This window comes from Indicator indicator, chromosome 2 (assembly GCF_027791375.1).
Source record: "Indicator indicator isolate 239-I01 chromosome 2, UM_Iind_1.1, whole genome shotgun sequence".
Lineage (NCBI taxonomy): Eukaryota > Metazoa > Chordata > Aves > Piciformes > Indicatoridae > Indicator > Indicator indicator.
The window spans coordinates 28,253,657-28,325,745 of record NC_072011.1 but is presented as its reverse complement, the minus strand read 5'-3'; the positions used below and the strand labels follow the sequence as shown (position 1 = coordinate 28,325,745).

Sequence of the window (72,089 nt, the reverse complement as noted above, 5' to 3'; positions counted from 1 at the left end):
CATCTTGTTCTCTTTCACCCCTCTGGTGAGATTCAGTTCCAGGAGGGCCTTGGCTTTCCTTGTTGCATCCCTACATTCTCTGGCTACATCTCTATAATCCTCCCAATAGACCAGTCCTTTTTTCCACATATTGTAAACCTCCTTTTTGTTTTTGAGTCTTACTAAGAGTCCCTTGCTTATCCATGCAGCTCTTCTGCTTGCCTTACTTGATTTTTTTTCAAGGGAATACATTTCTCTTGAGCTTGAAGGAGATAATGTTTGAATATTAACCAGCTCTCTTGGGCCCCCTTTTCTTCCAGAGCCATATTCCACTGGATATTTCTAAGTAGAGTCTGGAAGAGGGGAAAGTTGGCCCTCTTAAAGTCCAGGGTTGAAATTTTACTTATCACCCTGCTTCTTTGTCTGTTGATATTAAACTCTAACATGTCATGGTCACTACAACCAAGATTACCCCCAACCTTGACATCTACAACCAGTCCTTCTTTGTTTGTTAATACCAGGTCCAGCATTGCACTTCTCCTTGATGATTCTTCAACTACTTGCAGGAGAAAGTTGTCATCAGTGCACTGCAGGAACCTTTTGGATTCTTTGTGCTTGGCTGTGTGATCTTTCCAACTAATATCCGAGTGGCTGAAGTCATCCATGAGCACCAGGACACTTGATCTTGAGGCTACTTCCAGCTACCTGTAGAAGGCCTCATCTGTACCTTCTTCTTGGTTGGGTGGTCTGTAGTAAACCCCCACAACTGTATCATCCATGTTTGTACATCCCTTCACTCTTACCCATAAGCTTTCAACACTTTTGTTATCTCCCCCTGGGTTGAGCTCAACGTATTCCAGTTGCTTATTCACATAGAGAGCAACTCCACCACCTCGCCTTGTCAGTCTGTCCTTCCTGAAAAGGGCATAGTTGTCCATAACCACATTCCAGTCATGGGAGCTGTCCCACCATGGCTCTGTAATTGCAACAAGATTATAGCCCTATGACTGCAGATTTCCAGCTCATCCTGCTTATTCCCCATGCTTCTTGCATTGGTATAGAGACGCTTCAGAGACTTAGCAGAGGAGTATCTGTTACCATTGTGGGTGTTGCATAATCCACTATCCCCTACAGCCCCTGGGACAGCAGTGGAGCTGGAACCCTGCCTCACAATTGTCCCAGGAATGTCCTCAGTAAGGCTCATTTGTCCCTCTTCCCCCTTCAAAATTAGTTTAAAGACCTATCAATCAGCCCTGCCAGTTCTTGCCTCAGAATTCTTTTTCTTCTCAGAGACAAGCAGGTTTTTTCCATAGTCAGCAGGCCTGGAGTCTTGTGGAGTAGCCTGTGATCAAAGAATCCAAAATCTAGGGGCTGAGGATTGGTACCAATTTCCCAATAACCCTCTCAGTGTCAGACAAGGATCCCAACTGCTTGGCTTCTCTGCCTTCCAACTCCAAACCATTAGCTCCCATAGCCAGTATTGAAGCAGCCAGGTAAGAACAGTCATGCTTGGCTGGTGACTAGAGTCCTTTCGTATACCACATAACTCACCCAGTGATAAAGATCGAGTAACTGTCTCTGGCATCACTAGAATATCTGGGACTTCTTCTTGTTCCTGTGATGGCACTGGTTCATCCTCATCCTGTTCTCCATAACATCCTTATAGAAAAGCTCAAGAAATATGGCATAGATGGTTGGTCTGTGAGATGGATTAAAAACTGTCTCCACAACAGAGTTCAGAGGGTTGTCATCAGTGGCACAGAGTCAACTTGGAGGCCTGTGGCAAGTGGTGTCCCCCAGGGATTGTTACTGGGCCAAATTTTGTTCAATATCAGCAACCTGGATGAGGGGATTGAGAGTACCCTCAGCAAGTTCTCTGATGATACAAAACTGGGGGTGTTGGCTGGTACCCCGTCAGGCTGTGCTGCCATCCAATGAGATCCAGATAGACTGGAGAGCTGGGTGCAGGCAAACCTCATGAAGTTTAATAAGGACAAGTGCAGAGTCTTGCATCTGGGGAAGAATAAGAACAGGCACCAAGTACAGAGAAAGATCTTGGAGTCCTAGGGGACAGGAAGTTCTCCATAGGACAACAATGTGCTCTTGTGGCCAAGAGAGCCAATGGTAGCTGGGGTGCATCAAGAAAAGTGTGTCCTGCAGGTCTAGGGAAGTTCTTCTACCTCTCTACTCTGCCCTGGTGAGACCACACCTGGAATACTGCATCCAGTTTTGGGCTCCCCAATTCAAGAAAGCCAGAGACCTGCTGGAGAGAATCCAACTGAGAGCCACGAGGATGATTAGGGGACTTGAGCATCTCCCCTCTGAAGAGAGACTTGGGGCTGTTTAGTCTGGAGAAGAGAAGACTGAGAGGGGATCTGATCAATGTCTATAAATGCCTGAGGGGTGGATGTCAAGTGGAGGGGGTCAAGCTCTTTTGGTGGTTCACAGTGATAAGACTGTTCAAACATGAACATAGAAGATTTCACCTCAACATGAGGAGAAATTTCTTTACAGTGAGGGTGATGGTGCACTGAAACAGGCTGCCCAGGGGGGTTGTGGAGTCTCCTTCTCTGGAGACTTTCAAAACCCACCTGGATGCATTCCTGCGTGAACTACCCTAAGTGATAATGCTCTGCCAGGGAGGTTGGACCGGATGATCTCTTGAGGTCCGTTCCAACCTCTAATGTACTGTGATACTGTGATCCTTTGCAGTATGACCTGTTTTCCTTGTGTACTTTCTTTTTTGTACAATAGCGACTGATATTGGCACATGCTGGCTTTCTGTCTCTTGGTCTGTTTGTTGGCCTGGAAACCTCCTCTTCCTCTTCCTCTTCATGCTGAATGGCACTACAAAGAGCTCTCTATGCATGAGCCAGACCCCAACACATCACAGTGATTTGTGTCTCCCAGGAATTTTCAGGCTAACACCCTTTTATCAAAAATTTTACCAGCTCATTAGGGTTTTGCAGTTGCTCAGGACTGAAGTTCCAAAACACTGGAGGTAACCAAATGGTCAAAGACTGGCCCAGACTTTGACACATAACCTTCCACTCAGAGTTATTCAACCTCATGGCAGGTCTCCAAACAGCATTGTTGGAAGAAATTTGTGATACTGTGACCAAGACCAAGCACACACTTAAGAAACAGAACGTCAGAAGCAGTCTGATGTTGGTGTCCCAATAATAATCAAAAAGCCCTCCTCAGTTCCATCCATCAGCTGAGTGAGACTACTGATAAAAGATGATGCTGAGTAATATTGTAGTAATCCACTTCTGCCAAATCAAAACAGTATCAGGGTAATCTTAAGCCATTTCATCAGGGTGACAAATACAAGCATCATAAAAGAAGCCATGTTTATCAAAGAGCATGCAAAACCAAAAAATGCATGAGAGCTTATATGAGATCACATATAACACCACCAGAAGATGTATCGGAGCCAGGAAAGTGAATGTCTTAACATGAAGGGAAACATATGCTTTTTGTAATTGAACTGTCTTAATTAAGACAGCGGTTTTCACTGCTGCACACTGGCACCAAAAGAATGTAACAGTTTAGTGGAAGGCCTAAACTCCCCCACTTCCTCTCCCATCTCCCCTCTCCTTTTTCTCCTCACCAGGAGGTAAGAAAGGGAGAGAGGCAAAAAAAGCAGAGGGAGAGTTTTCAGTTGGTTTACACAGAATATTTTTATTCCTCTGCTACAAAGTTATCAGGTTACATCAGTATATAGAGAGAACAGAAGGAAAAGGGAAAGAAATACTGATATGAATCCGATAATAACCAAAAACATGGCCTTGTGCTCAAGGACCTGAAAGGCAAGAGAGCCTGGGAATCTTCTATCCAGGGTGGTAGCGCCCAACAGCCATGAACGCCGTAAATGCCATGTTGTGATTCTGATACTGGGGAATATTTTATGGTTCAAACCACTATAGTGTATGGATTAAGAACTATCTTCAAAGCAAGCCCAATAGGATGCAGGCATGTATTAGAAATAGTGTAGCCAGCAAGCTTAGGGGAGTGATTTTTCCCCTGTACTTGTCACTGGGAAGGTTGCAGCTCAAATATTGTTCTCAGTTTTGGGCTCCTCACTACAAGAAAGTCATTGAGGTGCTATAGTGTGTCCAAAAAAAGGCAACAAAGCTGGTGAAGGATCTAGAGCACAAGTGTTATGAGGAGTGGCTGAGGGAACTGTCATTGTTTAACCTGGAGAAAGCAAAGCTCAGAAGAGACCTTATTGCCCTTCTACAGCTACCTGAAAGGAGGCTGTAGAGAAGTGGACATCAGCTTCTTCTCCCAAACGATAAGCGATAAGACAAGAAGAGGTGGCTTCAAGTTGCAAGTGAGAGTTTTAGGTTGGATGTTAGGAAAGTTGTTGACTCACCATTCCTGGAGGTACTTAAAAACCGTGTAGTGGTGGCACTTAGGTACATGGCTTAGCGGTGCACATGGCAGTGTCAGGCTAGTGATTGGACTTGATGAACCTGAAAGTCTTTCCCAACTTAAATGATTCTCTGATTCTATAACTCAGCACTTCTCAGGCTGCACCTGGAGCACTGTGTCCAGTTTGGTCACAACAGATCAAGAAAGACAGGGACATATGGAGGGGGTCTAAAGGAGGGCCACAAAGATAAGAAGTGTCCAGAAGGACCTCATTGCAGCATTTCAGTACTTGAAGGGCAGATACAAAGAGAACAGATCTTTATTAACAGGGAACCACATGGAGAAGACAATGGTTACAAGTTGCACTGGGAGAACTTTCATCTCAATAGAAGATATAAATTATTTACAGTGAGAACATTCACTGGAACAACCTCTCCAGGGGTGTGGGAGTTTTTAAAGATGTAGTAATCCCATCTAAGACCCCTTTCTCATGAAAGTTTGAACCAGATGATCTTTTGAGGTCCGTTCTAACTTGGGCTGTTCTATAAAAGCAATGTCTCTGAGTGGATCTTGTGTGTTCACACCAGCCCATAATCTGAAATCTGTCTTGAAATTATTCATTCAAAGATGTTAAAATCCCTGGGAATGCTGATGCCCATTCCCCCTCATTCTCTTCCCTTTAGCTTTGATGCATTTTGAGCTCCAGACATAGGGAAGATATCATTTGTCATTAATTAATGTTGTGTTAGATACATATTTTTGTTAGCAACCTTTTCTTTGGTTATGGTGTTTAATCTGAAATATTTGGGGAAAAAATACACTTTACAAACTCCATAATTATAAGTAGCTGTTAATTTAATCTTACTATGGTTAGTTGCCATCTTATTCAGCAAATAAATGTAGCCAAAGCAAGCCAAGGATCTCACCTTTAAAACAAAAGCCCACTTTTCATCATTGGCACTGTAAAGTAACTGATTTGATCTAGTTTTTTAGTGTCTAGCATGCGGATGATCTGAGAGTGCTTTAGCTGCATTTAATCACTCTTCAGACTTTACAATAGATTTCATACTTTAGCTTTGTTCCCAGTTTAGTTCCTCTTATATGTTTGTCAAATGCTTTGTCCATTTTCTCATTTTGGTCTTCACTGAAAAGATTCTTCCAGTCACTTACACCACCTTCAGAGAAGCAAAGAAACTCTTAAAAAACAAGAAATGTTATTATTTTTTGTTCTACAGATATCTCATTCTTGTGCCATTGTACACAACATGAATTTGTTCCATTTTAAAAGATAAAACTCTCATTTTTGCACCAATAGAATTTTGTAAAGTCAGATATAAGCCCTTCACCAGGGGTCCCCGAGAAGTCTTCTCAAGCATTACAGTGGTACCTTGATTGGTGTTTATCTGCAATGCTAATATGTATGCAAAAGAATTCCCGAAGGATAGGCAGCTAAGGTACTTGAAAGCATGACCTTCCTACCTCTGGACCTCTTGGAACTTCCTACCTTTGCGAAAGAAAACATTGCCCAAAGCCCCATGGGTTTTCTGTGAGTTCTTCTTCATTGACTGGAAGCTGCTCCTCTCTACCACACTCTGAAGCTCTTTCTCAGTCAGGCAAATCCCAAAGAAATCAGCTATGTTTTTCACACCCTGGACTGGATTCTGAAAAGAGGAATGTAACATATCACTTGACACTCAAAAAGTTACATTGCTTTCCCAGGTGTTTGCACTTCCCTACATCTCTCTGTTGCCTACGTATGTAGAATATTCTCAGTTCTGTAGAGCTGGAGTGGGAAATAGTGCTTCTCTTCTCCATAATAATTTCAGAGGAGATATGACCTAGCTTCCAATAGATCAGAAGAGGTTGTACATGATTTATGGCTGAGAAAAGTCTACGCTGTTTAATATATAAAAGCTTCCCCCTAAAAACATTACTAGGGATTTTGATTTAAATCAATTTGGGCTTCTATCACAGCTAAAGAAAAAAACAGAATAAAAAAGAATAATTTTCACAAATAAAAATTTTAAAATGCTTTTAAGTTTGAATTTCACCTTTCCTTCCCTTAAAACAAGAATTTATCTCATATAATATCATACAGTTAGCGTATACTACATACATTTTGAATATACTACATGGATATAATGATTAATTGTTTTAGGATCAAATGCTCTGTGAAGCAAGAAATGTTTTTAGCTGTTGGTAAGCTCACCTCTTTTAGCTCTTCATAACTTAGCACCATAACATTTTCAGCAGCAGCATATTTGTTCCATGCGGAAAGATATTCAAAATAGCATCCCCAGGGCACTAAATAGAGCAAAAGAATCATAAGATGAAGCATAGGCTTGATCCTAGAAAGAAGCTGTTCACAGAAAGAGTGATTGCCCATTGGAATGGGCTGCCCAGGGAGGTGGTGAGGTCAATGCCCCTAGAGGTGTTTAAGAAGAGACTGAATGAGGCACATGGTGCCTTGGTCTAGTTGGTTAGATAGGGTTGGGTGATCGGTTGGACCTGATGGTCTTGGAGGTCTCTTCCAACCTGGTTGATTCTGTGATTCATGAAGATTAGACAGACTTCTTATGAAATAAAGCAATTTTTAAGTTGATCCTGCAGTCATGGGCATTATTAGTCATGTCTATGACAGAATTTACACCTCTATGTGGGAATTACAGTGTTTGGCTCAAGGCTGTTTTGATACACACACATCTCTGCTGTATGATACAATTTGTAAGCTGGTACAATAAAATTTCTTGGTATTTCAAGACAGATATGAGTCCATCAAAGAGGTATTAGTACTCAAGCCATCTTGTAGAATTCTTTAATACAGTTTAAAATTGTGTTTAACCTTCCCTTGTGCTGGCTACATGATATGCCAAACAGAAGAAATTATGCAATTTTGAACTAGTGGAATTATTTACTTCCTTTTTTAGTGCACTAGACTTTGTCCAAATCATTCTTCTGGTTCAATTTGGCATGTAGGTGTTCAGATATCTGGGTGGATACAAGATGATGGACCTCAGAGAGTAGGGGTGAAGTGAATCCAAAACAGATAAGGAGAAACTGCTTCTTCCAGAGAAAATACCAGTTTGTGCAAGTTAAAGACGATAGTGGGGAATGTAGTTTTGATATCTCTTTGGGCAGTAAGGTACCGTAAGCTTTAGCTCAAATTTCTGCTTTTGTACCATAAACCAAAAATCTCTAATGAAGCTGATTTACAAAATGCAAGGGTTTTAAACAAAGCCAAATCATAAAATAACTGATGCAGGCCAAAGAATATACTGTACTTTTCTTCGTCATGAAAGCTGCGAAGAAATCATCCCAGGTGTCATAGGAGGGAAAAGGAGATATGGCATTGGAAAAATGATAAAAAGATGTAGCTACATCTTTTGGATTGCGAATCAGCAACAATATCTAGAAAACAAAAATAGAGAAAGACATAACACACTCTTATATGAAGAAAACAATAGTCTATAATTGCAGTTTGGGGAATTTCTAGTATCTTGTATACTACTTGCAGAAGTAATAATTCAATTCTAAATTTGGAAGAGGAAATATTTCACTTTGCTTCAGTACCTTGTGAAGATGATTGCCTATAATTATAAAATATCTTTAACAGATTAATTATGCAGAATCTAAGTATGCTTTGTTTTGTTTTGTTTTTCAATTAAAGCACCATCCAGCATTAATATAGTGAGGGAAAACCACAAAAATACACATTCTTTCTGAAACTTGACACACTGACACAAACTTATGCCAACACCATAAAATGCCTTCCATAGGAAATTGTGTCAAAATACATTTAACTGCTGGAGGATTTGTTCCACCTTCTCTTTGTGAAGACACAAAGGTGTCAATAAGGATGAAATGAGATTAAGTGAGATGAATGGTAGTGCTTAAAAAAACAAATAGAAATGTCCAGGCTATACACTGTATAGCAGTGATTCCAAAATTGGCAGAAAAGTATTAAATTACCTTTAAAAATAAAATATTTGAAGTGTTTGCTTTCAAATTATTAAAATCAGTGCTCACCTTGGCTTTATTTTTGAAGACAGATGTGGGAAGAATTTCAGGAAGGAGATGAGTAAACATAAGTCTTGGAGAAGGTAATTTGTTCATCCGCTTTAAGAATTGGAGGGAAGAAAGTGGAGAATTCAGTTAGGATATATATAAATTTCATCAGCCTATGATAAAATATTGCCTTTCTAAAATTACCACAGAATCACAGCAAACATTGGGTTGGAAGAGATCTCAAAGGTCATCCAATCCAACCCTTGACCCAGGACTAAAAGGTCAACACTAAACTATGTCCCTAAGCACCAGGTCCTCATGCTGTTTAAACACCTCCAGGGAGGGTGACTCCAGCACTGCCCTGGGCAGACCATTCTAGTGTATGATAACCCTCTCTGTGAAAAAATATTTCCTAATATCCATACTGAACCTCCCCTGGTGCATCTTGAAAGCATTCCCTCTATTCCTGTCACTTGCCACCAAGGAGAAGAGGCTGGCCCCCTCCTCTCACCAACCTCACTTCAGGTAGCTGTAGAGAGCAATGAGGCTTCCTCTCAGCCTCCTCTTCTCCAGACTGAACAACCCCAGCTCCCTCAGATGCTCCTCATAAGTCATGTGCTCTAGGCCCTTCATGAGCCTCATTGCCCTTCTCTAGACATGCTCCAGCAGCTCAATGTCCTTCTTGCAGTGAGTGATCCAAAACTGAACACAATACTCAAGATGTGGCCTCACCAGTGCTGAGTACAGGAGGGGGATCACCTCCCTGTTCCTGCTAACTACCATGTTTCTAGTACAATCCAGGATGCCATTGGCTTTCTTGGCCACCTGAGCACACTGCTGACTCAGATTTAGTTGACTGTCAACCAATACCCTCTCCAAGTTGCAGCTTTCCAACTACACATCCCAAAATCTTTAGCTTACCTTGGGGTGTAACCCAGGTGGAGGACCTGGCACTTGGCCTTGCTGAACTTCATACAATTAGTGTTGGCCCACCGGTCTAACCAGATCCTGCTGTAAAACCTCCCTACCCTACCCTCTAGCAGATTGACACAACCACCCAGGCTGTTGTCATCTGCAAACTTACCAAGGGTTCACTCAATCCCCTCATGCAAATCACTGATAAAGGTATTAAAGAGGACAGGCCCCAGTACTGGACCCTGGAGGATACCACTAGTGACTGGGCACCAGCCAGATGTAATTCCATTCACCATCACTCTTTGGGCCCAGCCACCCAGCCAGTTTTTAATCCAACGCAGAGAGCACATATCCAAGCCATGTGCCTTGAGTTTCTGAAGATGAGTGCTGCAGGAGACAGTGTCAAATGCTTTATTAAAGTCCAAGTAGGCAATGTCCATGGCATTTCCCTCATCCACTGGTGGGTCACTTATTGTAGGAGATCAGATTAGTCAGGCAGGACCTGTCTGTCATAAGCCTATGCTGACTGGGCCTGATCACCTGTCTACAGGCATGTAGTTCCCTGGATCATCCTTCCACTCCTTCTTGTAGATGGGTGTCACATTTGCTAGCCGCCAGTCAGCTGCAACCTCCCCAGTTAGTTATTGACGGGTCAAAGTACTTTTATTTTGTGGGTGTTGTCTTGGGATCTTAGTGGACTATTCTGAGTACCTCTAATGTTCAAAGTCCCCTAAGAATGTGCATTTGTAAAAAAATTATCCATTGGTAATTCTCTTCAGTGATAATGAATTTAACATATTCTGTTAGACATAGGAACAAATCTGAAAGTGAAATGCAGACTTGGCCTATTTGAAAGCTGAAGAACCTTGAGGAGAGAGAGGAGTGAGGAGGAAGATCTTAGTAAGAGAGAGAAAAGCCAGTATTTCAATATTTGACATTTCATGAAAGTCTTCCTAAAAAACAAAGCATGCTATGTTGAATTTCTGTATCTCTTGATTAACTAACGAGTATGCACTTCTCACTGGCCCTCTGAAGTGTCCATTTATCCCTTAACATTTGTCAGTGTAGATGAGATTCATCCTGACCACATGCCACATTCAAAGAAGTGGAAGAGTTTTTATCAAACAGTGCAACATCTCACACACCATATATTCAGTATTTGAAGCACTCAATTTTGAAAACCTTCATATATTTTCTGTGCCCACCTCATATTTCCTAGCATCTCCAATTTCAAAGTAGGGGAATTCTTCTAGTTCATCATCATTCACGCTACTTTCTTTATTCTTCATTTTCTTTTCAAATATGGCTACCAGATCACTTAAGATTTGACCTACCCAGTTCGTGCCTGAAAGTGGAAGAATACAGATTTGTTTGCAAAACATGTAAGAAATGGATTTGTCTGGAAAGCCAAGACATAGGTAGTACTACCAAGTGAGTTGCCTGGTTTCCTTTCATGTGCTACAATCACAGCTGACCATCTGGACAGCTGCCTCTCAGGGTCCTACCATTGCTCTTTATAAGGATACATTTCTCCAACTCAGTTAGCTTAATACACTGTAACTTAACTTGTATATTGTGAACTAACTAATAAAGGAGCACAACTATTAAGATTCAAATAGGAAAATATGCATTAATGCTTTTTTTGTTGTTGTTGTGAAAAATATAAGGGGAATTAGGGTGGTAAACCTGTACCTTAAAATGTAGTGTATTATACTTGTTCTGGCGTTCTGCACATGATTACCTTTGGAAGGAACACGGGTCACAGAACTCCAACACAGGAGCAGAACTAGATCTGAAAAATGTGTATGTACTCATTTTCTTTAACAATAGGCCAAAAATTCTCTAAAGTGACATTTCTGTACACATTAATTATATTTTTATTCAAAGCACAAATGAGAACCTGTAGGGAACTCTCACCTTTACCATTTCCTGACTTCTGAGCACTAGGTTCCTACATGTTTGTCACTACAATCTTAGGAACTGCATTCTGATGCATGGCATTTCTTCAAAAAAAGAATACAGAAAGGCAAAAACTTTACAGTTGTGTCATCTATGACTCTCTACTGTAAGACAATGTGAATCTAGTTGGTGGAGGAGACAAACAGATAAATAATAAACTAAAGAAAAATAAGCTAAAGAATATATAGCATGGCATGTGAATGTACCAAAATGTCCATTCTTTACAAGTATAAATATGAGAGTAGGTCCTGTACTATCAGAAGATATAGTTGTCTCTGGTATGAGAATTGTATTTTAATTCTCTCTAATTTATACATTTATCTTCATAACTATAAAAAGTAAAAGTAACAAAAAACTTTAAATGGCATAGAAAAGAAAATTAGATCTTTCTCTCAGTCATTTGAAGCATTTCCTATATAAAAGCTTCATAAACAACTTTGTTGTGCTTTTTGAAAACAAAATTAGTTCTAAACAATTTTGTGAATATTCTAAATACTATTATTTAGTATTATATATAATTAGTAGAAATCTACTTATTTTCCACTACATAACTTTATTTATGAAGAAAGTAAATTATATTCACCAGATTTAGGGTATCCTGCCAAAATGATGTCATCACTTCTGGCTTCAAAGGACTCCATAGCTCTGAATACCTCAAGACTGCAAAAAGTAGCAGGGTAGAGAATCCCTTTGTAAGAAAAGAGCAGTTCATCACACTGCATTGTGTTAGCAGTAGCCACTGCCTTATCTAGAATATCAGTAAATTTTTTCCTGGACTTCTCCATTCTTCTCTCTCTGTCATACACAGGCTCTGTCACAGTGTGAAATGCTATGCAGAAAAGAAGAGACATGGATTACTTTTAAATATGGCATGGGGAGTTTTTTTTTCACTCTGTGATCAATAATTTACTAAACTCAAAAGAAATCAGCAAATCCAGTCATAGACCTTGAACCTTTTGAAATCAGCAGAAGTTGGACATAAGTGTAAAGGGGAGTTAAGAAATTGCCCTTGATTAATAAATATGGCACATGGGTATTTATAAAAATACTAGTAACCCTTTATTTAATATGAAAATTGCCAAAACTCATTAAATAGGATCCTTGTACAGTTGGAATATATATTTACAATAGGAATGTACAGTATTTGGGCAAAATACAACAATTCTATGCAAACTTAGAAGGAAATAACACGGAAAGAGGAGGTCCGGGGAGCAGATAGCACTCAATTACAGTGGGGGGAGACTCGATAAGAACCCTTACGCCAAAAAGGCAATGAATTAATTACTCACAGCTGGTTCTACCCATGTAGGGGCTGCTGCTGCTATGTTAGCTATGAGGCTTTGGGGCACTCTCATACGGCTCTGGCACGGCAGATTGCGGGCAAGATGGGTTTGCCACGTTGTCCCAGGCTGATCTGGCTTCAGCAGATTGCGGACAGTTAACGACGCCCTTCGCAACAGGCGCTTGCTTGGTCTCTGGGTAAAATGAGGCAAGGGAAAGCAGCCTCGGCGGTTCCAGCTTCTAGGCATGTGGCTTCTCCAGCTTGCGGCTTCTCCGGCTTGCTGTGTATGGGCTTGTGGCTTTATCCCAGGCTCTGGACTAGGCAGGGCAGGGCAACTCGAGACAGCTTCTACAAGATGGGTCCAAGTAGGCCTGAAAGCAGGCTTAAAGCAAGGCTTGAAGCAAGGCAAAGGTGACTACCAAGTCAACCTGTACAGATACAACTTGCCAGAGATCGACTGGCCCAATGGGGCAACTGAAGCTAATGTGTAGCTGTCCAATGGAAAGGCGCTATGCCAGGCTATGACCATGAAAGGCAGAAACAAAGGCCTTGTTTCTGGGGGAGCAGTGGTCAGCATATGTGCTCTTATCCCAGATAAACAACTTGTTTACTTGTTTACTTGCAGGGGTCCTGTCCCCTTTGTTCTTTTTCCTGCATTGCCCTGTCTTTCTGCAGGAAGGAGGGGGAGAGAGAGGGACCATGTCTAGACATCTTCAGGCTTGTCTGGGTTTGTACTGGGCCATGCCATGGCCCTACCATGACAATAAGCAAAAAAAAACCAAAAACAAAACCACAAACAAACAAAACTCCTCACAACAACAACAAAAAAAAGGAAAAAAAAAACCCTGCAATCAAAAGATGTCAAGAAATCTGTAGTTACAGCAAAGAATTTATAAAATAAACATATCAAAACAGAATGATGTGAACTGTAAGCTGGGATATAAATAACAGAATCACGTTACTCATGGCAGTTCTGTTCTTTTCCCGTGTTTCCAAAATGGGATCAAACATGTTGGAATTAGGAAAGAAAACGTACAGTGCACTAGCAATTGAGCTGTGGACTGTCCCATGAGGGTGGCTGACTGTTCTCTTCAGGTAGTGCCCAGAAGGACATGTAGACTGTATTACAGACTCCTGGTTTTCTAGTGGAAACAATTCATTTGTATGCATTCTTTCCCTAATGAGCTCAAATCACTGTTTTACAACTGATTGGTCATTACTGATCAGTCTGACTGCACTGACCTCAGAAGCAAAACTGAATTTAGGCCCATATTTAAGAATCAGGTCTCTGGCAAGGTGGTGAGTCACAGGGAACAAGAAAATAGTTTAAAGAAAAGCAAAGCATCCCTAGCATGCAATATTGTTCTTTCTTTTCTCCATCTTTTGAACGCTGTCTGTTTGGCACCTGGAGCAGGAGGAGCAGGGCCTGCACATCTGTGTGCTTTTGCCATTTACTCACCCTGACGGATTCACACCTGGTCCCTGAGGCATGCAGCAGTGCTTGCAGGATGACCTAGTGCTACATTTTTGCATCAACATTGTTCAGTCCATGGAAATCTTTCAGTTTTCCTTTTATCTCCTCTTCTCCATAAAAGTATGTCAATATAGAAAGACTACTTATCTGCAGGCATCATCTGAATCGAGTGGACGTCATATGATTCCTTCTGAATCCACTTGTTATATGAGATCTGTGCCAAAATGCAGCCAGTAGGGACCACCTGCATCATTTCACTGGTGCTACCTAAGAAGTGAAGTACCATGAAATAGCACTGTTGCAGATTCTTGGAGTGTAGCCAGCCACACTAGCAAAAAATGAAAGCAACTGGCCTTGATTTTTTTCCTTTACCTTCCCTTGGCATTAAACCTGGGCTGAAGATAAAAAAAAAGTATTTAATTGGTATTTTTACCAGTTGGCAGAAAAAAAAGGCCTGTGACAGTACACATTTCCTATAGAATGAAAAAGAGAGGGAATGGTATGTAAAGTATTAATGTATGTCATATAACAGCATAGTATTGGAGTAGGATTACCATGACAGAAAAGACAGCTTGTTTTAATACTATATTTCACTCATTACAGAATAGATGAAAGAAAAACTGTGACAGAGAAAATCCAAAGGATTTCCAGTGTATTTTTGTCAGAGAGGGCAGTCAAACCAATTGTTCATTGGAGGTGTGTTTTATACTTCAGAAGCAAAAAAGATATTAGTGAAGAAAAAAACAATTAGAAGACATGAGTCTTGAGGAGGGATTTTGAAGAGAGATAAATTTCTTGGGTAAAAAATAAAGCAAAATCAAGATTTAGTAATGCCAGCCTTTGATATAGCTGACTGCCACAACAACCAAGCTGGAAGATCAGAGAAGTGTACCTTGCACCATATGTGTTACACCACAAAACCCTCTGATCCTGCCAACTACTGAACCCAGAGACTGATGGAAAATAATAGTTGATTTAAAGTTTCTAAGAAGCAGCTTTGAAAACATGGAGGTTAAAAACAGAGTAAAGGATTTGGTAATCTCCAGATTAATGACATTTGTTGTTCAAACTACCAGAGTGTCTCCAAAGCTTTCTGACCTGCTACACTTGTCAGACATTGTCTTTTGTGGTTGAGAGCTCTACAGAAGGGCTGGTGATCTTTGCACAGGTGCAAAGATTAACTGCCCTCTCCCTCTTGTTAATAATCCACTTCATAAGAAAGAACACGTCAGTAAATATATAGAATTTCATGACACACGATGCTGAAGACATAATTTTATACTAGTCCGATGCTGTCAGCTATATGTAACAGACCTCTCCAAATATCACCAAAAGAGATTTATTTTCTTGTTCATTTTTCTTATCTTTCCCAACTGTATTGGTGAAATCAATTTAAAAAGTTCGAAGTTTCTGGCTAGAATGTTCTTACCACTCTGTTGTTACCATGAAAGTGCAGATGGAGGAGTCAGGCCAGTGACTTCAAGAAGTCACCTGTTGCCTCGTTGTGCATCTATACAATCTGACATTGAAAGAGATAGGGGAAGAAACATGAAGGTAGGAGCAAAGAAGAATGCCACAAAACACTTAATAAAGCTATGGAAGACTTTCTGTTTTCTCACCAATGTACTAAATGCCCTATTCATTCCATTATGGTCTCTGGCCCTTAAACAGTCAAAGCTCTGGAGTCTTTAGCACAGAAGTAATTATGTCATGAAAACAAAGTGCCATGTGTCAATACAAATGAGGCCAAACACAAAATGCAAGTTAAAAGTGTGCTAAGTAAGACCGATTACAAAATTATCTTGAAACAGGCTATCCAGATGCACATCCTGTGGGGAGAAAAAAAAAAGGCAAAATTAGTTTGAATTTTAATTTTTAGTATATGAATTTGAAAGCAAAACTCAGAATTATCAAAGCAAAAGCTACTTGCACAGTAGCACATACGAGACATCGGTGGATGTATTCCTGCAGGAACTGTAAGTCTACAGTTTGGGACTTAAAGTCAAAACTGTGCATTTGCACACACAGAAGATAATTTAGTTCCTTGTCTGATCATATTTTAACTGTGTTTTCAATTAACTTATCAAAGACATTTAGTTTTATTCCCGTATTTTAGCATGAGGACTGAAAAATCGTGAAAAAAAGAACTACAGAGTGTTTTTCTTGTTTTTTTTTTTTTTTTTTCCAAAACATGTTTCTCCATAGATTATGTGGAGTCCTCATCATGACACTGTAAGTTAAACTTTAAAGAAAAAATGCCAGGTAGTGGCCTGTGGGCTAATTCAGGTGCTAGGGTGGCTACCAGGCTACTGTGGGTGCAACCAATAAAAACCTGTTTACTTTTGGCCCATGAACATTCTTTCACCTCCTGCTGCTCTCTGAAAAATTGAGCAAACTCACTGAGCTCTACATTGTGTGTTATGAAAGAGGACAAGGGGTAGAGTGTGTAATGGTGCAAGCAAAGTTAGGACATGGGAGGAGGATGCTTTGCATCCATATTCTCCTACTCCCTATAAGGTATGGAGGTAAGAGTACACGAGAGAAAACTTGATGTAAGGGAATAGAGAGGAAAACAACAGTTTCACCATCTTTTCCCTGGAAATAAATACCCAGTTCATGAATATTTCTGGGCAGTTTAGCCGGACTGAAGACTAACAGTTGCTAGTGCAGAAACAAGAGTTAACAGCTCAGACAACACTGTGTGATAAGTGTTTTTCTGCCACTTTCAGGGTAAACTTAGTAGCAGAAAAAAGTATTTTTTGGTAGCACCACTTCTAATAAACCCTGAGAAACACAAAGGTGGTTCCATGCATAGCTTCTTCAAATGTCTGTGTTTTGAGTGCAGCACTGGACCCAGGCTGACTTTGGTGTTTGTGCTGCACTGGGCCTTAGCAAACAATTTATTCCTATTAGAAAGCACACAAAGGCCCCAGTGCAGAGACACCTAACCACTTCCTCAGGCACAAGCTGATGACAAACAGGCAATTCAAGACCCACAAGACACAGACTAACAAAACCACTGTCTTACTGTTGGGATTCCTAGTATGTCTTCTGGTAGCCATATAATCAGATTTTCCCAGTCTGTGCACAAATATCTCATAACTGCCTCTCTGTCCTCCCATGCTTCATGCAGCACCTCATTGTTTACAAATGACAAAATTCCTGCATTGCTTTTGCTTCCCAAGCAAGCCCACTGCTCATGAATAAAGAACTATTTCTGCAAAAATATATGCGCCAGACTAGATGACATTCCCCTGCAGTGCCCAGGCAATGTGAATTGGCTGTAGCCAGAGGACAAACCCTAGAGACAAGTACCAAGCCCATTTGTGGGGCTGTTCAGCACTTGGCCTGCCTCTTGGCAGTGCTTTCTCCATGGACCAGACATCAAGTACTCACCATAAAGTTTCTCCCTGTCCTCATTTTCCCCTTGTTCTACCATTTTCTTGCCCTCTTGATCCATTAAAAATTAAAATAAAATAAAATAAAATAATTTAAAAAAAATAAATAAAATAAAATAAAATAATGGGATTTTATCCCCTCATGATTTTATCCTCTTTCATGTGGTCACCAGACTTGACTTATTTTGCCAATTAATTTTTTGAGCTCCATCAGGACTAGTTGACTCTCATCTTCCTTAATTAGATTCCATTCAGTACCTCCAGATTCATTCCTGGAGGGTAAAGGTGAACTCATATTTCACTTGATGTACTTGATACTAGACATTTGTCTCTCCAAGTCTCCAATATGAGAAGTTTTTATGTCTGAACATTTTCTTTCTTCATCACTTGGGAACCAGCAGAAGAAAAGCATTCCTGAGACCACAGGTAAGACAGACTTCACATATTCAGACTCAGAGCCCTGTCCTGTCGTTGTCGGCAGCAGCCAGTAGCAGGGAAAAAAATTGCCTCAGCCTTTAAGTCTGGTCTTGAGGGAAGTGGTGCTTCCCAGTCACTACATGAGCATGAGACAGAATGAGTTCTGTCAAGTGCATAAGGCTGCAGAGGTCTCCCTCACTCTCCGGGGAAGGCATGCACATTGGCTTCAATGTGTAGAGGGACCTCAGAAAAGCAGGTCAACACAGAAGCGTCTTTTTAGGTCATTGCACTGTCTTCACAGCACAAGTTACTCTTACAAGACTTGCTGTGCTCAGGCAAGGTGTGCTTGTTGAGTAGTAGCTGAAGTTTAGCTAGGAATTTTCTTCTGATCTTCCATGAAAGTCCCAGAGCAGACCTCAACAGACTTCCATGCTCAGAGCAGAAACACATCCCTCCCACAGTGGCTTAGCAGTAGTAGTGGGATTGCAAACTTTAGATGAATGATTGGACTTGGTGATGTCAAAGGTCTCTACCAACTTCAACAGTTCTGTGGTTCTATGGCTCCTACAGCAAGGTCTGTTTACACTCAGGGACAATGCCCACTTCTCTGGAGCTCCTCTTTCTGCATCAGTAGTTTCTGCATATTGATCTGACATTGCACAGAAACCTGAACTAGTCATGCAGATGCTGTACTTCTTTATGGAAACCCCTTCACCTACTCATGCCCCCAGCTTTGAAAAGCAAATAAATACATGTATTTGGCGTTAATATCAAATGTCAGACATGAGAAAGCAGCAGGGCAGTGGAAAATTAAATTGGCTTGTTGGAGGTGCAACAGAATCACAGAATCATCAAATCATAAAATCATAGGATGGTAGGGGTTGGAAGGGACCTCTGGAGATCACCTAGTCCAACCCCACTGCTAACCCAGGTACACCTACCTCAGGTTGCACAGGAACACTTCCAAGCAGGTTTTGAAAGTCTGCAGAAAAGAAGACTCTACAACCTCTCTGGACAGTCCATTCCACTGCTCTGTCAATTTCAAAGTAAAGAAGTTTCTCCTTAAGTTCAAGTGAAACTTCCTGTGTTCTACATTGTATTCATTGCGATTTGTCCTATCACCAGCCACCACTGAAAAGAGCCTAGCCCCATCCTCATGACCTCCACCCTTTAGACATTTGTGATGGTTTGAAACTGTCTTTTTAATTTTTCTTTGCAAAGTGCAAGCAGAGAAAGCTGAAGAGTGTAAATAAGTCACTATTGGGTGTAAGAAAGCAAAATAACGATTGTTCTAAACACTTCCATTGGGTAGATAGAAATGTTTAAGAACTACTACTCAAAACAGAGTCTGCAGTCGGCAGTTGGGGCAGTTGCTGGGCTGTCTGGCTGCTGTTTCTTCTTCTCTCCTGGCTGAAGATAACACACTGACAGTGGCGAGCTAAGTTAACAACTTTTCTGCTTTAGCTAACTCTGCTTTCTGCCAGGAGGGTCTGGGGGGAAGGCCCCTGGGAAATGTCCCCTTTGGGGGGAAGCAAAGGGATCTTGGTTGTGCTTTTCTGTTGATTGTATATATTTGTAAATGTTGTGAATTTTGTGTATTTGTATATATTCATTGCATTTCATCATAGATTGTAGATCTGCTTGTAAATACAACTTTTATTCTCTTCCAGACTGAGCTAGCCTGGTTATTGTTGGTGTGGGGGGAATTTCAGCTCACACTGACATAACATTGTTTTGCATTTATTGATTTGCATTTATAAGATACCCACTGAGTTTTCTCTTTTCCAAGCTGAAGAGTCACAGGTCTCTCATCCTCTCCTCATAAAAGAGGTGCTCTATCCCCCTAATTATCCTCTTAGTGCTCAGAAGTTCCCTATGAGGCTATCTCCAGCATTTCATCTTGTACTACATAGTGGTTTTGCATGAAATGTCTCCTTTGTAACATCTATAGAATAAAATTGGACTGGATTTTGGTAATTATATCAATCTTTCCACATATTTTTCACTTTACAGAGTTATATAGATTTATTTTACAGTTGCCCATAGTCCTTACTCCATAAAGAAGTGTTTTATATGCCACAGGTACAAGTGAGAAATTACATATAAAATTCAGTGCCCATCTTATATTCAAGATATCCAATTTCAAGGTAGTCGGATTACACAGGAATATTAGTAAAAAACACAAGGAAATGCCTTGAGTTTGCCTCAAATTAAGTTCTCTAGCTAGTCCTCTTCTTTATCTGCCAAAATTCATCTTGGCTTAAACTGACCACAGTAAAACTCTTAGTCAGTAGTATTATCATAAGCTCAAACTTTCTCTGTGGTCAGATCCAGTATTTATGTGAGCAGGTACAAAGTGTTCGAACTTTAAAGTACTCATGTATGGACATATAACAGCACTGTTAAGACTGTGTATGAGTGCAGTATGAATGGGGTGTGTGTCTGAAAGCACTCAGAGAAACAGCAGAGCAAGAATTAAGATGACCTGTAAGCATAAGGAAACACACTGTTCACAGCAATGCAGCTGAGGAATGTGTTCCTTATGTTTAACATGTATAGAGGCTGAAGTAAGCAAAATTTGGGACCCAAAGAATCACACTGAATTAGTCATCACCCCTAATGTGTAAAAAAGAGCTGTCCAAATACTAGCCAATCAAGAACAACCCAAGATATATAATAAGACCTCAACTTAACCTCGGTATCATTCGCTATATCTGACCCTGGTCAGATATAGTGCTTGAAAATACATAGGTATGAGAGAATGAGTGCAAACCTCATCTTCCTCTCTCTGAGTTCTTACTCAGAGATACTCTGTTGGCCACACCTGCACACAGAACTGACAGCTAAATGTGACTAGTCTGTGCTAAGGCATGACATTAGGGTTTCATATTCTTTAAAAGAACTTCATTTCAACTTGGCCTCATGTCACAAGTCAGCCAGAATCAATATTTATCCCATCATGGAGAATACAATATCTGATCTAAAATACGGCTTGAGCTTCCATGCATGTCATGTTATGCAATGTTTGTTTAAAATACACAGTTAAGATCATTCTCAGGTTACAGTTGGTGAAAGGATCAATTTCCAGTCTTTAATTCCAATGTTCTGTTTGCTTAGCTGACAATTATACTTAAAAATAGCAGGGTTTAGTCTACTCATGATGGAGGTACTTGTAGAGTCTGTGAGTACAATTTCATATTATTTTATGAAGAATGAGTCATGTCCATTCTGTCAATCATTCCAGTCTTTTGGGCTAAGAATTTGACTTGTTGCCAAAGGCTATATTTTTATGAGAATCTGAGTGAAAATGATCTTGCCACGTTTGAGAAATATGGTTGGGAAAACGGTTTCTTCCCTCCTTTTTATGGCCATTAAAAAACTTTATCACTGAAGTCATGACTCAAGTCTTGCCTTAGTTAAGCTTCAATACGCATGGCATAATTCATAGGAGTTTTATCCAGTTTTATTTGATTCTGCAATCTCAAAAGAGTAAAATAACAAAAAAAAAATCCTCTACAGGAAATGTTATTACTTATTATAGAAATTATGCAAAATTACCGGAATGGAAACCACAGCTGCCCCTAGCCCACTACCGCCTTACTTGCATGGGTAGCTGAGATGAAGTATATCATATGGGGTAAGGACCACAAGATGGGGATCGGGGAAGAAGTTCCTTCCACTGTGAGTAAAGATAAGGTTCGTGACCACCTGAAGAACCTGAACATAGATAAGTCTATTGGACCTGAAGAGATCACAGGATGTTAGAGATGCATCCTGGAGTCCTGACGGAACTGGCTGCTGTAGTTGCCAAGCCATTCTCCATGATATTTGAAAAGTCCTGGCAGTCACTTGAAGTCCTCGGTGACTGGAAGATAGCAAGCATTGCACCCATTTTTAAGATCTCCTATCATGTAGTTGGTTGTTAACACTGAAAGGGAGACCTTTTTCAATTGTTCAGATGGTGAACTAGCCAGGTAGGAGCAATATGGGAACAGTGATGCAGGCCTTTTGTTGTGGCAGATATTTAAGCATATTCAATAGAGGAGATTATAGCCATCTTGCCTCTTCTGTATCACAGAATTACAGCATAGCTGAGATTAGAGACGGTCCCTGGAGATCATTTAGTCCAACTCCACTGTTCAAAACAGTCACCTAGAGCAGATTGCCCAGGACTGTGTATTTTTTAATAATATAAGGACACAGATTTCTCAGATCAGACCTTCACCATGTTATATGTATAAAGCATGCTTGAAATATCATATTATGAATACTATATTATTGCTTAGGAAATTTTACTGGCATAACCTGGATAGGTTAGATCAATGGGCTGAAGCCAATGGGATGAGGTTTAAGACCAAGTGCTGGGTCCTGCACTTCAGTCACAACACCCCCAAGCAACAGGCTGCTGGAAAGCAGCCCAGTGGAAAAGAATCTGGGGGTGCCAGTGTACAGCCAGATGAACCTTAGCCAGCAGGTGGCCAGGTGGCCAAGGCCAGTGGCATCCTGGCCTGTATTAAGAACAGTGTGTCAAGCAGGAGTAGGGAAGTGATCATGCCCCTGTGATTACGGGTGAGGCCAAGCTTGAGTAGTGTGTCCAGTTCTGGTTGCCAAAGTATAAAGAGGACATTGAGGTCCTGGAGCATGTTCAGAGAAGGGAAATGAATCTGGTGAGGGGTTTGGAGTGCATGTCACACAAGGAGCAGCTGAGAAAACTGGTGCTACTTGGTCTGGAGAAGAGAAGGCTAAGGGGAGATTTATTGCTCACCACAACTACTGGAATGAAGGTTGTGGTGAGACTGGAGTTGGTCTCTTCTCCCAAGTAACTAGCAATAGGACAAAAGGAAGTGGGTTTAAGTTGTGTCAGGGGAAGTTTAGAATGGATATTAGGAAACACTTTTCACTGAAAGAGTGGTGAGGTGTTGGAACATGCTGCCCAGGGAGGTGGTGGAGTCGCCATCCCCAGAGGTGTTCAAGAAGCATGTAGATGTGACTTCAGGACATAGTTCAGTGGTCATGGTAGTTGGATTAATGTTGTACTCAAAGATCTCAAAGGTCTTTTCCAATCCGAATTATTCTATGATTCTATGACAAGTCACTGCAGGATTACCCAGTGTTTATAGAAGATACAGAATGTACACCACTAAATTTACAGAGATTTAATTTATGAGACCCAGTTTGGGACATAGGAAGAATTTGGAATAAAACTAGTGACAGGGTATTGGCGAATTTGTATGCCGTGATATAGAGGAAATACTGTTATTATAAGACTGCTTTGGAACACTTCAGAATATTTTCTGATCAAACTTTGTTTCATCAGAAAACTTCTCATCAGCTGTACTGCTGATACCTGTAAGAAAAAAGGCAGATTATGGATGATATATGACATGAATCTTGTATTCTGAAATTCTTGTATTATACCTGCTGCCCTCCATACTGCCCTCCATACTACCCTCCATACTATGAGGTTGGAGAAATTTTCAGGAACTTTGATTTTTTTTTTTTTAAAGTGTAAGGAATAGGACTGCAAATACTTCTTTGTCACAGAGATAAACTTGCAATAAATGTATTTTCATGGGAATTAAATAATTTTATTAGACTCTGTTGATATAATTAGGTTTAGAATCCTTTCATTGACTGCACTACATTCTGGAAGCAGAATTACTGGATTAATTTAATTTGAGTCCACTACTGTCCTGAAGCTAATACTGAGGAAGAATGAGGACAAAATATTTAAGAAAAGTACAAGTCTTTCAGCATTAAGTAAATAAAGGATTTTAGAATTATTTCTTTCTTCTGTTTTACCATTTTTTACGTGGGGCCAAAAATCAATCCCACATTTTATGGTGATCCAACATGATGTGCTTCTTCTAGCAAACGTTTTCTATTTATGATGCATCAAGAAAGGTGCATCCAGCAGGTCTAAGAAAGTTCTTCTACCTCTCTACTCTGAGCTGGAGAGACCACACCTGGAATACTGCATCCAGTTTTGGGCTCCACAGTTCAAGAGAGACAGAGACCTGTTGGACAGAATCCAACGGAGAGCCACAAGGATGATTAGGGGACTTGAGCATCTCCCCTCTGAAGAGAGACTTGGGGCTGTTTAGTCTGGAGAAGAGAAGACTGAGAGGGGATCTTATTGATGTGTATAAATATCTGAGGGGTGGGTGTCAAGTGGAGGGTGCCAGGCTCTTTTTGGTGGTTCACAGTGATAAGACAAGGAACAATGTGTTCAAACTTGAACATAAAAGATTTCACCTCAACATGAGGAGAAACTTCTTTACAGTGAGGGTGACAGAGGACTGAAATAGGCTCCCCAGGGGGTTTGTGGAGTCTCCTTCTCTGGAAACTTTCAAAACCCACCTGGATGCATTCCTGTGCAGGCTACCCTAAGTGATCCTGCTCTGGCAGGGGTGTTGGACCGGATGATCTCTTGAGGTCCCCTCCAGCCTCTGATATGATGTGATACTGTGATACTGTGTATGGAAGGATCTGGAGAACAAGTCTTAGGGGGAGTGGCTGAGGGAACTGGGATTGTTTAGTTTCTAGAAGAGGAGGCTGAGGGGAGACCTTATTGCTCTCTACAACTATCTGAAAGGAAGTCTCTTCTCCCAAGTAACTAGTGATAGGAGGAGAGGGAAACAAGGTGCAGCAGGGGAGGTTTAGACTGGAAATCAGGAAAAAATTGTTAACTGAAATAGTAGTCAAACACTGGAACAGGCTTCTCAGGGAGGTGGTTGAATCACCATCCGTGGAGGTTTTCAAACAAAGTGCACACGTGGAACCTCAGGATATGGATTAGTGGACATGGTGGTGTTGACAGTTGCATTTGATGATCTTAGAAGGTTCCCAGGGCTGAGTCGTTGGCAGGTCACAGGGGGGCTTCCCTCCGGACGGTGACTTCTTTCTCCTCCCACCTCTGCAGAAGGGGCGAGACTTTCCACTGATCGTCGGCTTCCCTTGGCAGGGTGGTCCCACAGTGCAACTGCAGCAGCCAGGGGCTGGCAGGGCCAGTGCAACTCCCTGAACAGGGGCAGCCAGTCCTGGGGAAGTGGTCCTGCAAGGTGGGGCTGCGTCCTTCAGGGTTGGCCCTCACAGGGTCGGCCTGCACAGTGGGGCAGGGCAACAGTTCCCAGTAGGCGGAATCAGACATCTCCAATCCCAGAGGCGATGGGCTTCAGGCAAGGGGCTCAGCTACACGGAGTTGCGGCTCCCCTTGGCTCAAAGTGGAGCTGACAATGCCAATTCTTCTTGGCAACTGCTTCTCTGTTTAAGGTTATGATGCAGTCCTTTGCTTGAACTCCAACGAGAGTCTACGGGACTCTCTCTCTCTCGGGAAGTCCAAGTTTATATTGCTCTGGCAGCACAGGGCTGTGGAGCGGCGAAGCAGGCAGCTTCGTTTCTCTCCCACGAACAGCAGGGTTGCGCAGGGTGGCTAAGTGCGATTCCTGCTTATACGAGCCAGTACACACGAGGTCGTGGCTGCTTGGTCTGCTGCTTATAGCTGTAGCAGATGTTGGACTCCCAGGCTTGGGCTAGTCCCTCCCCCTCTGGGCTAAAGCTTACCCTCGGGAGTCCAGTCGTCTTTAAGACACGGCAGAGTCTTCTTCCGATCTGCTGGGACTGGGCTTTCGATGCTGGCTTTCATAGCTTCAGCAAAGGGATCTCCTTTGCTGGTTCCTCAGGCAAACTGAGGCACAAGCGGCCTTCCCAGGATGCTGGCTTCTTCTCCGTGTTGCAGAGGCCGCTAGTATGCATGCATGTGGGAGCGAGGAGACTTACAGGCAATGGCTTACGTGCTGCAAGCTTACAGAGCTCAAGCAAAGCGAGAGCGCACAAAGCTCTGGATAACAAAAGAAGAGAGCAAAAGGAGAGAGCATGCATAGCTCTGGAGGGCAAAAGGAGGGAGCACAAAAGGGGAACGCAAAAGGAGAGAGCAAATTGTAAACAAGGGGGGTAATACTTATAAGTTTCTCGAGTCTGGATCTGGCCAATGGGCACACTTATCAACAACCTGCTTTAGCCTATAGAAAGCGTGAAGCTAGAATTATGCCCTTAAATAGAAAAAGCATGAGCATGCCACTGGATGGGTGCATGTAATTGTTTACCCCTTACAAGGCAGGTTGGCCTTTGTTCCCCACTCCAAAAAGGAAGGTGGAAGGGAGGAACATGTTGGGGGAAGTTTTCCAGTATTTGGGGGCATAATTCTGGGCATAGGGTGCCTTCACTACAAGCAGTGAAGGATAAAAGGACCTGGGGGTCCTAGTGGATGGAAGGTTGAGCATGAGTCAGCAATGTGCTCATGTGGCCAAGTAGGGCAATGGTATCTGTGATGAAGAGGTTATTAATTTATTAATTATGAAGTATGAATTATGGAAAATATTTTATTATTAAAGTTATTAATAACTGATTAATCACCTTTATATATTGATTCTAATGTACAGTTGTGAGAACATAATCCGTAACTGGTTTAGTGTATACAATTTGGTCCAATTAGAATATTTACAGAATCAATTTCTAATTAGGGAAATGGAGGCTGCAGTTCCATTGCTTGTCCACGAGATGGCGACTCGACAAGATGCTTGGCGTCTTTAACTATATACAGAGATTTACAATGTTATCAAAGGCAATTCAAGATGGAATATCATGCAGCTAGGCATGGGTGGTTTGAACCAAATGTTACTGAGTTGCACATGTGAAAAGATACACTATGTCTTTGTAGCGAAGCAAGCCGATGGATTCCACTGGCTGCTGCTGTCTGTCTGCCCGGGGCTGGCCCCGGGGCTGGGTGGGGGAAGGCTCCCAGGGCTGAGGCTGCAGCTGAGTCACTGGTGGGCCGCCGGGAGGGGGGGCTTTCCTCCGAATGGTGACTTTCCTTCTCCTCCCGCCTTGGTGGAAGGGACAACTTTCCAACAATCGGCGGCTTCCCTTGGCAGGGTGGTCCCACAACGCAACTGCGGTGGGGGAGGGGGTGGCAGGGCCGGTGATGGGAAGTGGTCCTACACAGCGGGGCCGGGTCCTTCAGATTCAGCTTGCACAATTGGGGTGATGGTTCCTGGTAGGTGGGGTCAGCCATCTCCGATCCCAGAGACGGGCTTCGGGAAAGGGGCTCAGCAGAGTGGAGACTTCCCCTTGCTTGGCTCGAAGTGAGCTGTCTATGCCGATCTTGGCAACTGCTTCCCATTTAAGGTTATGATGGCTTGAACTCAAAGGAGAGGTGTCTCTCTTTCTTTCTCTCGGGAAATCCCAGGGGCTTCGGAGCAGCGGTAGGGCTCCTTTATCCCCTGCGAACAGCAGGGTCACGCAGGACGCATGGCTGCTTGATCAGCTACTTATAGCTGTAGCAGATGTTGGACTGCCAGACTTGGGCTAGTCCCTCCCCCTCTGGACTAAAGCTTACCCTCGGGGTTCCAGTCTTCATTGAGATGTGACTGGGCTTACAACTCTGGCTTTTGTAGCTTCAGCGAAGGGATCTCCTTTGCCGATTCTTCAGGCAGCTCGGGGTGCTGGCTTCTTCTCCGTGTTGCAGAGGCCTCTAGTATGTATGCATGTGAGAGTGAGAAGACTTACAGGCAATGAGCTTAGGCGCTGCGAGCTTACAAGGCTCAAGCAAAGTGAGGGAGCAAAAGGAGAGAGCAACTTCCAAACAAAGCGGAGTAATTCTTATAATTTCTCGAGGCTGGTTCTGGTCAATGGGCACACCTGTCAACAACCTGTTTTAGCCTATAGACAACATGAAGCTAGAATTATGCCCTTAAATGGAAGGAGCATGAGCATGCCATGCGATGGGTGCATGTAGTTGTTTACCCCTTAGCAGACAGGTTGGTGCATGGGCCTTTGTCTCCCACTCTGGAAAAGAGAGTGGAAGGGGGGACTTACCCAAACATGTTGGGACAAGTTTGCTGGTATTTGGGGGCATAATTCTGGGCATAGGGTGCCTTCACCACAGTATCCTGGGTTGTATTAGAAGGGCTGTGGTCAGTAGGTCAAAAAAAGTTCTCCTCCCTCTCTAGTCTGCCCTGGTGAGGCCACATCTGGAATATTGTGTCCAGTTCTGTGCCCCCCAGTTCAAAAAGGACAGGGAACTGCTTGAAAGAGTCCAGCACAAAGCCACAAAAATGATTCAGGCAGTGGAACATCTTCCTTATGAGGAGAGACTGAGGGAGCTGGGGCTCTTCAGCTTGGAGAAGAGGAGACTAAGGGGTGACCTCATTCATGTTTATAAATACTTAAAGACTGAGAATGGAGGATGGAGCCAGGCTCTTCTGGGTGATGCCCAATGACAGGACAAGGGGCAATGGGTGGAAGTTGAGGCATAGGCAATTCCATGGAAACAGGAGAAAGAATTATTTCACTGTGAACAGAACACTGGAACAAGCTGCTGTAGTGGGTTGAAAATTCCCCCCAAAAATAAATTTGCCAGACTAGCCCAAATGGAAGTGAAGCAGTATTTACAAGCAAAACTGCAATCTACAATGAAATGCAATGAATATGTACAAAATATAGAGTATTTACAATATTTACAGGTATTTACAATTTATGAACAGCACAGGAACTCCCCTGGCCAAAAACCAGGGGAGCTGCAACAGCTTCTCCTCCCCCTGCTCTCCTCCTTGTCCCCCTTGGACAAAAAATGGGACAAGAGAAAAAACAGAAAAGTTGTTGTTAATACCAGCAATGCAGTCAAGGTCAGTAAAGCCAGGAGAAGCATCAGCCAGAGTCAAAGAAGTGAAAAGAGAAAGATTGTTTTGTACAATTAGTTTAAGTCCATTATCTCTCCAATTGATTGTTTAGAACTTATCTTTATTTTCCTTTTTACACCCAATAGTGATTTATTTACATTTTACTACTTTCTGTTCAAGATCTGTGGAAAATTTTTAAAGGTACATCCTAAAACTCCCACAGCTGCCTGGGGGGTTTGTGGAGTCTCCCTCTCTGGAAATATACAACACCCACAGGGGGGCTGGACTAGATGATCTCTCAAGGTCCCTTCCAGCCCCTAACATTCTGTGGTTCTGTGATTCTGTGAAGAGATGCAATCACAATACAACACAATGTTCCAGCTAATATTATATTTCTGTATCTGTTGTTGCTGCCTTCAGTGGCAACTTTCTCTGTTTTTTCCCTCTCTGGAAAAGTCTTGCTAGAACAGGTTCAGATGCAATGTTTTGAGATTCCTGAGCAGAGGATCTTCAAATGCAAGAATAATAATTTCCAAAAATAACCAAACAAAAAATGAACCCCATAAGATAAATTTCCACAGTGACATGTCCATATGTCCCCTGGTCTCACATGGGAGTTATGGTACAAGCTGTCACATAGAAAATGCTCAGAGCTCTAAGACTGCTACAACTGAATCAACCCCCTGACTCCTGTCCTTTATGCCGCTCTTTGTATTTAAGAGAGGAATACAAAGCTAGATTTATTTTTTTAAAACTTCATATACAGACACCAGCCAAATATCAGGGGGCTGTTATTTTGATGTTCAGATGTGCACATGTTTATGCTATTTAACATATGGTGTTTCTTTATAATCTGCACACACCCAGCATTTCTGCTCCAGATTGTAATGGGAAAAACCCTTAACCAGCTGTTATTAGTTACCTCATTTATTGCTCATTTTGGAAGACTTTCAGTTATCATGCCAAAAGGCATAGAATGAAACCTAAAAAACACCCTTTCTCTTTATGACAACTGAAGTTATTAAATGTAGAACCCGAAAAGAAAGGTTGTTTTTTTTTAAGCCTAAAGAAACAGAGTGAAAATGTCGCATTAAAAAAAAAATCAGAGGAGTGTGACTCTCCCATTTTATGGAATATAAATCTTTCCCACTTAAGCAAATGTTGGAAAATTAGAGTTAGTTTGTATTACTTTTACTATTGGATTCATCTGTTCCTTTCTTAACTCGTTTAGGTGTACAAATTCATAATCACAACACTGTACTAAAAAAAAAGAAGATTTTTTTTACCTTCTGGAGAGAAAGGAAAATAGAAATGTGCATCTGATGGCCACATGGCTTCCTCTGTGTTTTGTTTCATAACTCATTTTTCTTCCAGTTTTATGTTGCATTGGATAATCCATATTTTGACCTTTGTTAACACCTGATATCTTGATTTTGTTTTATTAACAAGAAAGAAAACTGTTAGTTTGTGCCTAACAATCTGTGCAAGTTAATGTTTAATATTAATTTTACAGTTGCATTATGTAAGCAGTAATATTTTAAAACTTCCCTTTGTTACATGAAACCTCAAGAAGACTCCATTTCTACAAGCACTCAAAGGGTGAAAAATGATCTTTAAATCAGTCAGATAGCCATTTTTAAATGAATTGCCACTTTCTACACTTGTGTGTACTTGTCCTAACAACTGCTTTCAATAAGGAGAATTACATCCTCAGATTCATAATTAGTACTGAAAAAGCTCCATTATGTACAAAACAACAATCAATAATAAAGAATTATATTCATATAGTGAGCAATAAAAGTTCTGGTTCATCCTTGTTTTTTTTCTCAAACAGCAGCAGCAGTCACTGAGGAGAGAAATGCTGGGAAATTCTTCGAGCATACATCTTTGTAACAGATCACAGGGTGCAATGAAGCCCAGGGCAAACAACCCTGCGCCTTTAAGTCCACAATGCTAAATTTAGAAGCATATCGGTCCATATGCACAGGCAGATAAGTGGGATAACTGCCACTCAATTAAAACCATCTCCCTGACTACATTTAGTATAACCCTGCCCTCAACTTCCTCCCAAGCTTTCCACTGCAAGATGCACTTTATTGACCCTTGTTCCTGTAAAGTCTATTTATTTGTATGGAGGCTCCCTCTTCCCCTCCCATCTTCTGCAGAAAGCATTTCCGCAATAAACCTAGTTCCATCAAGTATACAAAACACAGATTTCTTCCTAAGTCCAAAAGGAACAATTAAGTATCTGTTCTGATCACATATACAGAATGTGGAATTTTACCCAGTTTCCTATGTTAAGACTAAAAACTTGTTTCAAAATGAACTGATCACAGAGGTTGTCTACTCCTAATTTTATGTCAGCAAAGTGTAGTTTCTGAGACCTGTTTCTAGAGTCCACCACACTTCAGTTACTCTCCTCCCTTATTAGGCACTTTTGTACCAGTGTTTGAGAGGCAGAGATAGCTGATTATCTGAGGATGCATGTCCTTGAAATCAAAGTACACATAAGTACATCTTCTTCCCAGTCTTTAAGTATAGCATATAGCAAACTGTTGGTTACAAGCAGCCAAATTATTCACATTTCCTTCTAACTGTCTCATAAAACTATGTGCAAGTTGTATTTAAAACAAAATCATTCAATTCCAATGGAAAAAAAAGCATACAACTCAGAGTAAAATTCTTTGCTGAAAGAAATACCATGAAAAGGTTTCTGTATTCCTTATCTGAGTCTACATTTGGCAGATAAACTTATTTCTTCCTTGTATTATTTAATTATGAATTAAAGAAATTATATTACCCAAATATACATGGAAAAAAAATCATTGTGCATACTTATTAACATTCACTTAGCAGCAGAAAAAGATTCTATTTTATTTCACTTAATTTCATTTTTCATTCCATTTCATTGAAAATATTTCCCAATCATTTCATAATACTTTCACTTGAAGCTGATAAAATATATATTCACCAGATTTAAGACATTCTGGTAATATCATCATTCCTGACATCAAAGGATTTAAAAGCTTTAAAAATTTTGGACTGCTTATCACAGCAGGGTACAAAATTCCCTGAACGGAGAACATTAGCTTCTCTGGAGACAGATTATCAGGGCCAGTTATAACCTTGTCCATCGTGTCACTGAACTTCTTGTTGGCCAGTGTTTCTTTTATTTCCTGACAGTTTAAATCTGAGTAGTGATATGTTATTTGTTTCTCAGTGATTAAGTAAAAAAAATTGTTTGGCATGTTTGTAAAAACAACACTTATAAACTGTGGACTTGCAAAAAATTCATACAATTTTTACCCCTGCATCAAGAGAGCTGCCAATGACACAGCTTGTACTGCTTACATGTGGCTGGGCAAACAGTTGTCAGGAAATCACAGAATTTTCAGGGTTGGAAGGGACCTCAAAGATCATCCAGTTCTAACCCCCCATGCCATGGGCAGGGACACCTCCCACTAGATGAGGTTGCTCAGAGCCACATCCATCCCAGCCTTAAAAACCTCCAGGGATGGGGCCTCCACCACCTCCCTGGGTAACCTGTTCCAGTGTCTCACCACCCTCATGGTGAAGAACTTCTTCCTAACATCCAGTCTGAATCTACCCACTTCAAGTTTTGTTCCATTTCCCCTAGTCCTATCACTACTTGACACCCTAAAAAGTCTTTCCCCAGCTTTCTTGTTGGACCCCTTGAGATACCGGAAGGCCCAATGAGGTCTCCTCAGAGCCTTCTCTTCTCCAGACTGAACAACCCCAACTCTCTCAGTCTGTCCTTTTATTATCCTCGTGGCACTTCTCTGGACATGTTCCAGCACGTCCAGATCATTTTTGTAAGAGGGGTTCCAGAACTGGATGCAGTACTCCAGGTGGGGTCTCACCAGAGTGGAGTAGAAGGGGAGAATCACCTCCTTCGACCTGCTGGCTATGCTTCTCTTGATGCAACCCAGGATGTGATTGGCTTTCCAGGCTGCAAGTGCACACTGGTGAGCTTCTCATCCACCAGCACCCCCAAGTCCTTTTCTCAAGGGCTGTTCTCAAGCCAGTCCCTGCCCAGCCTATATTGGTGCTTGGGATTGCCCTGACACAGATGCAGGACTTTGCACTTAGTCTTGTTGAACCTCATGAGGTTGTCATGGGCTCACCTGTCCAGCCTGTCAAGGTCCCTCTGGATGCAATTGCTTCCATCCAGCATGTCTGCTGCACCACACAGCTTGGTGTCATCAGCAAACTTGCTGAGGCACTTGCTGAGTGGCACTCAATGCCACTGTCCATGTCACCAACAAAGATGTTGAACAAGACTGGTCCCAGCACTGATCCCTGAGGGACTCCACTTGTCACTGGCCTCCACTTGGACATGGAGCCATTGACAGCCACTCTTTGGGTGTGGCTGTCAAGCCAGTTCTTTATCCACTGAATGGTCCATCCATCAAACCCAGACTTTACCAGCTTGGCAGGCAGGATGTCATGTGGGACAGTGTTGAAGGCTTTGGTAAATTATGTCAGTTGCTTGTCCCTCTTCTGTTAATGTTGTGACCTTGTCATAGAAGGCCACCAGGTTTGTCAGGCAGGATTTGCCCTTGGTGAAGCAATGCTGACTGTACCAAATCACCTCTTTGTTATTTTTCTGCCTCAGCAGTGGCTCCAGGAGGATCTGCTCCATGATCTTACCAGGCACAGAGGTGAGACTGACTGGCCTGTAGTTCCCTGGTTCTTCCTTCTTTCCCTTTTTGAAAATGGGAGTTATGTTTCCCCTTTTCCAGTTAGGGGGGACTTCCTTGGACTGCCATGACTTTTGGAATATAATAGAGAGCAGTTTAGTGACCTCACCCGCCAGTTCCCTCAGCACCCGTGGGTGTATCCTGTTTGGTCCCATGGACCTGAACACTTTCAGGTTGGTCAGAAGGTCACAAACCTGATCTTCACTCACAATGGGCAGTTCCTTCTTCCATCCCCTGCCATTATCTTCTGTGACTCCAGAAGCGTGGCTGGAGCCTTTGCCAGTGAAGACTGAGGTAAAGAAGTCATTGAGAACCTCAGCCTTCTCCATGTCACTTGTTACCAGTTTCCTTTCTGAGGGGGCCCACACCTTCCCTAGTCTTTTTACCATTTATATTCCTAGATAAATTTTTGCTGTTGCAAAACATCTATCCCACTTCATGGAGCAGGGTCAGTGACTCACTGACCACCTGTGTAAGCAGAAGAACCAAAGGGTGCATTTATCAGCTCAGATATGATCCTGTACTAATGATTTTGGCCACAGTCTGTTGTCCTGCACAGCATCATACTATCAGGTGGATGCACCAGCTTGGGTTAGCAGGAGTTGTAGTGCCTTTCCACAGACTTACATTACTCAGTGTAAACGAGGATGAAATGAAACAATGGCATGTTGTGGATATGATAAGAAAAAGCCTACAAGCTCTGGAAACATCTGGATAGCAGGGCTGCTAACAGCCATAAATTCCAGAACCTTGAGTTTGCTTCCAGGTAGGCTAGGAAAAAAATTAAAAAAAAAGAAAAAAGCTTCAATTTTACCAGAAGCCATCACATTATTAGAAATGTTTTCCATTGGAAGAGTTGTGGGTTTTCAAATAAAATTAGTTTTGTTAAAAAATCTCTGATGACTGCCAGCAGTTGCCCAGCTACTCTGTGGATGTACTGGCCAGACAGACACCTGCTTCTTCAAGCCCCTCTTCTTCTCACGCCTGCCTGCAGCCCAGAATATTCAAGATTTTTGAAGATTGTTTTCTCACTCCCAGCGAGAGTTCCTGATTCAGAGACAAAACAATGCCTGGCCTGTCCTTGGTCCTTTCTTTTTAATATGCCACTCAATTTAAAAGGCACCCAGTGTGTAAGCAACATCCCTACTATGGCTACTCTTCCTTCTGTAACTGCTTTTTACTGCCAAGATCACACCTTCTTTTGTAGAAAACTTGTTTTCCCATCTCTTTTCAGCTATACACACATCTGCTCCCTGCCTTGGCTTCATTTTTTGCATTCCTCTCTCTCTGCAGGTGCTTAGTCTGAAAACACTTCTGACCACCTCTGGGCACTGCCTACTTTTGGCTTTGTAAAGCAGGCAACTTTCTAAACTTCTTCTCTCTTCTTCTTGTCTTACCAAGCTAGCTTTACATATAGGTACAGTTTTGTCACCGATTTCCACCACTTACTACTGCCCTTTCCTACCTTGCCTCCTGCACCCTAGAAAAGCCCTTCACATTGTACAACTGCTACTTCCCTGTGCTTCACTGACAGTCTCCTACCTCAGAACAGTAGCATAAGGAAGTGGTGCAAACCCTGCAGAGTAGAGGATGATAAGTTATGGAAAAGCATGAAGAAGAAAGTGCTAACATAAATTTGTGGAGCACTTTGAACTACTGCAGAAAATTTCTATTACTCTTCATCTGAACTGTTTTCCTCTCCCAGCTACAATAGTGGTGGAAGATCATTTGGGGGGTCCTGTGAATCCTTCAAACTGACATAGGTGTGGAGAGGTACCAAGATACCAGGGTAAATAATAACTGGCAAAACTCAACAGGTCAATGTACTTGAGCCATAAGCAGACCTGTGTGACTTCTGCTTACTCACAGATCCATGACAACAGAGCCAAGGGCTGGAGTGCTGACTCTCACATCCCACAAAAGCAGGGGAAACTCACACTGCTCTGAAAGCTGTCAAGGGAGGTCGTGCCAGGCAATGCTGGGTTTTCACTTTTTATAAGGATTCACTTGTTCCACCAAAACATTCATAACTTATTTTTGTTAGGGAAAGTTACTCAGCTCCAGAATGAAACATTTAATGGGGAGAGAGATGGAAAGAGACTAGCCCACCTCAAACAGTTTAATAACTAGGATATCTAAGGCACAGAGCCTGGAATAAGGACATAGGGAAGCTCACAAACAAAGGAGTTAAATATCCCTCTCATATAACCTGGGTGTGGGGAAGCACTGTATAGCAATTTATTGATTATTTTGGAAAGTTCTGAAGGCTTTGTTTTATCTCAAGGCAGAGTGTGTCCTTGAAAGACACAACAATTTAAAATGGTAACACTGGAAAAAGCTACAAAGGTGTAGGTGTGGAGGGGTAATGTTTGTAAAACACCATAATCAAAGTATTTTATCTGATAGCAATAGCAGACAATTCACTTTAAAGCTGCTATTATGTGGCATCCATATAGAGTGCATTTCTGTCATTTCCTCCCACATATGATCCTGTCGGAATTTGAGCAATAAAACTGATACACACATATTAGGATCTATTTTCTCTTGCCATGCTCACCCTAAGTGCTTTTGGAGTCTGATTTCTAACCTGAAGGAAAACATGGGAGGTCGTCTGGCGTCTTTGCGCCATCTACTGTCTTCCACAGATCTTGTCATTCAACTCCCACATTTTAGATTGCAGAGAGAGCTGATTAGATGTTATAGTAGAAATGTTGATTATAATTGTGCAGTCTTGTTCCTGAAAGGCAATAGTCACTCAGAACCCAATACTCTTTTTCTTTTTCTTTTTCTTTTTCTTTTTCTTTTTCTTTTTCTTTTTCTTTTTCTTTTTCTTTTTCTTTTTCTTTTTTCTTTTTCTTTTTTTTTCTTTTTCTTTTTCTTTTTTTTCTTTTTCTTTTTCTTTTTCTTTTTCTTTTTCTTTTTCTTTTTCTTTTTCTTTTTCTTTTTCTTTTTCTTTTTCTTTTTCTTTTTTTTCTTTTTCTTTTTCTTTTTCTTTTTCTTTTTCTTTTTCTTTTTCTTTTTCTTTTTCTTTTTCTTTTTCTTTTTCTTTTTCTTTTTCTTTTTCTTTTTCTTTTTCTTTTTCTTTTTCTTTTTCTTTTTCTTTTTCTTCCTTTGTTTTTTTTTCCCCTCATACTATTGTCACAGTCAGATCAACCTGCAACAGGTCACAGCCTGTTAAGGATTTCTCCAAATTATTTTCAAACATGTAAGTCACCTCCCTTTGGTTTTAAAATGTTCCAGCACTTAATTACCCCAGCTTCAAAAAAGTATGCCTTGTTTCTAATGGCTTTTATCCCCACATAATGTACCATTTTCCCTCTGAGATGGAAAGGGGTCTTTGAGAAGCCAACACAATGAAAAGATAATATTCTTTGTCTCTCCACAAAGACAGCCTACAGAGGAGTCTGTGCATTCCCAGGCTACTTCCTGGATGTGAAACAATATATAATTAAACACCTTCCTCAGAGCTGAAGAAAGAACCAGTGTCTACAAATGTCACCTCCAGCTGGATACCAAATGCTTTGTGAGAGAAAAGCTCTTTGCATGAGGGCTGGAGATGTTCAGCTGAAAGCTCCTTCTCAGCACAATAAATGTGCAGCAAAAGGAAGCTTGAGGCTACCAAAAACATTACATTTCCAGACCTGCCAGCTTAATAATCATCTAAGATACTGGATATCGGCTTAAGGTGACATAGACTGCCATAACAGTGTCTATTTTACCTTTCAAACTACAGCCCACTTATGCTTTCATTAAGGCAAGCAAACACTTATCCAGTCTGAATTAACATACTTAATACTTGGGGAAAAATGGGGGGGGGGGGGGAAGGAAAAGCAAACAAACAAAACCAGCTTATGTTCAGTTCATTTATTCTGGTGGAAGCAAAAAAAATATATATATATAAAGGGAAAGCTGTTACTGGAGTTTCATGTAACAAAAATCAGCCATTTGAATAGCCATAGGGGAGAGAGTAAAAGTGCAGCTAGCTGAAATGCATTTCTGACAATAAGTAATCCTGGACACTAAGGGACATAATATACGTAATGGTGTAGTGGCAGAGTCAGAGAGTCCTTTCCCCTGTTTATACTCTCAATTTTCAGCAATCAGCATCTGTGAATTCCTGAGGTAATGGATGAACTCCAACTACATTTAATAGCCACCAGTGGACTCACCCTTCATGATTTTTCCTAATCTAGCTATGTGAACTTCAGTCTCCACTCGACAGCATCCTGTAGCAATAAGTTGCATTTAGTGTTGTGGAAAAGGGATTTTTGGCTTGGTTTGGGTTTTTTGTTTGTTTGTGCTGCTTCTCTGCTATCACAAGCATGATAATATTTCGCTCCTCTTATAAAGACTTCCAGGCAAAAAAAAAAAAAATATAGAAATTCAACTTCTTTATGTAAAAACCCATAAATAAAATAATCATTTGAAAACAATATACATGCCTTTTAACCATTTCTTTTTAAAAGGAAAAAAACTCTTTCCATGATAAATGATCTTTATCATGAATTTGCAAGTCTAAAGGATCACAGGAGAAGCATTCTACCAGCAGGTCATGATTAAAGAAACACAAAACTCAACAAAGCCACCTTCTCCCTGGGTTCAGTAGATGCTGCTCTGTCTTCTTAAGGACACAACCATTAGTTAGTCACGTCTTAAGTGCTATAAGGTGTGGGTTTGCTATAATGAATTATACCAGGTTACCTTAAAACTCAGTGTGCTCTAGTGCTTTTTAAGCACAGTTAGATTTTTCCTTTTAATTTGGCTTATCCCTGGAGGTTTTTAAGGCCAGGCTGGATGTGGGTCTGAGCAACCTGACCTAGTGTGAGGTGTCCCTGCCCATGACATGGGGGTTGGAACTAGATGATACTTCCAACCCTAACAATTCCATGATTCTAATTCTGAACTTATTTTAAATAGAATATCATTCAATGCTCATTACTGCAAATAAAACTCAAGCTATTCAAGGTAAACAAGGAAACTGCTATTTCCCTAAAAGTTAGCTCAAATAATCCCAAAGCTTTTCTTTCTGCTGTGATCCCTTTGTTGGGATTGCATATTTTAAATGTTGGTCACCTACACTTGACCACAATGCATGAAGTATTTTTTTCTGCAACATTAATTAATTGCACAAAATTGCCTAGTCGTGCCTAAAAGAAGTTCATACAGCATAAATAAATGTATTTCCATGTTGGTAAGATTGGACAGACCCTCTGATTTACAATTTCCACAGGTTAAAACAAGGACTCCATGACATACCAATGGTTGAAAACATTTGATGAAGCATATTTTATTAGAATATGCTGTTTTGGATAAACAATTTTGTAGAATCTCTCTCTCTCTCTCTCTTTTTTTTTTTTTTTAATTAATAAAAGCGTTATAAGTGGAAGATGTACATTATGTCAAACTCAAAATAGAATATCTGGGATTTAGTCCTTTCTGGAATATTTTCCTGACTTCCTCATTTCATATTGTTTAAACTCATCGATATTTCGTTAACCAAACATATTATGTGAAATATTTCACATTTTTATAGGCAGTTTAACTCTGCAACTTCTTACCTTTAAACTATTTAATTTTCCAGCTTAATTCAAGTAATGTATATAAAAACGTAGCTACAAACAGTTTATAGTTTATGTTAATACAATCTGTTTGGCTTTTCACCCTTGGCAGAATTTATCTTGCCCTTGTCACTCGATAAATGGTTGGCAACTCTGGCTTTTTGTTCGCTCAGCTCTCCCCAGATGTGGTGCAGTGTGGTACTGTACCACTAGATGTCACTCTGGACTATTCCAAAGAAGACAAAATGTGCAGTAGCATCTCCCCATCAGCAAATAATAACTCGTTTCAAAGCAGGAGATACTTCTTTCAGGACGGCACTTTAGCCGTCCAATACGTACACGTTCACCTTACATCCCTATTCCTCCGCTGCTACTGACTGTGCTGACACAACATCAAACACCGGAAAGCAGGTCAAGTGCTATACAGCAAAACCTCAGTCCTGTCTTCTCATTTCACAAAGGAATAATTTCTAAGATCCATAGTTTTCAATCACTCTGAGACACCGTGAAAAAACACAGCTGTGGGGTGCCTCAGAGAGGGCCAAGGGGCAATGTTGAGCATGATGTCTGAACTTAGAGCACATAATTCAGCAAATGAGATGTCTGGTGGGTTGAATCTGAGGCCGGCTGACTAACCACTCTATTTCTGCATTGTTTCTTATGGGTTCTGTTTTCTTTAGTATTTTGGTTTGTTGGTTGATCGGCTGGCTTGTAGTCTTTACCTGATTGAGTTGTTCCCAGTTCTCCCCCAGGAGAAAGTAACTTTGGTCTTGGGTTAAGACACAGCATTAGCAAAGGTGAGAAAGGTGAGGTGCTCCCGTGTCTGTCAGGTGGATTCTGCTGATGCTGAAGTTCTGGGAGGGAGAAAAAAAAAAAGGGGGGGGGGGAAAAAGGGGGGGGGGGGGTGGAAGAGAGAAAGAAAGAGAGAAAGAGAGAAAGGAAGAAAGGAAAAGAAAGAAAGGAAGAAAGGAAGAAAGGAAGAAAGGAAGAAAGGAAGAAAGGAAGAAAGGAAGAAAGAAAGAAAGAAAGAAAGAAAGAAAGAAAGAAAGAAAGAAAGAAAGAAAGAAAGAAAGAAAGAAAGAAAGAAAGAAAGAAAGAAAGAAAGAAAGAAAGAAAGAAAGAAAGAAACAAAGAAAGAAAGAAAGAAAGAAAGAAAGAAAGAAAGAAAGAAAGAAAGAAAGAAAGAAAGAAACACATATTGACTTCTTATGGCAGTATGATCATAATGGTGATCATGGAATTTTAAGCATAAACTGCAGGGAGCAGAGATGCCATAACAAAACAGGACAAATTTTTAAGTCCACAGATTTTCTGAATGTATTGTACATAACAGCTGTGGAGTTTTGGGTACATTCTGGAATTTATGCCAAAGGGAAAAGTCCTACTTGGGATAAGACTTTCGTCTATTGCTACATAGTTCCACTAATTCTAAGCAGCTCACAAATAGCAGAAGGTGGGGCATCTTTGAAGTATCTTGTCGTCTAATCACATTTACACTGTTTTAGGCAGAGCACGTCGTATGTCACAGCAAGACAGAGTTGGGTTAATTTAGAAGGAAATGAAAGAAAGGATTGTAAAACCTCAGAGGTTATTAAAGGTTCTGCTTTATGGTAGCAGAGGAATTATAACCTCTGAGAAACCACACTGTGCACACACGTGCAGCCGAAATAAGAGGAGTTGTGGGTATAAGCCCTGACAGTCATGTAAGTAAAATTCACTTTGAATCAAACACAAGAAGCAGCATAACACTGTCAAGTTGAGAGCTCATATAGTACAAAATACAGCCTTCATTGAAGAACTTAGCCCAGAAATCAGTTACACAGGGAAGCAACTTCTATCCTTCTCCACAGATGGGTGCCCAGAGCACAAGTTCCTGGAGGTCACAGCACACGGCTGTGCTGTTTTTAGGGGGCTCCCAGTATGCCTAAGACAGATGAATTGACAAGCCTGAACACAAACACCAGGGATGCAGGAACGATGCAAAAAATACTGAAGGGTTCCAAGTCCAATGTGCAAACATTGACTCCATAACAGCATGAGGTAGGGAGTGTTCTTTAGGCCCATTTTCCAGCAGAAAATGATCCTTTACAACTTCTGACTGTCACCATCACCTTTGTCACTACAAGGGGCAAACTGCTGCTCTGCATGCTGGAAAAAGGATGGCTGAAGTTGCACTGCAACTTTTCTCCAGAAAACCTGCTGTGTGGTTCAGCTGGTGTCTTCAAAGGCTCCAAGGGTCTGTCTGAGACAGTTGTCTTTTCAGCCTGCAAGACAGCAAAGCATGTCTTTTTGTCCCACCTTAATTCTCTTCAGCACTGTTATAAATGAAAGTGAGCATCTCTTTCTCTGTTACACCCTCTTGAGTCTCACCTCCTCTCCTTATTTTCCCACAATCATTCAGCGTACATTCAGAACCTCATCCCAAACCTCTGTCATAGAACAGTAAAGTAATGCCTGCCATCTCCTCTGCATTTCACCTTATGTGGTGGAGAAAAGGCCATTTGTTTCAATATTGCTTCCAGAGGACTCTACCTGTTGCTACCTTTATTTGATGTTTTGGGAGAGTTGTTTTTCTCTAGCTAGCATGGATCTGCAATGGAATGCACTGATTAGTAAACAGAAATTGCACACAGAACAAATCTAGCCTTCCAAATTTTCTCTAGGAGGAGCTTTACAGGACTTAACACAAGAATTTGCTTGCAGAGAAGGAAATTTGAACATCTATTTTAAAACACCCTGTTCTCTGAAGATTAAATATTTATTTGGGTGTCCACACATGTGAAGATTCTTTATTTTTTTCCAAGTGTTTCTGTGTTTGTCCTTAATCTTTACTGCAGCTGGTGCATAGTGTTATTTTACAGGTACTAAAAACATTCAGCAGGGCAGCCGCTAGCTTAGGTGTCAGACTCTTGATAACAGATGGCTGATGTTCATGGTAGCAATGAGGACAGCAGCTGCTTCTGTTTTGGAAGAAAGAATGGAGAAAACTTGAATCACACTGATTTAGGAGAGAGCTTATCTTAGGGCTTCTGGCACATCTAGCAGGGTTTTAAAAAGCACTGATGCCTCAGTTAAGGTCAGAAGAAAAGCACAAAAAAATATCTACCTTGCTGCTAACATGGGTCTGGGTACTAACTTCTCCACCTTTGCAAATCAAATTCTATGTAAGGATTTCTGCCATGTATCTACTCTGCTAAGAAAGAGCTTTTGAAGAACTATTTATTTACAGAGGAGACAGAAATTTATCAGTGCTGGAGGGAAGAAGAATCCGGGAAGCAAGAACAGAAATGACCTGATGGATAATTTCAGCTCAGTAAAAGGGTAAAAGAGTGTATCTTGATGATACTTTACTCAAGCTGCTGCAGAAGGCATGGATGTTACAGAACTATGGTGCCCCCCATGCAGGCTTGCACAATGCTCTCAGGGGACATGCAAGCCATGGCATGGGGCTATGAGCTAGCACCACAACTGCAAACAGTATGGCTTTACCAGAGTAGTGAAGAGGCAAAACACAGCTTAGGGATACCAACAAAATGACACTTAAACAATCCTGCTACAACCTGAGGGAGTATCTCCAACACATACTGCACTGATGCAGCAGCTCGCTCCAAAACGGCACAGTGCTCCCATGGGCAGTCAGAACAGAAATAGCAACAGTTTCCCCCAAGTGAAAAATGTCACATCTGAGAGATGAAGAGCAAACAAGCGGATAGGATAAAGAAAAGCCACCAAATCCAAACATGACCTGAACACATTTTGGAAGTTCAGATAACCCTTTAAGTGATTTCTGATTTCCTCTATGTGTTTCAGGATACCTGATAGGTTTTATTGCTTGGGTTTGGGGTTTTTTTGGGTTTTGTTGTTTGGTTTGGTTTGGTTTGGTGGCTTGTTTGTTGGGATTGTTTGGGGGTTGGTCTTTTTGTTTGTTGGTTGGTTTTTTGTTTGGGGTTTTGTTGTTGTTGTTTATTTGGGGTTTGGGAGGGGATTGGGATTTTGTTTTGTTTTTCTATAATCATTCTTAAGCATCTAGCTGTGGAAACACTTTCAAATAGACATTGCATCTTCAAACCATTCCTCCAGGCTTCCAGTTAAATTAACGTAGTGAAAGGGGGAATCTTAGACTGAGATCTGGAAATGTCTGCACCTCACTGACATCAAAGTCACACTTTGTGGCAGTGCTATACTTCTGTGGTTCTCACACCAACACATTTGGCAGTTAACTGTGTACCTGTGCATCATGGTCTACAGTGTTGTATAATCATTACAAAAGCCCCAACATGAAGGGTAAATGCTCCTCTGAAATTCTTTTGCCAGCTCTTTAGCACTGATGCTTCAGAGAACACATGCCCACAACACCAAAGCAAAATTATCTCAGTCAGTGGAATATGAGCACTAGCCATTCCTTCAGTTGTGCTGCATCCAGTCCCAAAAGAAGCATGTCTGCCATCCAGAAAACCTATTATCAACCACAGGAGACTGTTTTACAGGTCAAGCACAGAACAAGCTTAATTCCCTGGGCATTTTTCAAGATGGATTCAGGTAAGATTAAAGTAGACCTGGCTCCACGGCATTAATAGATAATTTATATGTAAGGAGTACTGAGTCATAATCATGTGATTTTCTAGCAGTACCACAACTGAAATACACTCTAATGTCACTTGTGCTTCTCCAGGAATTAGATCTCTCTGGGGAATTTCTCTGCTTGATGTAGCTTGTTGTAGCTTGATGTAGCTTCAACCCAACACCCTCTTGACAGAGCGCTCTGTCAATTTTGTAAGCTATTCTACTCCTGTCCTTTCAAGCAAATCCTCCACAACATCTCTGAGGCTGAGCATAAACACTCAGCATAAGGTGAGACTCAAGATGCTTATTTTATAGCTTGGTACAGGTGGGAAGAGTACCTGGTATCACTGTAGCAAAAAGGACTACAAGACATGAGATGCCTTGTTTGCTCACAGGCTTATATTAGAAAGACGTGTAGAGAATGAGGCCATGTGGGTCTCCTGTGGTGAAGGATGAGATGTTATGTATGGTAGTATGTACAGAATATAGTAGTATGTATATTATACAATACTAAATTATCTCATGCCTAATTAACTGTGTTATATGTCTTTTTGCAATTAAATTATCATTAAGAATTACTCAGGCACAAGTTGCTGATGTTCACATATAACACTTTATTTTAAAAACCCCAGTATTTTATAAGGAGCCCTCGTTACAATTTCCTGTCCCCTGTGTCTCCCAGGTGTTCACAAGGCAACATACTTTGCAATCAAACCAGTCTAACAATAAATCCAATTCAGAATGCAACCAAGGAATCTTCATAGGCACCTGACAATAAATAAAAATCTGACGAAGAGTAAGTTGTAGAGAGATGACATCACAAAGTTGGGGCACTGATAATACATGTGTGTACTTGTGTGTTTGTTCACACCCTGTTCACACATACAAAAAAAATTGTGAACAGAAATGTTAAAAAAGCACAAACTCCACAGCCTCAGTCACAGAGGAATTAAAGAGCAGCTATATATCTACCATCCATCTTCCCCATCCTGGAATGTGCAATATGTGCTTTAGCCCATCCCATTGCTGAGCACATAGTCAGTGTCTCAGCTTGCTTCTAAGTTTTCCATTTGTTTTTCCACAGTTCACTAATGACATACCTGGCCCTGATCACCACCCTGATGCAAGGGTGATGATGAATTCAGCAGACCCTACATGCAGATGGCAAAGCATGCAAAGCACTAACAGTTGGTACCAATGCACAGCTGAAGTTTTGCAAGCTTGCTTGCATTGTGTAACACGCTGAAAATACAGCACAGCTTTTAGTCTGCAATACGCCTAAGAGTAAAGAACCCCTGTCCATAAAGTCACTCTCCATAAAGGCATGAAATTTTACTCAGTAGCTAGTTTAGCTTGGAAAGGAAAGCTAGTTTATAGGAAAGAAGTCAAAAAGAAAGAAATATCACTATTTTAGATTGTCACTGCTCTTTCCACACATGAAAAAATGAAGCAAAGGCTCTGTTGATGAGAGAAGTGTGTCATAATATTGCTACACTGATGTATTTAGCAATACTCCAGTGGTATGTTGTATAGCAGTAAATTTTGTCTGTTTATAATGCTGAAGCAATCTCTGATATGGTTTTATCCCTGACCTAGCTATGGGGTTCAGACAGACATAAGTTTTGGGAAATGGAGTCACAGTTGAAGCTCTGTGATTAATTCTTTGGGGGTAGACTCAGCAGGAAGAATACCCCCAAGGCATGTTTTGCATATGTCTGCTCCTTCTTATATGCAGAGGTAAAGCAATGGTTGAAACATGGGATTCGGTATATGGGGTTTTACACTTCTGTCCTAGCAAAAGGATTTAACATTGTCAAAAGCAAACAAGAAATTTGATAAGGCTTCTTCTCCCATCTGAGAGGTTGCTGACATTGACGTGCTTCTGCAGGGAAAACACATCTGCACTTTCTAAAAGAATTATTTAAGTGAAAATATTTCCCAGTCACCACAGTGCTCAGTGTGATTCTCATGCACCATCATATAAATCTTAATAGCTCACAAAACTCAGAAATATTTCCACTAACCATTCAGATCACTGGAGCAAACTGGATCTGCCCTATTTTATCTTTCCCAGAAAAGAGAATGCAAGCCAAATAAAATCACAGTCCTCACAAGTCAGCAGTTTGTTTGCTCTTTTTTTCTGCATTTTGTTGAAAAAAAAATCCAGAAGGAGCAGGCTTATAAGCATCCAGCTAACTAAGGGTGCATTATCTGAATGTGTTCCATGCCTGTTATTCAATAAACATGACATTACTGTGCCATCCTCCACACTGCAATTCAACCCCCACTACCAGCACAGATCTCTAATACAAATAATAAGAACACCAGTCGCATGAGGAATTCCTCTTTCTTTCCACGTTCCTCCTGGACATCCTTAAGCTAACTATTTTAAACAAAAGATGTTTTGTTTTAAATGCTCTGACCAGAATTTGAAGAACTACTTGGCAAGACTACAATTAGTGCATCCTCAGGTTTCAGTTTCGCAAGATATTAAAGCATGTACCTAACTGTAAACATAGAAGTAGTGTTTTGACTTCATTGAGATCATTCACCTATTTAAAGTTAGGTGAGTGTTTACATATCTTGCTGTTGAATAGGTGCCTTGGGGCTTTCTAACCACATGCCATGAAAACTTTTGCCATTCCTTAACTAAGCCATGAAAAGACCCTTTTTTCTCCCTATTTTTTTTTCTTCTTTTTTTTTTTTTTTCCTGGCATTGTGTTTTATTCTCACTGGGAAAACTATTTGAGAATGTTTTGCACTAACTAAACTTTAAGCTACAACTGTCCAGAAAAAAGAAGTGCCCTTTCTTTGTAAGACCTCAGAGTTAATTGGTGGAACCATGAAGTAGAGCAGGAGGAATACTTTTTACTCTGGAACCGCACACTGGTATGCAACTTTTCCTATTGCAAATACATTTCTTTTTCAAAGAAGTAGGCTTAGAACTTGCACACAATAGGTTTGTTTTGCTCTGTTTTTCAGAGAAGTATGGAACTTTGAAAATAGATAGTAGAAAGTTACACACATGCACACACGCACACAAAGAACGGTGAAAAGACAAATCCATGTTTTAAGACTGATGTGAAGCATGTGACGTGAAATACAAAACAATTCTCTGACTGATATAACTTTAAAGGCTTTGATGGATTCATTTCTTATTAATTATGGAAAAGTGAAAAAAGAAAATTTGGATCCCTTGGACTAGAGCGAAATAAAAATGATAAATTATTAAATGAACAAAACAGTGGAGACTGGGATACCAATTACTTTTAAAGACAGCTGTGTGACCAGAAATATTTCATATTAGCAGAAAAGCCCATAAGTGAAAACAAACTGTGCATGTATGAATGACAGCAGACCCTGGAACAAGTGATCACAAATCACTTGGAATAATCCAGCATACAAACAGAAGAGGTTGCAGCTTGGGTATGCAAATAAGATCACCTATTTTAAAAAGCTGTTGAAGGGACATTCCCTTTCAAGTAAAGAGAAAACAATAAAGAAGAGCAAGGATCTAACTGATGAATGTTTGGAGCTGTACTGCAATGTTAATGGAATTTGTCTTTAACATTAATGATCAGGAAGAGGATTTTAAACAATATTGTAATGAAATCTCCAGGTGATGTGAACTTGCAAAGCATTATGAATGATAATGAGGGCAGAAAAATATTGCTGCAGAGCCAGCAGAAATCAGGAGGACAGGAAGAAAGAGAGGTACTGCTGAGAAAAAAAATACGAGCTATAAATAGTGGCAGGAAGCATGAAAAGGAAGGAGACTGCAAGAAAGAATTAGGGACTAATTTTAGGACTGACTAGTAGCAAGTTCTGAGCTTTCATCAGAATGCCAGTGAGTAAGACCAATAGGTGTAAAAGAAGGTATCATTCAATGTGGAGAAATAATTGGTATTCTCCTTGGTTTCTGATGTAATAGGACAAGGCAGAATATGCCCTAGCTTTGTGTGCTGGATTTTAGGCAAGCAATGACTTGCAAACTGTTCTCAGCAGGAGCTTAGCTGAAGAAGGAAAATTATAGAATCATAGAACAGTTTGGCTTGGATGGAACCGTAAAGATCCTCTAGTTCCACCCCCCAGCCATTGTCAGGGCCATCTCCAACTAGACCAGGTTCCTCAAGCCCCCATTCAACCTGACTCTGAACACTTCCAGGGTTGGAGCCTCCACAGCTTCTCTGGGCAACCTGTTCCAGTCCCTCACCACCCTCATGGTGAAAAATTTCTTTCTAATATCTAATCTAAATCTAGCTTCTTTCCATTTGAAGCTATTATCCCTTACCCTATCGCTACATGCCTTTGTAAAAAGTTCCTCTCCAACTATCTTCTAGCCCCACTTCAGACACTGGAAGGCTGCTATAAGGTGTCCCTGAGGCCTTCTCTTCTCCAGCACCATGTGAGCACAATCCAGTACAAGGCTACAAACCACACCAGAGGAGGGCTATTGCCGGAATGGACAAAACAGGCCTAGCCCAGAGGAGCAACAGAATAACCGTGCTTCCATTTCCTCTTTGCCTGTGCCCCACCTCAAGCAACCATACTGGCTTCTCCCATCAGAAAAGAGGTGAGGATCTGAAGCGATGGAGAAGGACTACTGACCCTCTTGGCAACAAGTTACTGATAGCCTCTGTTCAGAAACTGTTTTATCGATATCTCAGTATAACAGCCTTTTGGCCCAGCTCTTCCTTTTAAGTCTGTCCACCCTATAGCAGAAGCACCCAGCATCCATATTTAGCATCTCATTCTTAGAGAAGGCAAATTAAAAGTCTCCTTTGTTGCCAAAGAGTCTTACACCAACTTTTTGTCCATGAATGCATGGAGATGAAGCAACTCTCTGAGCACTGGCCCCAGACCAATCATACTCACCACGTATCCCCAGTTACCTCTGTTTATGACCTTTTGTAAACTCAGACCTCTTCAGTTCAAATTATTTCTTTGTATCTTATTTCTTCCCTGTTACTTTATGATGACAATGCTTTCAAGATCCTTGGCAAGAAGCACTGAAGCCACACCAAAGTGTACCGTAACTTTTTTTCCTATTCTGTATTGGATTCCCACATCTCCCATTCTTTCTGAATACTGATGCACTTAACTCTATTTTCTGCCTTAACTCTCAGTCTTCAGTCCCCAGACTCATCCTGGTTACTGTGCATCACTCCTTCTGCCACTTTGATTTCTGGTCCCCACCACCTTCTCCATTCTCTTGAGTGCTGTGCAAAGTCCTGTGCAAAGATTGCTCATATGTCCCCTCAGTTCACCTATCTATCCACATATGTACACATTTTGACATGGCCCAAAATATAGGCTGTTACCCACAAAAACTTTCATAAACTGCATAAATTTGCATAAACTGCAAAGACACAAGAATGAGCACTTTCAGGCTAATCTTGTAACAGTCCTCAGCAAAGTCTCCTCCTTCCCCACTTCCCTGCAGCCCTCACCATTGAGCTGGGAGTGTCACAAGAGAATCAATCTGCAACCCTGTGAAAAATAAACAGACATAATCACAAAAACAGATGGACATCTCCTAATCCCTAGTAGCTGAGGGCAGGATTTCGCTTGTGGGTTTAGAATATTCCTCTTTCTAAAGACTTCCAGAAGTCATCAACTTACTCTCACTTCCTTTTCCTTATCCATTACCATATAATGATAGTTCAAAAAAGTCTTATTTTTCAATTCAGATCAAACTCTCTGAACTCTAAAAAGAGGCCTTCCCACCGATGATTTTGGTTTTTGGTAATTAAAAAATTAATCCTTGAGACATCTGCCCTTAAGAAAAACATTATCAAAGGCAGCTGTTCTGCTAATCAGACAAAATGCTTGGATGATGCTGACTTACAGTCACCTCATGAAGGGACACAAATACTATACATGTGTTGGTATACGGTGATAGCACAGAACTAACACCACCCAGTGTGGGTAACACAAGGGTTTCATCCCCTTTCAGGATATTCTTAAAGGCTGAACTTCACATTCCCAAAACATAGCAGAAAGTTCCATCTCACGTGACAGCAGAATTCTGTACCACTAAGCAGTACCTCAGTTCTTTCACATGAAAGGATATGTTCAGTACACATCTGCTTGCCTATACCACAAACAAGAGAGGTACTGCACCTCGCCTTGAGTAGGATAATGGTTTGTGTTAGGCTTGGCTTAGTCCACGTGTGACTGCTGTGTATCCTTCAACTAAGTTTCTAAACATCTGCCAGATGTCATCAGCTCACAAGATTCCCTTAGGTGGTACATCTCCGAGACAGCCTCAGTGGGACTGATATTAAGAGGTTTGTGGAGCTTCCAGGAACAACTGGACAACACAGAGGACGGAGACGCTGGATGGCAAATTGAGGATGCTGGTGCATGCACTGAGTTTCTGTCATATCAAGATAGTCCTAAAGAGATTTTTCCTCAACTATCGCTACACGTACCAATGTCAGGACAGGCTAAAGACACAAACAAAATACACACAGGCTTCAGCCTGTATGGGGAGATTTTATATCCCTCCACGTTAATTTACAGAAAAACCCTCTGAATTATTCTTCACAATACCTAAGCAAACTGCAATTTACTCTTGAAGTTGTCTGGTATACCAAAGCATTTTGTGTACTCTGGACTTCATCCAAAGCAAATATTCAACTACTTTTTTTTAAACACATCTGGAGGTCAATACAAATCATCCTGCCCTTAGCATTACTCCCACAGAATCTGGCTACTATGCATCCATGAAACAGGGAGTAATTCCTGTGGTCACAAGAATGATTTGGCCCTCACTTTCAAGTCCTACCACAGATTTCCTGTTCAATCCTGCATAAAAGGGTTAACCTCTTTGTACATCTCCATCTGCCAAACAGGGTAAATAACACCTGCCTCCTTTCTGGTAGATTATGAATCTCCTAGGGCATGTCTCTACCACAGGTGCAGGCACACCCAAGCTGGCTCTACATGAGGAGCACTAATTGTGTTCCTCATTTTTGTAGGGATTCAAGTTAAAATGCCCAATATTCAATTTACCAAAGTGTTGAGCACGTAGAACTGTAACTGAAGTCAAAAGGAACTCTGCTTGGAACAATAAAAAAGGTATATATTAAATGTAGAATAGTAAGTACACTGAAAAATCAGGCCAAAAGCATCTCCAATGGGCACCTAAAATTAGTGAACACCTCTGAACTAAAACAGTGCCTCAGGTACCCCCTCTAGAAAACAAAACCAACTTTATACCTTTTTGGATGATGTAAAGACATTATTCATTCCAAACATAAGTCACTTAAAAGCTAGAATGCTATGTACATTTTTTGAAAGCAAAAGGAAATTCCATCAGCAGTGCACAGCTTAAATGATCTGCAATCTGTAAAAAAGGCAAGGGATGGAGCATGAGGATACAGGATATTGAGTAGTTGCCCACTGATTACCCATCATTCCTTCTATACATTTATTGAGGAACAGACCTGTACAACATCACTGTGCAATCACATCACACAAATCAGGACCTAAAATAAGGTTATGGAGACAAACTGTTTTATTTCACACTTTTTTGATGTCTGATTTTGCAATCATGTAATTCCTTTACTACAGCTTTTTCATAAAATTTCATTTACCTCAGAATCCATAGGTGAAAAATAGAAATCTTACTCCAATTATTTTATAAAGCAAGAACAATTTATTTGAAATTACTAGAATTAAAGTAACATATGTGAAAAGCCAAACTTTTTGGCTCCTGAAAACTGCAAGATATATTTCAGCATTTGGATTCAGTATGCTAAAGCATGCAGGAAAATGGGGTGTTACCTCCAGATTGCTCCTTTTTATCTAAGTCATTCTTCTCTATCAGTCATTAAGAATAACAGAATTTTTATAAGCCCCTACCATGAAGCTTTCACCTTTACTGCTACCATTCTTCTACATAATCACATAGTTTTAAATTTGGAGGCGATTCACACCTTTTACTCTCTTCCCCAGAAATAAGATAACACAAGGTACTTTTTCTGAAAAGATTGTGACATGACAAGTGTTCTGAGGAGAAAAAGTAATCACTAAAACAGAGAAGATAATCAGAAAACTAATTAGAATAACTATGCTGCTGCGATATAGTCCATTTGGGATTTAATGTGTGATAAAAAAAGATGAAAGAACAAAGTGCAAGGGATAACAGTTCTTTGTAAAGGCAGAAGCAAAAGAAAGAAAAATATGTAACCTTATACTACCTAATTCTCCTAGCAAGTATATACTAACCAGTGTTTGTGTTGGTGACTCGTATTTGGTCATGTTAGAACATGGTTTGAATAAAATAAGGAACTGTGTATAAAAGGAACCGTATATAAAATAAGGAACCGTGAACAAAATAAGGCACTTTTAACAAGTGCCAAGCCAAGTGATTTACAAAAATGCTTCAGCTCCTTATACCTGCAATGGCATTTTGCAAGATTCTTGACACATGCCACACACTAATGGTTCTTTGCCACCCTCCATCCGACAGGTGACAGCATTTCATGCTGGTTTTTGTCAGCGCCTTCAAGAGCATCTCAGTTTGAACTCAGTTTTTCTTTCCGTCTTGTAGATGAAGAGTTCAGTCATCCTGGCACTGAGACATTGCTCTGCACATAGAAGTTCAGTGAGATGAATGGGGAAGGGTAAAGAGCAGAGACATTCATTAAAGAAACAAACACACACAAACACCAAACTATGCTTTAAACTATGTCAAACATGTCATACCTCACACATACTTTAAGCACTCTAATGCAGTGATCATCAGTCATTGCTGTTCTTACAATTTCATCTGTGGCTGGAGAGTAGGACTTCTCCAGACCCCTCTGACAGTTCAACTTTGCAGAGTAAATATTGTTCTCAAATCTCCAAGCTATGTGATGAATGTTGAAAGTGACATGCTGAAAGCAAGGCTTGCTTCTACTGGGACTATCAAACAAGGTGTTGCACAGGACTCAGCGAACAAACACATGAATGATTTGCTCCCCTCCCAGGAGAAGCTAGACTCAAAATTACTGAGTGCTTCTGACATTCCTGCAGCCAGGGACTACTACAGGGGAAGCTAGACTGGCTGCAATCTCAGTGGCAGATACAGTAACCCATACATGCTGTTTAAAGATGGTACTCAAAGAACAAATGACAGAGCAGCTTGTTCCAAATAACCCAACTCATGTATAGCAGCACAAAATGTAGTGGAATTCAAATCAAAGTACACTAACATTTAAAGATCTATCATGGGGTGAACAGAAGATTACCATGAATAGATGGGTTGTGTGTGTGTAACTCTGGTTCATGGAGAACAATACACCCTTCCTGAAACTATTTCAGTCTCTTTTGAGTGTGGAACACAGAGATCTGAGAGATCTGGCAGATCCAAGTGCCTCCTATTTTCAGTGTAGACACCAGAATACTGTTCTCTTGTAGCATGTGTTCACTAGACCCTTGGTATCAGGGCATCTTCTCTCCCTCTGAATCACCCCAGACTACATACACTGGCTTTGTTACCTGCTAAACAACTCCTTCATAAAGAGCTGCAGCTTCCTGCCTTGGTACCTTTAAACAGACATTCCTTGGTAGCCAGTTTTGGTTAGACCATAGCCTTCGATCTCCGTTACAGTTGTGTCCCATTTATAGTAAATTCTGAGCCATTCAAATTATTACTGGGTAGACTGAGCCACACGTCGACCTCACAAAGCAGGTGTCTACCTTGCTTCCAAAGTGACAATCGACAATTCAGTGCCAGAAAGCACACTTCTGTGATTAGATCCCAGTTAGGTTGGTTACGGAGAGAAAGAGGAGGACTGCCAGGTCTGTGCCTGTCAGGAACACCAACAAAGCGAGGAAAAGATGGAGTTAGAAGCGCCACGGTTTTGTGAGGGGAACGTTACATCTGCGAGAGCTCAGCGCACTATATCCCCGCAACATTTCATTTTGCATGCGCCTGCAGCACGACGACGGAGATAGGTCCTGTGTTCGCAGCATCCCCTCGGCTCATTCGCGGCCGGAACGGGCACCCTAGACCCGACACAGCGGGCTGCCTCGTCGGCCGCAATCCACGCCGGCAGCGGGCGGGCAGCCGGCAAGCACCCGCTTCGCCTCCGGGGCGGGGTGCGAGCGAGTGTTGCCCTCGGGGCGGGCAGGGGCCGCCCCCGCGCGGGCACTGGCTCTGCTCCGCGCGTATCCACCCCGAGAGGTGGCCCCAGCGCAGCCCTCAGCCGGAGCCGCAGCGCTCTTGCCTTCCCTCCCTCTCCCGCCCCCGTCCCCACCTCTTCTCCAAAACTGCAGGAGCTGCTGCAGCCCTGCTTCACTCCGGTGCCAGCAGCAGAGGGGGGCTGGCAGCCTTTGACACAGGCACGGCCCAGGGCGGGAGCAGCCCCGCCGCCCCCCCGCTGCCCCATTGCCATGGCCAGTGTCGCGGCCCAGCTTTGACGATGTTGCTGGGCACCCCGCGGCCGGGCGGCTGGGATCGCGGCCGAGTGGGTGAGAGGCTGCAGGCGGCCCTGGCTGGTCTCCAGGAGCTCCAGGTGCTGCGGGAGAAGCAGCGGGAGCTGGTGCGGGCCGCCCTGGCCATGCCGCAACGGCCGGCGGGCGGAGCAGACCAGCCCCTGGCCGCCCAGAGCAAGGAGCACCGGCTGGAGTCCACTCTCACCGCCCTGAAGGAGCAGCTGGTAAGAGACGAGACGCCCCGCTGTCCCCGGGGCCCGTTTCCCGCCTGCAGGGGCCCTGTGGGGCCGCGGTGCTGAGAGAGGGCGCGTGGAGAGGGACGCCGGCAGGCCGCTCCGCACCGGGCTGCCTGACACCCAGCCGCCCTTCGGGAGTCGCCGGCGCCGTTTCGGGGCCGACAGCAGGCAGTGAGCTGCAGCTGCTGCCGCGGACCGCTCCTCCCGGCTCACCAGCGGCTGTTCGCAGCTGTTGTAACGGGTCGCTGTGTCTCACGCACAGCTCACCTGAACGCGTCTTACCGATCCGAAATGCCAAGTGTTGGTAGAGGGCTCTGTGCCAGGCACAGCGTGGAGAAGTTGTTACCCGGCACTGCTCATTCTTCGGAGCCGGGGAGTAGGGAATGATTAACTTAAGTAATACATGTATCACGCTTGTGAGCGCTCACCCCTTAATTGCAGTAGCCTTTTGAATAAGAGATCAAAAGATACTCGGAGTGAGATACGCATAAATAGACTAAACGCCCGGGGCGTAGGTGTGAGCGTGCTTGCTCACGCACATAGGTGTGCCCGTACCTATGTGTGCCTAGAGCTACGTGTGCCCGCACATTTGTGTGCCAATGCGAGTTAGTCCGCCAGGAAGGGGGCTGTGCGACAGGAATACTTTGTCCTTGCCACAGATTGCATGATGGAAAGGAATAGTAGCAGAGTGCCAGGTCTTGTATTTGAAGTGTTAAAGTAGCTGCTTGCACATGTTTTTTGTGAAAGAGAAAAAAATTCTGAATTGCCAATGAAATGAGTTTTGTAGATGAGACAACTGCTTTAATCTCTAGGATGGACAATTACACACTTCAGTAAGTTCAGACTTAATTCAGAGCCCTTTCCCTGTATTGGCTAAGGCTTGGCTCTCAGTTATCAATCAGGTGTGAAAAGAGCACAGTTATTCACTCCCTGTAGGCAGCTTTATCAGGTAGCATCTCAGAATAAAATTGGCTTTAGCCTTCAGGGAAACCCAGCCACCACATGTGAAAACACAGCAGCAAGCATATCGTGATTAAAGTAAAAAAATCCAGGATGAGTGAACTGCCAACCACTTGATTACCTGTCATTGATAATTTTAACTTGGCCCTACTTTATTTCTTTCTTTTTTTTTTCTTTTTAGCTAAGGAAAAGAATAGAAGGCCTCTTTGGGGCTGCTAGATTAACAGAAACACCCAGTGACCTCTGACCACAGTGACTGCTTTTTTTTCATATGAGCAGTTGTGCTTTAATTGCTCCTTTGTTTATATGTTTATCAAATAAAATATGGAAATAGAAGATTAGCTTGTCAGGCCTTTACTGGCACATCACAAGTCTTTTTTAGGATCGTGGGAGAAAGTAGTGATTAAGAGGCAAAAAAAAAATGTCTTTTATTGCTGCCCTAAAATGCAGGAGTCAGGAGGAGGAGAATAACGCAGTGCACTGCTGGAGTGGGATGGATTTCACCAGTAGGTGCCAGTGCAATTACAGGAAACATGTCTTCTAGGGGTGCCTGAGAAGGAAGCGTTTGTAAAGCTCAAGAAGGATGAGTCAGGGCAATATAAATCTAGGGCCAGGTTCTTCAGCAAAACTGCAGTTGTGCAAATGCTTGAAGTAGTGATTCTTCCAATACTGTCCATGGATGCTGGAAGCTTTTCAGGTTGGCATACCTGCTACCTTTACTGGATTTTTCCCCTGTAAATTGCAGACATGTATGTGAGTAGAGGTGTACAACTCAAAGCTGCTTAATAGAAAAGTAAACCCAATTGAAAAGAGGGTTTTAATAGTCCTCTTATAAGTAGTCCACAGATCCTAGAAACTCCACAACCAGTGGCTGAGAGCTGTTTCTTGATGACTCATGAGCAGCATGTTGCACTCAAAAACCCTTGGGAATGCCATTTGTGATCATAGAAAATCATGTAAAAAACAAAAACAACAGCAAATGCAAGGCACACATTGCTCAGGGAGTATTACGTCTTCATTGTTGTTCTTGGCCCACGGCCAATAAAGTATGTAATCACCACTCTGTAAACTTTCAGATTGAGAAACCCATTAACAACTTAAATGCAGCTTTGCCTTGCAATATATCTTGATCCAAGTTTCAAGTAGGGCTGTAGCCCAGGGCTTTAGCTTGGTCATGACTTAATTCATTAAAAAAATTTAGTCCTTGCAACATGAAAAGGGAAAGCTGGGTCAAGGCATCTCAGCAATGGAAACAAGGCAGATAAAGAGTCAAGCCAGGCTACTCCTATAATGTTAAGGTGAGAAACAGAAGAGGACAGGCAATACTCTTAAGGAGTCAGGTGCCATTGTCTGCAATGGGTGGAGCAGAGCTATCAAATGCCGTAGGGACCATGTGTGAATGCCATTCCAGTATCCTAGTCTCTTTGCCAAGAATAGGTACCAGCAACAGCCAACAGCTGGCCTCTCCAGTAGTCTCATGTAGGCACTAGGGCTGCAGGCTTTCTGCTGCCCCTGGCAGTCATGTCCATTTTTGTTACAGCCAGTGTCTGTCAGCTGCAAGTTACAGTGCAGACAGAATGAACTTTCTATATCAGAAGAGAAGCAGAGTTAAATGGTACTGCAAGTGATCCTAAAGGTGCTAAATTAGTCTCTTGACTGAACTGTATCATGGTGACGTAGAGGAAAAAGTAGAGACACAAAGTCAGGCTAAAACAAAGAAAGAAATGACACTTTCACTGTCAAAGTAGTTGGATATCTAAGGCTGCAGCTGTATTTTCTCAGTTGTTTCCTCAGATAACATAATTATAAAAATTAGTTAATTTGATTTGAATCTGATTATGCTGGTTTGCAAGCTTTCAGGTGGCTTATGATGTTACCAAAATGTGAGAAGGGACACAAGGGGTGAATAGATTTAAGGTGTGCAAAACTAGGTATGACTCATGCCATTTTTTGTCCATTCCAAAATACATTTGGATTAATGAAGTTGTTCAGGTGCTAATCTACAACCAATAGATGTCAACCAGCCCTTTAGCTGAGGAGAGTAATAGCTTAGAAGAGTAGTTAGTCATGAATCGTGAGTTTTAGAATCGTAAAATTGTTAGGTTTGGAAGGGACCTCAAGGATCATCTAGTTCCAACCCCCCTGCCATGGGCAGGGGTACTTCACATAAGATCAGGTGCTTTGATTTGGGGTGCCAAATTGTGTTGACTGAAAGCAACCTACTTTTTGGAGAGTATTCTTCCTTCTGGAAAAAGAGTGGTATACTGATGCCTCAGATTTGGCTCCCTAAAACCATAGACAATCAAGTTGATTTGGAAAGTTTGTTTCCAGTATTGTACAGTGTACAGAAGTCTTCACAGCTGCATTGCCCAAAGCAAACAGATGGTTTCACCTACAAGTTTTTGTCTCATGTAAAATTCATGTTGTGAACTGAGAAAGCGTGTTTATGGTTTATTGTTCTAAGTGCTCCTTAGGTAATTATTAAAATGATAACAACTTTAAACAAACACGCAGGAAAAGTCATCTTTTTCCAAATGAGGAATATTTCTCATCTTTGACCTTTGACTTTGTCAAAGTTATGAGGTCTACTGGAAACATGAAAACCCAATGGTTTGAGACACCATAAAAGGGTTAAAAAGATAATGTAAATTGTGTGTGTGTTGCTTAAAATGCTGTGAAAGCACAGACAGAACCTAGAGGTATAATAAATAATCTTTGAATACCTGAGAGCCTTGTGGCCTCTCTGTCATTAATCAGAAACCACAGACTGAGGGATTGGCTGGCGAAACATTAATCATTAAGCAATTAATTCCAGCCATGAAAACAAAACCTTGTGATTTCCTGAATAGATGGAAGGAGGCAAAGTATGTTTTTCCTTTTTCACCATAAAGAAATTGAAGACGTACAGAGGAAATCATACATGCATCATTCAGATAGGAAGAAAATCTCATTTGTTGTCTAGGTCTTCCTTTTGTTTATATGGAACGTGATGTGCAACACTAATAAAAAGAAGTTTTGTTTCTTGTGTCTTCTATGTTCCTCTATTTCTACTCAGCAGCATTGCCAGCTGTAACAGTTGTCTTGTGAGACTCAAGACATCTATATTTTTTCTGTTTTTCTTGAATCACAGTTTCTAATCATGTACCGATTACCTTAGGATCTTGGTTTAGTTTTCATCACTTTTAGTATTTATAGCCGTGGAGAAACCTAGAAATGCAGATATTAAATCTAAATAACCCAAACACAAGGAAGGTTGAGTTGAAAATGTATACATACTGATTTTGGTCTTTTGCACATCATTTAGTTTCGCAGATACTTTAATTAGTTCAAGGGACCTAGATTATAATTTTTCATATTTGATGCTGGAAATGCTGCTACAACTGCCACTTATATTTTTAAATCTGAAACATACACATAAAGAAGAATCTTAGTCATGTTTTTCTCGCCGTGACTAAGTGGGAACCCAGCCCCTCAGTGGCTATGCACACAACTTTACAGCCAGCTTCAACTTTCTCTGAAGTGCAGTTGGATGGATTGTGAGGTGTGATATAATTAGAAGCTGCCTAAATAGAGACTAGGCCTGGATAATTCGCCAAGTACCATATGAGAAGTTTGTGGTAGAAACCAACTATGGTTCTTTGGCTGGTACCTAACACTTAACCATCTGCTTCACTAAGCTGATGGGATAAATACTGGGGGAACAACTGCAGGAGCTGTTACCTCAAATCAGCCTGATCACTAATTGCAGTAGGCAAAGGACTTTGTTTCTGGCTTCTGAAGTACTCCTCAGAAGCTTGAAACACCATTCATTTTAAGTATAGTAATTTTCACAACAGCATTCAGATGCCACCTTCTTGCATAAAATGTGTGAAAGTATCTAACCACAAAACATGCAAAGAAAACTTTAGCAAAAATAGATGTCACAATTCATGACATAAGCCCTTTCAGCTATAATGACATGTCATCAAACCAGGGGTTTTACAGAAACTGGCACAGTCGTTACATAGCTTTACATACAGCGGTTTCTTTTCATCAGGTGGCATCACAGAGTTCATACAGACAATCCATAATGTTTCTGTCATCTTCTGCTCAGAGACAGTGTATGGCAACACACAGTGCATATGTTAATACAGGAATTAGTTAAAAGATTGCCATCCTCTTTAGAGATACAGTTTGTGCCACAGGTGTTGCAAAACCCCAAAGGTTAAAATAAGCATATTCACAGCCTCACAAAACGCATTGGGTCAGAAGGGACCTTTGAAGATCATCTTGTCCTATTCCCTTGCACTGAGCATGGACATTTCCAACTAGATCAGTATGAAAAGCTTTGAGAACATGTTCAGCTGGGCAAGAGACAATATATACTGAGAAACATAGTATTTCATACTTGTTCTTCATGTCAGCCTGATTACCAAAAGCCAGTTGCAACAGTCCCTAGCTAAGCAAAATATTTCACAAGAGCAAAACTGTCCAGCACAGATGGCCTGAATTCATACACTGTCACTGAGATTCTAACTGTGATTATTCTTAATTTCCTTCTTTTTCCCTCGACTTGTAAATTAGTCTCGTTTGAGGAGACAGGATGTCGGCTTGAAAAGCCACCTGGATCAGCTAGACCAGCGAATAAGTGAGCTGAAATTGGACGTCAGTAAGACCTCTAGTGAATACTTGGATACTGACAGCCGACCCAGCTCAGGTAATATTCACTTGGTCATTTATTCACAGGGCTGTGGTGCTAGGAGAACTGAAAAGTATCAACTGCTAAGCAAAAATCTGTATTGTTTGGCCAGAAATGGCGCCCCATGGCTGAGGTAGAGAATCATCCTCTGGCACAAAACAAACTCACAGAACTGGTGAGAATTTTCTTGCAAAATTGCTTATTTAACTCAAAGAGTACTTTTTGTTGTGTGGCTTTGTTTGTTTTGTCCTTTTTTTTTTCAATTTTAAAGTAGACATTTTCACCACAAATGAAAGGAGGAGATAGAATTACCTTCTGCAGTGCAGAATGACCATTGGCAAAGTGGCTAGAGGACTTAGTAGATGTGAAGGAGACCAACGGCCATGTCATTGCTCTTCTTGAATCCCAGAAGGATCCTGAGGCTTTGAAAATCACTACCACTGCAGTGCTCTGGCCAAATGGATGTTTGATCATTATATAAAAACGAAACAGGTCTACTAGAGATGCTGAGAAAAAGTAGTTTGCTTACTAAAGCTCTCATGGACAGAAAGAGATTTGAGTTTCAAATGTCTGGTTTGATTCACTGAGAGAGCTGTGCTGCAGACTTTTATAGTCAGGATGTGTGTTAAAACCAGTTATCTAATCTGGGACGATGGGAATACTTTTTAAACAGAATTTTGAAATGCCTGTAGTCTTCAGTGAAATGAGGAAATTTATTTTTTATTTATTTACAGCATACGGATTTGAAGCCTGGTACTTACAGTGGGCATAAAAAGTGCAAGTTCATGTTGAGTGTTTAAGTTCAGGAGCTGAAGTTCTGTAATTAATTGGCAATGATAGCAAGACCTGGAGAGGGAAGAGAGCATCCATTCTGTGCCCATATATATTCCAGCTATCATAGACTTGGCATCTCTGATCACAGACCAGTTTTATTTTACTTTACCATCCAAGCTATGCTTGTATGCACCTAGTACAAGTTACAACAGTGTAAGATGGTCCTATTTTACACCAGTTGCTTAATACTCCCCAAAGACATTCTCCAGTGAAGAACTGGGTGTGATGATGCTGCACTTCACCCTATCCCACCCTCAGAACTAAGCATGCATGTGCTTGCCAAGCTGGCTTGGGCCCTAAATAAATAAGCAGAAGCCCAATAAAAAGATGGTTGAATTAGAGTATATCTCTTCTGAAGCTACCCAAATAAATGATTCTAAATTTAGGCCTGTGGCACATAGCAAATGAAGATTTATTTTTATTCTTTGCATTTTTCTTCTACAGAGCATGTTCAGTTACTGTAAATAAGAAATATCTTCCTATTTGTTTTAACTGCAGGCTTCTATGACCTGAGTGATGGTGGTTCTTGCTCACTCTCCAATTCTTGTACCTCTGTGTACAGTGAGTCCATCTCCTCCTCCCACACCAGTCTCTTGCCCAGCTCTCAACACTCTAAAGCAAGGCTCAGTGTGTTTGATTATCGACCCAAGTCTGCAGATGAAACTACTGTGCACACCAGCAGCTTCCAACAGCAGGGAACCTGTGTCAGCAATGGATGCCGAATTACACCTAGCACAGACATTTCTGGGACTCCTGCCAGGTCCCGACCGAGGCCAGTTTCCACAGGTAATCGACTGCAGGACTGGATACTCATTCCAGAGAAGGGCAGAATCCTGGTTATTACTTGTAGGACCTAGTATACCACTATATAATCAATACAGAGCACTTACTTTCAGTACACAAATTGAAAATTAATTGAAGAGCCAAACCATTTGCAGTCCAACTTTTGCTTCTGTCCATACTCAGATGCTTTTAAACAGTAACAAATATAAGGACACGTGTTTAAAGATGGAAAAATATTTCAGTGCATAAGAAAAAATTGTAAAATTAATGTTAAGATACAGTTTTAATCTACCTTCTTGTGAAATCAGAAAAATTGCAGTATTTGAAATACTTTGTGTGAAGGTGCAGGGATGTATGAAAAAAATAAGGTGGATTGTAAATTAGAGGTGGTGTATTTTACTGAGAAGAATTTTATAGATATCTAAGCAGAAAGAGACACAGTGCCTGTTTTCTCAATCTGTTGTAAGATTAGTATGATACTTATGTTGGTTTTTTTTTTATAACTCACTATGAACAGTTACAGATAACAGACACAAAAGCTAACTGAATATGTAGGAACCAGTCGTGAGCCCTGCAGTGGATCAACCATGAATTTGCATCATACCTTTTGGCAAAACAGACAAATCCATTCATACCCATCTGTGAAGTAACACCATATCACTACATATTTTGTGTCCTTTCATGGCCATGTGTTAGTGCACTTCATATGGTGACCCAACCAAATGTGTGACAGTTCCATTATAGGAACAGGGAAGCCATAGTGAACATCATTTCAAGTACGATGTCACTCTAGAGTCAGTCTCTCAATTTTTTTGACCTGAGATAGCTCAGGTTTGCTTGGAGCTAAAGCAAAGACCACCTATTCTGCATCTGTGTTTCAGACACACATAAAACAATGGTGGTAAATGGTGGCATAAAACCAAAGTCTTCTCAAGGCCTCTCATGGGCTAGGGATGGAGCTGAGCTTAGTGATCTGTGGCTTCCACGTTCAGATTACAGACTTACTGTTCTATCGGAAACTTTCCTGCCTTGCAACATTTTGCTAAGACCCCAAGGGCTTTATGGCTTTTTGGATATATAGACTAGCAGAAAAAGGGATAGCTGATGCTAAGTAGGAGTGTGGGAGTGAGGCTACAGACCTCCTTCAGCCCTTTCTTTTTCTACCACCACCTCTTTCCTTCCAGGCTGCAACCAAAGATTTTAGTAGTAGCCTAGAGGTGGGTGTATTCGTGAAGAAACAATTCTTACAAAGTTAACCATATTACAGGGATCAAGGCAAGATGGTACTTCAGAAAAGCATCATTTGGAGAGAGGAAGAAAATTCTCTTTCCTATTCCTTAGCTTGTCACCATAGTTAACTGCAGGTACAAACTACTTGCCTTTTCATTTAGTAGAAAGCAGAAAGCTTGCTGAGACACCACAAGCACAGCATTCTTTTGACCTCTCCTAGTTTGCACAAGAGAGTATCTGTACACACTACCAATAACTTCCTAAGGAATTTTCATTATGAAAACATGTTGTTTGAAAAATCATCATCTTAACTTTTGCTGTACAGGTTGGTAGGTGCCTTAGATAGGACGTTTGAAGTCTTTCAGAAGCTTTTCTCACATGACAGAAATAATCACTGTTAGTGAAGTATGTGAACTATGATTTGGTGTTTGGGTTTCCTGGTAGTATGAAGCAGCCAGGAAATCAGTTGAGGATTTGTTGGCATTGAAGTCTGCACTGTTGTATAGAGAAATGCAAGCTAACTGCAGATGCTTCCAGTGTTCTTGGCACCAGAGGTAGCACGGTACCATAGTGCTCTCTTGGATGACTTGTCTGGATGGAACAGCCTTGCTTCACATAAGAACACAGCATGTCCTCCCAGGACATGCTCCCACGAGAAAGGTGCAGTGGTGAAGTGAACTTGCAGCAACCTTGACAGTACTCCAGAATTTAAGGGATCTGAGTTGGTGGCCATAAATGTTGTCTTCAGGAGCTGAGCCTCCTCTCTGCCTGAGTAGTTACCCCAGATATTTTTCTCTGTCGAAGTCAAGGTTCTTCTACAGCTTTGAGGTTGACTGATAGGAAAACCCACACATAGCATTATGGTATTCCCAATCTTCTGCCTTTTGAGAAAACCTCTGAATATTTCTTTCTGGAGTTAAATACTTGTAAGAAGTCACTTGCTGGAGAAAAGCATGAGACTGGTAATGTAGTTAGCAAATTAACTCAGAGATCCAGTAAGGACATTTCATTGGATTTGGGGTTAAAGAAAAGTACAGTCATCAGGTCGCTCATGGAACACATGAATCTTAATGTATCTCCTGTGCATTGAGTGCTTATGTTTATTAGTGTCTTACTAAAGCAAAATGTAAAAGAGTAAAACAACTGCAGCTTCCAGCATTTAAAAGGTTAAGATACACTATAACCAAGTATCTGCTTAAATCCTCCTAAAACAGCTGATTGAGTATTATAGACTTTTGCAAGACATCTGATATAAAAGAGTTGAAGGAAAAACTGGAATCCAAATTTAAGTACTTAAAAAAAATTTACCATAAACTCTACATGCTGGGAATTCCATGAATTTCTGAGTTATAGTCATGTATCCAGAAGAATTTTTTACCCTATCCTGAGGGGAAAGTGTTCAAAAACTCTGTCTGTGGCATTGGATAATTTTGCATGCCATTCAGCTTCAGGCTTTCTGGTTGTTGGATTTATTATTTGTCTCTGCAAAGAATTAAAAATAATCCCTTATTTTGTTTAGTTGTTTGGGTTCCTGTTAGTCTGTGATGCTCTAGAACAATTTTTTTATATACACAGATTCATTTTCGTTCAGGTAGTACCATTTACATGTACTGCAAAGGCATGAATTTTATTGTTGTATTAAAAGGCATTCTAATCTTTGTTATACTCAGGTGAATAAAAGCCTTAAAGTAATTAAGTGATCTTGGAGGACTGAAACAATTTTCTTCATTCGTGTGACTGATTTTAGTAAAAGCTAGCACATCTCTGAAATGGCAGCTTTAGCATAAGAAGTTTGACTGTAATTGTCTGTGATTTAATTGGGTTATTTATTTTCATCCTCTGTATAGGTGACTTGGAAAGACTTGTTCCATCAGACAAAAGATTTCTGAAAGAGGCAGAGCCCAAATCTGTGTTGCCTCTGTACCATGATGGAGACATGCACTTGCTCATCATGGACCCCAAATTCCAGAATGACTTAGTCTCCAAGAATGGTGTTGATGTATATCCTTATCCAAGCCCCCTCCATGCAGTAGCTTTACAAAGTCCCCTTTTCTCCCTGGTGGGGACACTGCCAGAAGCAGACCTCCAAGCTCCTCCCAGCAAACCCATGCCTAGTGCGACTGGTCCCAGCTTAATTAGGACTAGGCCAACCACTGAGGCCAAGCCAGGGGGCTACATCAATAAATTGCTGCAGCTGACAAGATGCAAAGGGAACAATCGGGCCGATGCCAGTGAGTGGATTTCAACAAAGAGCCAGGCAGCCACAATGCACCAGAGACTCATTATAACCCCCAGCACCGGTGGAGTGAAAATTAACAGCAGCAGTAGCCAGCTGGAAAAACAAGTGAGTTCTCTGGAAAGTAACAAAGCTGAAGAGAAGCTGCAGAGAGAGGTGCTGGAGGGGGAATGTGCCAAGCAACAGGAGATCATGCACTGTGTGAATGAAGAGCAGCCATCCACTTGGCCTGACACAGACCCATCAGCTGTGAATAGTTGTTATCCTGCCAACTCAGCATCAAGGGGCTCTCCTTTGGCAGAAGCAACAGAGAGCAGCATGGAGCGCAGTTCATCCAGCTCACAGCTGTGCCAGGAAGACTCCAGCCTGGGCAATTGGAACACTAAAGCCAACCCACCCAGAAAGCATCCTCTCAAACGGTCTGGCAGTACCAAATTGGCTAATCCTGGGGCTCATGAGCGAGCGGCACGAAGTGAGTTTGTTCATGCTCAGTTCGTCCCTGCAGAATCGCACCAAGTCCGGGTCAAGTTTGCCAACTCCAAAACAAAGGCAGTGAAGATAAAGAGACGTAACAGTGAAAAGGCATTACGGCCTGGGAAGCAAACATTTTTCATGGAGAAGGTCAGAGGGTCCCATGGGGCTGCCAGGCTGCCTGCTGAGTGGAATCAACCCCAAAGACCACATGGAACCAAGAGCCTTGTAAGGAGGCCTTCATATTCCGGTGATGTGACTGGCAGGTCATGCTCAGAGTCTAGCCTGTTCCCTGTGCAGGTCAGGCTCCCCACTGTGTCATCCAGGCCAGAGATCTGCAAAGGTTCTGCCAATGCACTGTATTCCCTCGAAGTAGCTTGTGTAGACTCAGCCAAGAAGAAGCAACAGCGCAAGTGGCAGTCCACAGGAGAGATCTCTGCCAAGGCCCACTTGGCCAGCATCTCTAGTGGATTTGGCCTGGGAGCTCCAAGACAGCCAGCAAGGAGAGCTGGTGTCCTGCGCACTGTCAGTATGAGGGCTCGCTCCAAGAGTCAGCGCCATGGAGCTTATGCGAAAAGCGAATCAGACCACTCAGAGTACTCTGCAGAGTGCGCTTCCCTCTTTCACTCCACCATTGCAGAAACCAGCGAAGGGGAGGTCAGTGATTTCACAACTAACCGTTTCGGTGACAGTGAGTCCAGTGAAAGTGATTCAGATGGCAGCAGTAACAGTAGCAGCCTTGCCCTGGACGATGATGAAGGGGATGAAAGTGAGCTGATTTGGACTGAAGGTTCTGTCAGGCAATCAGGGACTGTCCAGGCCTCTTCCAAGCCTCTTCCTCCAGTGCCCAAAATCTGTCGCATCAAAGCTTCAAAGGCACTAAAGAAGAAGATTAGGAGATTCCAGCCTGCCTCTCTGAAGGTCATGACCATGGTTTAAGGGACAGCAAACATCTGTGGGGGGACTTCAGCTCTCACACTGTTACACTTACTGAGACATCCTGTTGGGTCTCATTTGCAAAACAAGAGGACTTGCTTAAAGGAACTGTGAATAATCCCTGAATCAACACAGGAGATTTTGTTTGTTAATGCCCGGATATAAATGTTGCTGTATCCAATTTCCTCTTTTGCCATTTATTCTGTAAATATGTATTTGTGTATATCGTGTAATGCCTTTTTTTACTATGCAGAAGGGTCGCCATGCTGAAAATGAAAACAAACTCTGACATAAGATTTTACAGGCAAGCTTTTGATAGTTTGTTTACCGTATGCACGCACAGAATCAGTCCCAGACACAAAGGCTTCCCAAGAAGAGGGGCCTTTCCCAACCAATATTTGGTAGCATCTCTCCGTCTTGTGAGGAATGTTTTGCAGTCTGAAGTCTGCATTAACCATCCAGCTGTCAACTGTGCTAGTATGGAAAAGCTCTCCCTACTCTTCGTAGCTTTACCATCCTGTATCTCAGCTCTCCCTACTCTTCGTAGTTTTACCATCCTGTATCTCTCCAAAACATCAGGAGTCTGTTCTTCCATAAAAGCATACTATGTTTAATCAAGAAGGCAAATTTATTTGTGAATGAGAACAAGGCTTCAGTTTGTTTCCTGTTTTCAAAATTTCAAGTGTAGTGTTTTTATTCAAGCCCCCTCTTTATGATGTTCATTTGTTGAATGGGTGAAAGAACACGAGAGCTCAGTGCCACAATGTGAATAGCTGGGACTGAAATTACAGCTTTGAGATTACAAACTCAATAAATACTATTTAATGTACTTTTGAAAATTATGCTTGTCTGACTCCGTCTAAAGAACTTTATTCTGAACTATAGTATCAGGAATGCAAAGGACCTTTCTTTAATGAAACAGGTGCGTGTTTTCATGATCACTGTGCAGATGGTTCTTTAGTTTTCCGAGGGTTGCTATAGCTAAGCCAGACGCAGTTTCCTTTCAGCCTCTACCTTAGGAAGCCTGCTTCAACACCTGCTTCTAAGTGAGTGAATTTATAAACAGTATTTGTATTGAGGACAGGGTAGTGTTTAAGTGACTCACTTAAATTGTTGCAATTTTGTCACAAGAGAATTTAAAATGCGCTCATAATGTGTGTTGAATACATTTGAGAGTGCCTTTGTGAAGCTTTGAACTGGTCGCTAAACTGACAAAGTGATTTTTTGTGTTCAGACATGCAGTCCTAATTCTTTCCTTTGAGCACAACAACCTGGAAACTTAACTGAAGTTCACCGTGTGTTTACCAAAGAGCAGGTATTATCCTACCCTGTTTCAGTGCCCAATCTGAATACATTCCCGGCCTAGAACATGTAGGCATTACCTCATTCATCAGAGTGTGCTGGGTCTGAAACAAAAGGAAAGTGCTTTGCAGAAACTGGGGTTAAAAGAGTGCTTGTTTACACCAAACATTCACTGGCAAACAGAAGTATTGAAAGACTAAACTTTTAGCCAATGCCTTCTATTCTTTGGAAGCTACATTATGTTTTTAAGCCACTCTATTTTAAAATCAGGTAGAGAATAGCAAAAGTTTCACGAAGTCATTTAATTCAAGTATGCAAGCTAGCACATAACACCATTTTTACTGCAACTAGGAGAATAGTAGGTTTTAGCCTGTGGAACATGTTAAACCTTTTGTAGTGGTCCAAAAACTCTGGGATTTACTCACTCCAGTGGGATTAATGGGAAAATTTCACATGGCTGGTGGTGATTTGTTCAGCAGGTCTAGCAACAGAACAAACAAAATAGTGATTTATACCTTGTTGACTGTATACGCCACAAAAGGATTGTTTTTGCCCCATACACATAAGGTTTCCTTTAGAGTAGTGTGTCAACAGTTACATATGCGCCTTTAATCCACTCCACGGATTTTCTGTATTGGGGTGGGGTTTATTGGTCAGATAGGAATTCTGAGGGTGTTTTTTTCATGTGGGAGGAAATTGCTCCTAACTACAAAACTGCTCTGAGTAAGAGCATTCTGAAATCTGGTAAAAACCACCACCCAGTAGCTCCCTACCTTTTCATCAGAGTAAGCTCAAACAGTAAGTTTGTGGTCCTACAACTCTGTAAATCCTGCTTTAGGGCTGTTAATACTTTGTCAGAAATGTTGCCAGACATAATGAAAGTGCCAATCCAGAATGAACTCACACTGCCAATTCAAATAAAGAAAAATGATGACTTAATTTTGTACTGACAGGTTTTATGCCAGATGAGGTATCACTGCCTCTACAGCTTACACTTTCTGCCAGGTCAGATAATGCCTCCTCCCAGGGCAAGCGTAAAGCCAGCATAAAAACATAAAGCTGGCGCAAATGTTACCATCCTATGCCTTGGCTAATTTGACAGAAATTCCATTGTGTGCCCACCCTTGATCCAAGGTAAACCTTTGGTACTGGATAACAAGAGAACTTGTTAAGTGTTGAGATAAACTGTCTTGGGACCAGAGCTCTGCAGGGAAGAAGTAGGACAGTGCAAAGCAGCCTGGACTGCCATACTGGCACCAAAAATACGATGTAGTTCAGCACACTGGTAAAAATTAGTAAGTTTTGTGGGCAAGTACACTGAGAATTTTGGTAAGAACCGAGCACAAGTGTAACGCCTGTCAATGCTCTGTCTGTCAGAGACTATGGGCTAGCTCTGTTTACAGCAACCAGGAATGCTTGCCTCCTATGCTAACATATCTGGAACATTTAAAAATCCACAGAAAAATACTGTGATGCAACTTTCAGCTCTGTACAAAAATGTCATCATGAGAACAAGGAATACCCAGCTTTACTCGTGGTCATGGCAATACAACATAGAAATACTATTTTCCCTTTCAGGAAGGAAGCCACAAAATCCTTTTACTTTGCAGCTCTTGCACTGTAAAGGTCTAAGAGAATGCAAAAAATGTGGGTGATTCAATTAGAAGTCTAGCACCAAACCTGATATACTTGAGGAGTGAGAAGTTTAGCACTTTCACTATGACTTGATTAGCAAGTGTATAGACCTGGCAGCTGTTTCAGAACAGCTTGATGCAAGGTTTCTGTTGCATCTGTCATCATCACTGCAAGCTCTAGTGAATCAAAATCATCCACTACTGAAATCTATGCACCAGATCAGCAGTTTCCTTCTGTCAAAGGCAGACATTTACACTTCCATATAGGAGCAAATTGCTCCTAAACTGCAAAGGAAAGCAAAGGAAAGGAAAGGAAAGCAAAGCAAAGCAAAGCAAAGCAAAGCAAAGCAAGGGGTGGGAGGAGGTTGAGGGGGTGAAGGAATAGAAAGGGAATTAAGGAATCTTCAAGAGCCATTTGCAGAACAGATCAAAATTAATTTTTTTTAAACTTCATCAACCCTTTTATTGCCCTAATAATTACCATCCTTCTTGGTGGTGACACAATCTTAGATTTTTCAAGTCCACAACCAGTAGCCCAAACCATGGGATAGTCAAGAACAGATCTTTTGTTGGAGATAACTGTCCTTCAGACCAGCCCTTCATTTGAAGTGACTTCTGGTCAGGTGGGGCACTGGTCAAAAGAAATGCAGTTACAATGTGGTAAGTCTCAAAACCAACTACAGACAATTCTCATGCTAGTGAACTTGAGTACAGTGGACATTAAGGTTGTGCTGGAGTCTGGTTTGTGTTTGCTTACCCGTTCTGGTCTGAAGCTCTGAAGGGGTGAGAGCTGAAGGCAAGAGGTGCCCTAAGAGTAACTGAAAGGCAGGTGATAGTGATGGCTTTTTGGTAAGGGAGTCACTGCCCACAGGACAAGGCAAGATGAGTGTGGCACAGGAGGGCTTTGGCAGTTCCAGCCCCAGCAACCTTTTCTAGCTTCTTTGTTGTTGTTAGGACTCTAACCCAGCCTCACTGCTGCTCATGTTGCAATGCTGGGATTTGGATGCTTCATTTGAAGTAGTCATTAGCTACCTGCACCCAAAGCCACAGGCTGATCACTCCTGAGCTACAAGGTCAGAGAGCACCACAGCCAAGTCCTTCTGGACTACCAAGTGCAAAATCCTCAGGCAAAGATTGCTCAAAGGAAGCGTGCAGCCCAACAGGACATCTGTGACTGCTATCTTTGACAGGGAATAAGCCATCATGCCAGGGAAGGACTGCCCAATAACTATTTTGAAGCAATAGCAATGGCTTTCCTTTTCAAGTCTCTTGTGTCCCCTTCTCAACCATCCTGCTGCTGAAGGGATCACTGCAGCTGTGCTCAGTGGAAGAAAGCAGCTCAGTGTTTAACTACAGCAGCCTTTCGTCCCTTCACACCACAGCAAACCCTTTGGCTCCTATGGAAAGCTGTGGTGTCTGTTGGCCCCTAAACATGAGCTCAGCCCTCCTCACTGAACATGCTCCCTAGGAAGCTACCCTGAGATGAGCAGCTTAAATGACCATGTAAAGGAAAGCACATATGTTAATCTGGAAAACGAGGAAGCCTGTGTCAGATTGTTTATGAGGAGCACAAACGTGATAACACCATTACAACATTTAGGCAGTGTCTCCTATATCTTATGCGGATATGAAAGGGGCCTGGGATTCCACCATTAGCTGCTACTTGGTACAGACAGCTACCCTGAGACTTCAGCTACATGTGAAGAGTGATTAACAGGAAAATGCTCAGCTATGGGCTGGGTTTGGGTGTTAGTACTTCTCAGGTTTAAAGCCGTCACAGTGTATCTAATTGTACTGCAGTGCAGAACAGCAGAATAGTAGCTGAAATGAGCAGAAGTCAAGCCACCATCAGTTCTATTAATTCCATATACACCATTATAATGAAGATTGGAGACTACTGTTAGCTAATGTTTATTTTGTTATCATTTTCACTATTATTTTTTTAGCATTCCCATGGTTTTCCTTTCTTTTCCTAGGTCAGCATTTGTAACTAGGGATGTAGTGCATCAGATTCATCCATGACATAATTCCTGGGAAGTCACTGGAGCTACTTCACAAATTTACTTATCCCCCCACACGCTGTTCTCAAGATGTCAGCAAGTGGGATATTTGGCATGCAGATGGAAAATAAGGGGAATTTCAGACCTTGTTTTCCTTCTTGAATGGGCTGTTTATGGCTGGTTTCTCTGGGGAGAAGCCTGCTGCTGTCTGTGTTAGTGGTGGAGCAGGTCTGGTGGTCAGGGCTGTGCATAGTGATGGCATTTCACATTTATTTTGGGTTTCGATACACAAATTGAAATATTATCAAGACTCAAGTAATCCCATAAAACTAGAAACCAAGAGAGGGCAAAGCCCACAGATTAAGTTGACCAGGAAGAGCTTGCAGGGCAAAGTTGAACCCAAACTGTGGATTTATGAGCCCCAAGTAAAGAATCTTGGCTTCAGCAGGAGACTTGAGCATGTGGATGTGCTCAAAAGCTCTGCCATATCACTCTGGGTGCCTAATCTTCAGCATCCAAGATAAAGACATCAAGCATTGCTGTGAGAAAAAAGCATTACTACAAGCCTTCACTCCTACATGTACGTGTAATATTTTTTTTCCATTCCTAGTGCCCCAAAAGTGATTCCAAAAAATTAAAGGGTCTAATTCACTCAATGTGTTATTACATTTTAGACTCTAACAAACTTTTCTACAATTCCCAAGATGGAATGCTACGGATACATTTACTCCTGAGGCAACAGGAAGTATATTTCAATGGCAATCCAGAAATGAGACTTGCACCCATGCAAGCTGTAGCATCAACAAGTGCTTTACTATTTAACATATAAAACTTCAACATTTTGTATGGACCAATGAAATGCTTAAACAGAATCTTCTAAGATTATTAGCTCATTCACTAATGAAAGCTAAGTTCGATTATGAAGACAGGTTGACCACTCTCAGAGTGTACAGAATTTCACATAAAATGTCACTAGTATGACTTCTTATCATTTTTTTCCCACTCCCTAAAGAATAAAAATCAAAAGAAGA

At 41.5% G+C, this 72,089-nt stretch overlaps 2 protein-coding genes across 2 annotated transcripts; one reads left to right on the top strand and one right to left on the bottom strand.

Moving 5' to 3' along the window:
• Nucleotides 1–5,400: 5,400 nt before the first annotated feature.
• On the bottom strand, nucleotides 5,401–12,020 carry LOC128978742 (sulfotransferase 6B1-like). Its single transcript, XM_054396720.1, has 7 exons — nucleotides 11,819–12,020; nucleotides 10,482–10,621; nucleotides 8,383–8,472; nucleotides 7,638–7,764; nucleotides 6,566–6,660; nucleotides 5,861–6,017; nucleotides 5,401–5,531 (listed from the first exon to the last, which is right to left on the bottom strand). Exons 1-7 carry the CDS (start codon nucleotides 12,018–12,020, stop codon nucleotides 5,401–5,403), a joined length of 942 nt encoding a protein of 313 aa, XP_054252695.1.
• Nucleotides 12,021–26,851: 14,831 nt separating this feature from the next.
• Nucleotides 26,852–66,125, top strand: DACT2 (dishevelled binding antagonist of beta catenin 2). The gene is given in 7 exon segments (XM_054396709.1): nucleotides 26,852–26,949; nucleotides 53,262–53,499; nucleotides 53,501–53,621; nucleotides 53,624–53,982; nucleotides 59,518–59,650; nucleotides 60,965–61,252; nucleotides 64,327–66,125. Coding segments are annotated over 7 exon segments (3,036 nt in total).
• Nucleotides 66,126–72,089: the final 5,964 nt, after the last annotated feature.

Coding starts and splice junctions, on each gene's coding strand:
- LOC128978742 (XM_054396720.1), bottom strand. CDS start 12,020: ATGGAGAAGTCCAGGAAAAAATTTACTGATATTCTAGATAAGGCAGTG. Junction 7,765..8,382: donor TCTTCAAAAATAAAGCCAAG/GTGAGCACTGAT, acceptor TTTGTTTTCTAG/ATATTGTTGCTGATTCGCAA. Junction 6,018..6,565: donor GTTATGAAGAGCTAAAAGAG/GTGAGCTTACCA, acceptor TCCTCTTTTCAG/AATCCAGTCCAGGGTGTGAA.